Genomic DNA, 72,089 nt, shown 5'->3' on the forward strand with positions numbered 1-72,089 from the left:
ATATTAAATGAGAAAATGTCTACAGAAAATAACACATGACAAAGTGATATATACAAGAATTTATCACACCATTCTGAAGTTTTTGATGTGTTTCTGTTCTACCAATATCTAGCCAAATGTAGCTCATCATTACCTTTCGAGTACAGAAACCGATATACAAAGAATGAGTGCGTACCAGTCCTGTATGATATCTAACTTCATGCTTAAACTCATTTCATTCACAGAATTAGAGACAAAAAACCTTTATGGTTCATAAACTAGATAATTGATTTATTAATAAGACTGGCTTTTCAAGTCTAATTGCTTGTATTTATTGATCATGAATGCTTTTCAAAAACTATACAAGCTGAATGGTATTTTTTTAAATTACATTTATAAATTGACCATGTTTCAAAAACAATATAGCATTATATTTTAAAAGTTACGTCTCTTAATATTCTTCAGTCCGAATCACATCGAGTAAGGCGTTGTCTTTCCTATTCTCGGGGTCGACAAAGTAGCACTCAGTTAGTTGATTGCTCCATGTGAATCCTGAACAAACCAATAAAAGAAACGCCTCAAATATGACCATTTTGTCTTTTCAGGAGTACATTATCCAACGTTTTGGTCAGATTTGAGGAAGTTTAGGTTGCTGCGTCTAACAAGTCGAGCAACTTCATAAAATTCCTGTCTGCTGTCAATAAAATGTAAACTGCATTCGCTCAAACATATCCCTGACCCCAGGGAGATTTTTACCAGGAGATGATATGTTGTCTAACGAGATTTATGAGCAGGTTTCTTAATTCATATAAACCTTATAAACCATAAAAGTGAAACTCCACTTTTCCCCCTGAATCCAAACCATTCCGAGTTTCGGATACAGAAAACTCTATACCGCTAAACTTAACGGATTGTTTACCTAGTTGGCTATCTGCATCGGCCCGAACGATTGAACAGGAATCTACTTAACCCGTAAATCCATGATATCGAACTGAGGGAAATTCATTAAGTACACGGCCGTGGCGATGCCACCAAATCTTGTCACCCACGATAAGAGCATTCTCTACCGAAGTTCAATGTTATGATATCCAGGGTGATGTTCTGTTTGAATTATTTTTTTTTTATTACTGTACACTGAACATTGTAATATTGTAATTCATCTTTTTAATTTTTCATGTTTTTCTTTCTCATTTATTTATTGTACACTCTGAAATTGCGTATTCCGGGATGCTAAAATTATGAATACTAAAATTTTGTATTACAATATTTGAATTGTTTGAACATTGTAATTTACACTTTTTATTTTGTGTTTGTTATCCGCGTTAAGTGTCTGCAAACGTCATACCTTCGACCTGGTATTATGATATATTTCATCGTATTATTTTAAGATACTGAAAATATATTGTGCAGCTAGTACATCGCAGTAAGCAGGGTAAACTAGAAACTGCCTGACCTAAACTGTGTAACATGCTTTTGGCAGTGTATTTCCGATATCTTTCATATATTTGATATTTAGATTTTATTTTGGTATGGTTCACATCAAGCTTATACACTCTCGCTCCCATACTAGTTCCTTTCACCAAACATGTTGAAGGTTTGTCATGTTTCTGTGCTTCATCTTCCCATCACTTTAAGTTCTCTCGACAATGACTACTGCGCTTCAGTCTAATAGTAATTCTCATTTGTAAGAACTGATTTGACATTACCAAGCAAACAACATTCCCTTTCATTTCGCCCTTGTTTTTTCTGCCTTTTCAGTTGACTCACGGCTAAGCCTGGTATGAACTGTGGCGCGTTAATATAAAGTCTGCAGTTATTAACGATGCTCCATTCGAGAGTGTGTTACATTTGATGGTGTGATAGCATTGTGCTTTTCTTTGTTTCCGCGCTCGAAAGAAAACTCTTTTTGATGTTTCTTTCGCAGAGTTAATATATTTTTCTTTCAGCTTATTTATTTGATAAAACAGAGCTGACCTTGTCTTCCTAGATGACAGAACTAACTATGTATGCTTGGTCCAATGTCTACATTCCTACTGTTGCAGTTTGGATGGCTTACATGAATTGAAACTTTTCATATTAAGGCCGCAGCTGTCGGAAACTTTCACCGAATGCCTTTTGAAGATTTTTCTCTTGGTTATGACCATCGGGGAAGTGTTTAACTATCAACGCTAGGAATTTTTTCACCTACGTTTGTCCTAGCATTCAAAAAATAGAGGGGGAACGAACCATATAACTCATCTGGGACCATTTTTTAGGCTTGCTTCTTCTTTGGCTCGGAGTGTAGGTTATCTTCTCTTTAAAGCTACTGTCGGCTTGTGCAGAATTATTGTAGGGGGATACCTGATCAAAAATTTCTTTTGAGAAAGAAAGACTAGATATCCTATCACCAAACTATAAGACTTTTAGTTAATATTAGAGATAGAATCTCTAGCCTGACTAACTCTAAAGAAATTCTCAATAAAGCAGACTCCTATTGGAAGATGCTCACTCTCCAGATTAGATACACAATATTTTAGTCATCTGACTATCCCGATCACTAAGTATAGATTTTTTTTTATTAAGGTAGACACTCAGCCCTAACAATATTCTTCGTTTAACAGGATAAATGGACGTAACATTTATCCCCCTTTCCCTTACAAGGTTTGGTAACGTTTTCTTTTCATTCTCTTTTTTTTCTCGATATTTTTCTGGCATTTCCTCACGGAGAAACCGTGTTATTTGAGACTGAATAATTACCAGCGCTTGCACGGTATGCTATATAAGCTTGTACGATTACCGCTTTATCCAAACATAAAACTTGAAGTAGCTCATGCATAATTCCTATATTTATTAAGTGATATATACATAATACATACACACATGCACACACACACACACGCACACACAACATACATGTATATATATATATATATATATATATATATATATATATATATATATATATATATATATTATATATTATATATATATATATATATATAAACATAATTATAAACATATATATATATATATATATATATATATATATATACATATATGTGTGCATGTACGTGGACATATGTCTCTGTGTGTTTATACTTGTGTATCAAATGTGCATGTCTATAAGTATGTGTGTATGTATGTATGTATGTATGTATGTACATATACATGTATATATTTTATTAGTGTATATGTCTTTGAGTTAGGAAATTGGGGAAAGAAAACAGAAAATTAGTGGAATAGATTATCAGGGAAAGTTTTACACAAATTTACTGAAACACCAACTTATTCACTTGCAATCTCTGTGTGCATTTCTGTTTGTTCCTCTCTCTCTCTCCCTTTCTCTCTCTCCCTCTCTGTATCAAAGCCCGTCTTTTCTCATTCAATCGTTACCATAAACTCCCTTTCCTCTCTCTGTAGGCCTTGCTTTTTTTCTTTTCTTTTCTTTTCTTTGTCTATAAATCTATATTTTCCCTCCCAATTCCTTTTCTCTCCCCTTCTTTCGACTCCCTCTTTCTAGCTCTTACTCCCCACTGCTCTTACTTTCTCTCACTGATTTAGTCTCTATTTCAATTTCTCTCTCATTCTCACTCCCTGTCTTGTTGTAAATTATTTAAATTCTTCACCAAAGATATTTGCTCTCCCATACAGCAATGGCATCAGTTAAGATATATCAATTATTTTTGATGTTCCTTGGCAAAACCACTGGACACTGGCCATTAATTCACTCTATCCTCCCCTACCATTCCCTGCTTTCCTTCCCTATCTCGGCTCTGTTTCTTCCTTTTTTCTCTTTCATTCAGACTCTACCCACAAATATCACGACTCTGGAGAAATCCACGCAACAAAAACATTTGCAAGCGTAGATAAAGCAGGATAAAAATTTAATTCGTTGCTATTTCAGAACCGTGTGAGAAGGTTCAATAGAATTCGCAGTTTTCATACATGTATATATGCTGCACACACACACTCACACATATATATATGTGCATTGTGTGCGTGTGCATAGGGACAAACATATTATTGGGTTGTGGGTGCACACACATTAAACAGTCACCCACTTATACAATTACATACACAAAAATTCTTATATACATAATATTTCTATAATTTTTTTTATACATTCACACATTCTCTTTGTGTTCATGTGTGTGTATTTATGCATGTATCAATGTGCTTACTTATAATATATATATGTGTGTGTGTGTGTGTGTGTGTGTGTGTGTGTGTGTGTGTGTGTGTGTGTGTGTGTGTGTGTATTTATATATATCCACACTTATATATATATAACTCATGCAAACTCCTCACCAACTCATCCAATCTATGCTTACGCATACCGCTTTGCATACTTTGACACACGAACACATATACATGTGCTGGTTTGCTTTTCTTCTACCCTCTTCTCTCGCTCTCTCTCTCTCTCCTCTCGCTCTCTCTCTCTCTCTCTCTCTCTCTCTCTGCCTGTATGGTTTTTCCCTCTCGTTTACACACATGCGCGTACACACAGACGCGCACACACATTACATACGTTAATACATATATACTAACACTAAAACATACATACTACATATACATATGCACTTCTAAATCATCTCACACGTGCAAATAGAAGGTGGGAGTATCTGTGGGACATAAAGTCATTGATGAAGAGTTATATTAATGAATATAGTATATGTAAACATTTCTATTCTCTCCGGGAAGGAATTTTCTGGGCTAAAACGAGAGATCATGAGATCAACGATTAAAGATCACAATTTCTGCTCTTGTTTCAATCTCATCATCTCCAGTGTGGCCCGTGTTTCATGGACTCACGTTTAGTAATAAACATTTAATAAAATCCTAAGTACAGACAGCAGCTGGCGAAATAGGCAAACTTTTTGCCGAAAGTTTGCAGTGGATTGCGAAAACGAGCATGTTTCTATTGATTATTAATATTGGCACACGACCATAAAAGGAAAATGCAGTTGATTATATAGAATCCAGTATATTATTGATACTTATTTTATCAACCCTGGAAGAATGAATTAAATAGTCGACTTTAGCGTAATTTGAATTCAGAATGCAAAAGGTTGTAGAAACTTTGCTCGTCGCTTTATCTTTCCTACTTATCAACCGAACTAAACAGAGTATATCACTTTTACTTTCATTGGCAACAAAAGGGAATAATATTTGACCGAAGTCGATAAGGTACTCAGCTTTCACTATCAGCGTTGTGTCCGCAGCCAAAAGACTTTTAGCAGGTCTTTCGCCATTTATTCTTTATTGGTAATACACTATACTAAGAAGGCTTCGATTGAAGACGAGAATGACCACACGAATATTTATTTGAGTTTCATATACTGTATTTAACCCGAGACATTTCTATTTACGTGTGTTCAAATATTTGATCTAATGAAACCACATTTATGATATTATCTAGCATGTTGTATATTATTGTGAAAATTAAGTCATACTTATTGAAGACAGATTAAGTAGAAAGAGTTGGAACTACTGCATCTAAGTAATGTGTGCACGATTCGACATGACAACCCAAGATCAGAACCTACTGGCGAACATATCACAAGCATGTTAAGTTTCAAAAAGTAGAAGAGGGAGAAAGAGTATCTCACTGGGCAGAGCTCATGACTCCATGTAGACTACTGGATGACTCTGGTCTGAGGTTGAATTCGCTGGCGTTTTATGTCAGTAAGCAAAAGTTTTAGAACTTTCGATCAAGCTGTTTGGTGGGGGGGGGGGGGGGCTTGCATAATTCCTTTTCAATTCACTGCATCAACCATAACATGTGAGCTAATGCTGACTGGTTAAGCCAATATTTTCAAAGGCTTTAATGCCTTTTACGGTGACAAATTGCTTTCTATGGTCCTAAATAGACCATGTTCTAGAACTGTGAAACCTGAGAGCAATGAGTCAATTCTCAGCAATCATAGAAGTAATACAACTCGCCGCTAAAGCATCGGTAAACTATGTATTTACCGAGTCTTTACAAAGACTGCATTGACTCTAGGGAAAATTGCTTTTCACACACTATATTATTAAGAAGATTCTAATGATGCCGCAAAAACATACGCTATACGAATTGCTGATACGGAATCTGACATTGAAGCATATTTGTTGTATGCATGTGTACCGTAAATTAATCATTTACGGAAAGATTTTAAAAAATTTATAATAGGGTATTTTTTCAATAGTTTATTATTTTATATTTTGTCTTTTTGATTGAATAATCAAGAATTTAGTGTAAATTTCATTATTTCAATAGCGCACAGCTGCTCAGAAGGGCAGGTTCTTAGTGACAGTTTCATAGTATTAAGTGGATAAGAGATAAAAGTCCCTCGCCATGAGATGCCAGTATATTGCAGAGAATATTCCAAAAACTCACTGCTATTTCCGATAGCTTTGTGAACTGATGCGCGAATAGCTAATTTCACCGCCCAAAGATAAAACGAAGCATATGCAAGGAATCTCACGTCAGGACTTTTGATTGGGTAATCCAGACTTGGCCATTTCACTCCTATATAGCTTGCTAATGGAAGTTGTAACTCGTTCACCGTAAAACTCCACACTAAGAAATAAAGATGTGATTTTGTTCTTAATAATGAAAATAACAGTACAAACAAAAAATGGGAATGAGTTGCTTTAAGCTTATCCATAAGGTTTGTACATTCGGTACGTACATTCGGATTCAGAAAATAATTCCATCTCAATATTTACTATAAAAAGTCCTCGAGTGCAAAATATTGGAATTCAGTTTTCCAGCTGACTTAAATACTAATTAGCAAATATTGCACTGTGTAAAGAATCTGTTCTACTTGGTTTTCAACGGGGAACGGAAAGTTTTCTGCTTGTAGGAAAAGGTAGTGAGTTAATGTACATCGATAACATAAATTATTAAATATTATCGTGATAGCTTAGACAGGTAGAATGGCCTATACTTCGAATTAGCTGTAAAATTTCTGTTTCAGTAGTCTTGTATGTAGACTGTCTAAAGTTATTCAGTGCCAATCTTTTATCTTTTATTTGTTTTGGTCATTGGACTGCGGCCATGCTGGTGCACTGTCTTGAAGGGTTTAGTCATACAAATCGAGCTGAGTACTTTTTTGTAAGTCTGATACTTTTTCTATTGTTCACATTAACCGAACCGCTAAGTTACAGGGAGGTAAACTAAAAGCAGCAGTTGCCAAGCGGTTGTGTATACATATATGTATCTATATATATACAACAGACTTCTTTCAGTTTCCGCCCACCTAATCCACTCACAAAACTTTGGTCGGCCCGAGGCTAAAGCAGAAAAAATTCACCCAAGATGCCACGCAGTGTGACTGAACTCGGAACCATGTGGCTGCAAATTAACTTCTTACCATACAGCCATACCGCCTCCTAAGGATATTTTTTTCTAGTGGATATTAACGTAGCAATATGTGACGGCAGTAAAACATTCACCAAAGTTTCAGTTTAGTTTGATGGTCTTGTTTTTACTGTCTGTTGGGTTACAAACAATGGCTTCTGGTTGAAACTCTTATTGTACTTCACTTCTTATCATCGAAATTTTACGAATTTATAAAAAGAATGTGATGAGTTCCTTGGAGTTATCTTAGCAGATAAAGTACAGATTTTTTATGAATCTATGACCTACATTTTGGTTATTCATGATTTTACTGGGCAAGACACTTATTCTACTTTCCTACAAATCTTAACAGGTACCAATTCGTTTGAAATTGTCAAAATATTATGGATATCATGAATATATTCCTTGCAAAGGGATATATTTATTGCTCTTCATAGAGCGTAAGTGGAATACCGGCCGTACCAAGTTTATTCTTTTAGTTCTTAATGATGTCCTGGTGTTACATGGATTTTCAAAGTCTTAAGTATCTGTGCATAGTAAAGCAACAAAATTTTATATGGTTACCAATAAACATAAAATACAGTTTATAAAGATAACATAAATACACAATCATGTGAGAAGTTTAAATGAAAAATACATTTGCTTCAGAGTTGATATTTAGTAGCAGCGAATTATGGATGAAATTTGTTTGAATATATTCACCTGTTGTTTTCTTATATATTTTATATTTTATACAAGTAATTTATTATAACATAAGATTATAGCAGGAATCTATTTAAATATATTTAAATATCGGTATTTAAACCAATAATTGATTTGCTAGAATTAAACTATTATTATACCATTTCATATTATCAAATGGGATTTTAAAAAGGAACAGTGTGTATTTATAGGTTTCATACCAGCAATTCAATATTGTATACCAGCAATTTCATATTTTTTTAACGGTATCAGTTCGATGTTTCTTTACACTATACAACACTTAATACTAATATCGTAGTCGATACAAGTAAAATGATGGCTGCGTATCAAGACTGAACCTGTCCCTTAATTAGTATATTCCTCTAGAGTGCAATCTTATATTTCAAGATGACATCTCAATCATTTAATTTACATTCAATTTATTTGGATAGGAATTTTCCGCATAAACATGTTAAATGTGTTTTATTAATTTCACTTGGCATTTTTCATAATCCATTTTATTGGTTTTCTTTTTTAACGAAGATTTAACATTTAGACAGTCACAGATGACTTTATATTATGTATTTATGCCAAAGCTTTCTAAATGAAACACAGGATGATCAAAACGACTCTTCCTGTCAAACTTTAACTGTTCCTAGCTCATAGTTGCGGTGCGTTGGAATGTCATATTCCCTCTGTATATATCCTTTGACGTCATTGGATCAACACAATGGGGCCAAGGGAGATATCAAGCAACGTTTCCCCATCCATCAATAACGATACACAGTGTAGCTAAAAGGTCATCAAACCCAACTGGGGAAATTGAAGGGACTAACCCAATGCGATCAGTGGCATAACCTTTTAGACATGATATCTGAGCCAGCATAAGTTTACACAGTTCGCTATCTGAAGCCAAACCTCCGCCATACTGTTATGCTCGTCCCGATTTGTTGAAGGATATAAAATTAATCTTTATTTTTGTTTCGTCTTTTTCGTCATCTGCCCTACTTCTTCGTCTCTTGTTAATAGTAACATGATTTCCATGTATGTTATTTGAGAATGTACAAGTAATTTTTTTAGCATTTTGTTTCCACCTGACTTTCACTTTACATTGTTCACGCTGCTAACAGTACACTCAGGCATTTAATAGTCAGATTTTATTTCGGAATATTTCATTTGTAGATATTTACTAACAAATTACGCAGCGTTTAAAGTAACCTACAATGTAAATTGAACCGAGCGACAAGTTCAAGTAATCATAGCTGTGACCAGATATTTAATATCGATTATTTAAAAGTGATTAATTCGGGGTCAACGAAGCTCGTTCAATGTCAGTCCATTCGGTCAGAAATCAAAATATTCGTTTCGAATAACAGTCCCACAGTTCCTGTGATTTCCTAACAGAAAACTTACGTAGTTTTTAGCATAATAACTTCGAATTTGATACTATCTATTGAGAACATTTATTCAGTTCTTTAATATAATCATTACTTTTCCAATAAATTTTTAGGCAGTGTCACAAATAATAAATTCTACATTCCTGGTGAAAAGTAGCAATTTTATGACTTCCATCTGAAATAAAGATGGACATAAATTAAGGTAAACAAATCCATTTCGGAATATCGTGGCTGAACTTCAAACTATATTAATATAACATTATTAAGGTTTCGATTTAAGAGAAGTGATTATATTTTCTTACTAACTCTCGAATATAACCTTACAAACACACACAAACAGATCACTCATTTACATACATACAAAATGCACACAAATAACTGCATACATGCACAGAGAACTACATACATACACATGAACAAACACATACACACATATGCACCCATATATTTGTTAGTTACTAGTAAGGACACAATATTTCGTTTTGCAACCATAATATACAACCATGTATATTAAAGGTTTATAAATCAATATTTTCTCTTACTTTTTGTGTTAGCAGTGCAATATTCTCATTTTTAAGTGATAAATTATAGATTTTTTATAGAATTCAGAACCAGTACTCTAAGTTACGAGGTTTCATATACGAATACGTCATAACTTACAGTGCTAGCTCTGAAATCTACAGAAAATAAATAGTTCACCTCATATTTATATGCAGTGATCGGGATCCTAAATGCCGTAGACGGAAAATTGTAAATTATCAAAATTTTTCTCAAAGACAGAGACGGTAAACAAAAAACTTAACAGCGAGAAATAGGGACTCAGAATGAGAATTGAAGATGCACCAGCGAAGCAGACGGAGACATTTGACGGATGCAAAAACAAGGTGTATAGGTCTGTTTTGAAGAAATGCTTACGGTCCAAAAATTAACTGATATAATAGCAACAAAGCAGCATGATGGCACGGTCCAACGTAGACTATCCCTCATTATCTACTTCACTAAGCCTTAGAAAGGCAATAGTTGGGTGGATACATGAAAAGATGTATTTAAATATGTTGGGAACAGGGAGGCATATGAGGTACATGAATGACTTCACAGTAAATCCAGCAAAGGCGACGTGCCGTAGGTTTGTAGCTATATCTACAATGATCTACTTCGCTGACATTGAATTCAGAATTATAAAAGAGCAATGAACTGCAATGAACATTTTGCCATATACAGAGCAGAGTGGGGTGTAAAAGAAAGATAGAAGTTCAAAGCAAATAGCTAGTCCTCAACAAGGAGTAAAACAGAATATTCACTGTATTATTAGTATTTTCTATAGCTATGCCTAGTTCGGTACGATAACTGCATGGATTATAGAAGGAAGAAAAGTGTGCTGTAATGTGTGTCAAAAGACACTAGGCATTCCTTGTTAACCTTAATACCGCTCGGTAGAATTGGTGTCGTTGACAATGTCGGGAATGTGATTAGCAATCCAGTTGTCAGTTACTGAGAAGAATATATCAGCGATCGAGCTCTTGATAGAATATATTATACATAATACTAATATATATATATATCAAAGAAGTATTATTACCGTTATGAATAATAATAATAATGATAATAATAAGGTAGCTAGCAAATTTGCATCTTTACAGGTAAAATATAAATTAAATTCAGATACAGCAGGGTATTTAAATATCACTTGCTATAAACAAGTGCCATTGTTCCAAAACCACCAAATACTCACTATTAAAATACACACATGCAATGCAACGAATACAGCAGAAACAGGCTTACCTTAAGTGGAATACAGAAGTAGGGAATGTGTATATTTCAATATCAATTGATTTCGCCCTCTGTATAAAAAAAAAAGCCATACCCTGAGCTCCTCAATTGAAAATAACACTTTTAACGTCTATTTCCGAAATATTCATCACATTATCTCGTGTGCGTTCTTTACTTTAAACGTCCCCGCGACATTCAAAACAAAAAGTATAGTGAGCCACTTTTACGTCACTTGACCATTTAACATCCTACTACTATCATATCACCCGCATTCCCTTATTATTCTCTCTTTCGTCTTCTTCCTCTCCGCCACCTCCTTCCTTACTTTACTACTATTGCTGTTTAGAATAACACCGACGCAAATATTGTAAACAATACATTCAAAAGAGATGTCTACCGTCCACAAGTCACTTTCAGGGCACTTGACCATTTTACATCCTACTACTATCATGGCACTCCCGCATTCTTCTTCTTCTTCTTCTTCTTCTTCTTCTTCGTCGTCGTCTTTTTCTTCTTCTTCTTCTTCTTCTTCTCCTTCTTCTTCGCCAAGAATTCACAACGACCGACCTCGAACCCACAAGAGTAAAACAAGAGAGACAGAGACAAGCAGAAACAAGGAAAATGCCCCTTGTATTTGAATACTATGCAGATATTCTTTTAAAAACTTTTCTTTTAACTTTTCCAAAATTTAATTGTTTTCCATACTTACAGTTGAAAAGTTTCAATGACTGAAACTAGTGCTGAAATGCTTTTTATCAAATTATTTTACCATTTTCTACCTTGACTTTATATATATATATATATATATATATATATATATATATATATATATATATATATATATATATATATATATATATATATATATATATATATATATATATATATATATATATATATATTCATTTCGTCAAGTGGTAGACGAATTGTCCAAAGGCAACACAGTCTAGCCGAAGGCAAGGCAAACTACATAGAGCCGCTGCAACGAAAACATGTATGCTGTACATTATGCAAAATGGTTGGTGTTAGGATGGGTATCTAGATGTAGAAATTATGCTAAAACTTAGTCGTCTAAGTAGAATTTGGTGGTTCCATTCCTCAAGGAGGGCTGGTGAGCCAATAAAAATTATTCAAATCCTGTCGAACCGTCCAACTCACGGTAGTATGGAAAACGGATTTAAAATGATGATTAGGAGGAGGATGAAATCGACGATGAAGAGAAAGGGGAGAAGGAGCAGGAGAAAGTACATATCTAAGAATGTATGGATGCTTGCTTGTATGAATATGATTACTTGTATAGCTTGCGTACATATGTACACAAAATATGCACAGGATATAGACCTGACTACTGATTGTATAGTTAAAATAATATTCATTATTGATTCTTTTTATTGTAATGCATATTTACGTCGAAGTTTTGCTGAGAATGGCTTTCTCAAAACTGTTTTGTGAAATCAGCAATAATAGTTAATGTTAATAATTTCAAAAATTATTAATAAACGACATTGCATATTATCTATTGTTTAGTACCAGACATATTATCTCCGTTACTAAACGATGCGCTTGGAATTATAAATTTATACAGAAATAGATATATTGATCAAATAGATAACAATATATAACTTTACTCACAAACAAATGCAATAAAGCATTATAGATACTATAGAAAAAAAAGAGAGGGGAAATACTAGTAAATAATACTGTGGAAAATGGTTGTTTAATGCTCTATTATCTGCACCCTATTATTTATAACTTTCTACTCCGAGTTCATCCTTTAAGCCAAAAAGAAAACGAATTATTTCATAAAGATGTGTGTGTGTGTGTGTGTGTGTGTGTGTGTGTGTGTGTGTTGCGTGTGTGTGTGTGTGTGCGTGCGTGTGTGTGTGTGTGTGTGTGTACATGCGAAGGCACATGGCTTAGTGGCTCGGGTGTTGCACTCACGACTGCGAGATCGTGGGCTCGATTCCCAGACCGGGCGTTGCATCGTTTTCTTGAGCAAGGCACTTCATTTCACGTCGCTCTGCGATCATTTTGACATCTGACACGTGGCACTCGTTACACCTGTACAGGCAATGTCGATCTGATGGAGAGGGTGAGCTTATGTCTACACAGACATTTGATCACCATAAACTTATCATCTGTGTGGTTTTTCGGTAAGAAAGTTAATTCTTTATTAGCCACTAGGGCCTAACATACAGAGACGATACAAGACAGACAAGGTGGGGACACGCATAAAAAGCGTGTACACAGTTTTAACAAAGGTAAACGGCTAAAAATTGCAAGTCTAAACATATAAAACAACAGTGTACCCAAGAGGGGGAGTATTCTGGTTGGTCGTGGAGACCCCATAAGCCACAAGATAACCTTACCGCTAGGGAAGAAGCCTAGAAGTTTAAGCCCAAGTTAGATCAATTCATTCAAACCATTCGTACAATTTTTACCCATTTTTGCACGACTAACTCCAGTATCTTGAGGTCGTTGAGAAAGGACCCTTGCTTCCAAAACGATCCTAGGCCACACACATTTAAGCAGCCCAACTTGAGCATTGTTTGTGTTGATTGCAGTGAGACTTACTATTGGTTTTGGTAATGTGGATGATGAAGTTGGTGGTCGTGTGTCTGTAATGTGAGGAGGAGCTGGGATGGTAACCTTTTTGCATTTTTCCTTTTGGGGTTACCCCTCCACTCTTTGTTTGCTTCTATGGTGGTTTCTGGGTCAAACTTGAGAAGTGGTAGATTAGGCAGGTTGTTATTTGTCGAAGTAGTTTCTCCCTTTCGTGCTGTTGTTGTCGGTTCTATAGTGTTCTTAGTGTTGCTCTCTTGGGTATTCTTGGCTGCTGTTGCAAATGGCGTCCCTTCCAATGTGGGTGGTTCTGCTGCTACTTCTACTGTTGCTGCTTCTGTGGTGATCTTCGTTGCCGTTTTTGTATCTGTTGATGTTTTCTCTGCACACTGTGCAGTCGTTGCTGCTTTGGGTAGTGATGGGGTTAAATTTGATGCATCCCGTGTTTGCTGCTGTAGGTGTTGCTGTGGAGTCTCATTTGCTGGAGGGGAGCGTTTCTTGTTTGTTCTCAGTTGGCAAAGGACTTTGAGATGGTCCCTTTACCCGCAGAGATAACACCTTGGTTTGCGTCTCTCCACCGATATGTGCAACTTTGCTCCTTCGGGCAAGTGGATGATGCCTAGAATGCTTTCAAGGGCCTGCTGATTTGCCTGATTAAGAGTTCTAGACCCTGTCCCCTCCAGTTTTGTTGGTGTAATTTATTTATCTGTAGTATATCAATGTTTTCCTCGTTATGAAGCAGGACGGCCGCCACCACTCAAAGGACGTCAGTCTCAGGGGGCACCTCCCCAATCTTTATTTTTGATACTCGCCGTCCGAAGTATGTTGGCAGGAACACTAGTTCGTCCGTTTTTAGGGGCATTGTGGCGTGTAGTTTGGCTTTGTCTTCCGAGTCGAACCTGGCTTCCACGGTGTCAGATCTTTTCCCTCTAGCCACGTATTTAATTTTATTCTTGATGGGCTGCAAACACTTTTCGATAAGTTCCTTTGGTGTATGGTCAATTTTTTTTGTCTTTTAGTGATAGAGTTTTATAAATTACAGTTCGTTGTAAGGTGCGCTGTGAGATTTCACTAAGTAGAGTTAAAGAGACATTTGTGCCATTTTTCTGAATTAGGTTTTTGAACATTTTCAAATCTTCAACATCTATTTTTAGTTGCTCTTGGACTTTAGCTACAGCTTCGAAACCGACACTGTTAGGTTTAATAACCTTTTTTTTCCGAGATTTACTGTTGTTTTCCTGGTTCTGGTAGCGTTGGAAAATGTTTGTGTGCTTTCGACTGCAAGTACTTCTTTCCTCAACCTCCTTTTCGTAATGAGGGAGAGGAGGAAATGTTACTTCGTAGGCTCGAGGAATCTGTGAAGAGATCAACAATCGACTTCACATTTCTGACTCATGCACTCAAAGCTTCTTCCTAGGTGTTCTGGAATTTTTGACTCTGGTGAAGCGCTTCTGGCGGAGGAGCTAATGATGCTGGTTCGTTGGACATCGCACTCTGAGGAGTTGTATAAGGTGGACCTAACTAGTATTGTTCTGAATAACGTGATGCCTTCAGCACTGGTAACTAACGTGCCAGTCAGCTGCCGTCCACCGTTCGTAGATGAGATTCGTATGGTGGTAAATCAAGATGAATGGCGGGAAGGCAGCTGGTTTTTGTAACATCCATAAGGAGATGAACAAGAAAAGTGTGTCTGCTGCAATCTTTTTATTGTGACAGATCGTCTCAATTTGGAACAGTAGCATCGTACTGCTTGACTGAAAGAATAGCATAATTGTCCTTCTCAGGAAAGGTAAAAGGGACGGCCACAACAGCAATAAATATAACGCTATTGCACTCCTTTCAATTCCCGATAAGCTCTCTGCCATGGTTTTACTAACAGAATCATCTGCTCGCCTGTCAACGGCCGGAGCAGTCAGTGTTCGCGTCATAAAAGTCGAGGGTAACAGAATTCAGGCTCTCATCGACCGCAAGCGAGATTTTCAGCAAAGACTTCTTGCAGCTTATGTCGACCTTCGCAAGGCATTTGACTCGGTGGACAGAAATGTGTTCTGGGGGACTCTGAAGTTGCAAGATATATCTCCCCGACTGATTGGGCTTATAGTGACCTTATACACTGCAACAGTGTGGACAGATCGGATTGGGAGCGCAAATTTAGCTTTCTCCCTGATAGATCTGGAGTCCGTCAGGGTTCTGTTTTGGCTCCCTTTTTGTTTCATTTATGCATGAACGGAATACTTGCCTGAATGATGACTTGATCATATGGTGAAGGACTCATTGGGGAAACTAGGATTACTGACCAGGATTTTGATGATGATAAGGTTATTCTTGCAGAACAGCTGGATGCTTTAAGGAGTGCCCTCCTTTCACCAAGCGAAGAAGCGGGACCACTTGGCTTTAGAGTTTCTTGGGTCAAGATTAAAATTCAGTCTTTTGGGGGGGGGGGGGCTCTCAGGGAGACTCCATTTCGTCAGTCGCTTTTACGGTTGAGAATTTCAAGGTTGTTTACCACTTCACTTACTTCAGCAATGTGTTCCATAGTAGCATTGGCTGCGAGTTCTGGACTCATTTGGACAAGGGTGTTTGGCGCTGCCGATCTCTGAGCAGGAGGACAAAGGTTGGGGTCATCAGGCCTCTGGTCTTCCCTAGCCTGTTCTATACAGGCGAGACTTGAACATTGACCAGGGAACTTAAGATCAACCTGAACTCCTTTGGTACCAAGACGCTTCGCAGGATAATGGGTTACCATTGGTCGGATTTGCATCCACACAACGACTATAATCAGAAACTGGGATGCTTTTTGTTGCCTGCATGATTCTGGAACGTTAATTCACTCTGTATGGTCAAGTTGCTCGACTTTTCTACTTGGATTCTACGTATCGTGTTCTCTTCACTGAGGATCTGGTTAGGGTGATGGCTCGTGTTGGTCGACCACAGGCCACACAATCAAGGTGGTTGAGAAAGTATCTCGTGGATATGGGGGCTGAATGGCACACTGATCAGAGGATACTAAGAATGACCCGAGTAAATACCGAAAAATGGTGGATGCAACGACACGCTGCAACGGCGCATGCCTCCATACCTGACCTGACTCTGGTTCAACAATACAGATATTATTGAACTTTTGGCGTGATACCGAGATTTAATATTAAGATTAACTTTCACCACAATTTTATCTCATAGTAAGACATTATTTTCATTGAACTTGGATTTTGTAGTTTTAGGATAAGTTGCTGTTTTTACATGCTAGAGTGAGGGTACCTTAATTTTAGATCAAGTGTTTATTTTCTTTTCTTTTTTTTTTACATGAAATGCTAAAATGCAAGGATGATAACATTTTTATCAATGGAAGCAACCCAAGGCATACGTTCTGATACCACCGACAATTATAATTGAAACTGAAAGGCTGGGACAGTAATTTACGCATTTCATCTTGTAATTTGACCAATCGAGATGCTGAAGAAGTCAATCATTTCTTGTTAGTCGCCCACCTTCTTCAAATGTCTTAAACGTGAACTGTCAAAACATGTAATCTATAAGTAATTTGCGATACTTACATTTTGTAATTGTAGATTAATTTGTTAGTTTTACATTGCATTGTATGATATTGGCATTCGTGTTACGATACAGTGATTTTTTATCTAGTTTACTTTTACACTATAATGAATATCAGTCAGAGGAGATAAGCATATGTCCTTCTGGAAAACTAAGCGCGGCTTCCTGAAGGAAATACAGTAGATTGGAAACTATTACGCTGGGATATATTTTTGTCGAATTAATTTAATTTCAATTAAAAATGTCAGGAACAGCCATTTATATTTCTTAATTTACACTTTCGGAAATTACTTTTGAAAATAAAAATAAGCTGCAGTCTAACACGTGTAAAGATGCACTGGATTTGTCACTATGTTTTCCCCTTTAGAAATGGCTGCAGTCCCTTCTATATTTAATCAGTTTTGCACTAACAAAAGATTGCATAAAAAATTCAGAGTAATTTAGAGTACCTGTTAAAATTTGTTTACATTTTGTTAGATTTTTTGCATTTATGAAGAATTATTTTATAAGATAATCGAATTTTGACAGACTAAAATATTTTTAAAGCAACTTTACGTCACATGTCCGTTAGTTTCAATATTAACTTTCCTCTCCTTGTTTCCACCTTTTTTCACTCTTTCACAGATTACTCACTATTTTCTCTTTGCCGCTCTCTTTTTTGTTTCCTTGCCTCATTATTTTTATTGTTTCCTTTCACTACTCTTTCATACATCGTGTGTGTGCGTGCGTGCGCGCGTGCGCATGCGCGTGTGTATGTGTGTGAGAGTGTGTGTGAGAGTGTGTGTGAGAGAGCGTGCGTGTGTGCGTGTGTACTTCATTTCATACCTCTTTTGTCCCAGAGTTTTCTCACTCTGTCGCTTCATTCTAATTTTGACTGTTAATACTTAAAATTATTTATTAGAAGCGTTTAAAATCTTAGAATTCCTGTATTTGTTAGGTTTCTCTTTACCAAGTACATAAAATAATTACGTAAGCCTGTGTATTATAGAATTTCCAATCGAGTCGAAAAGCGGGGATGCATAACTCGGAGTAACAAATATGTAGAAACCTGTTGTAATTGCTGTTATTTTGTGTGTGTGTGTGTGTGTGTGTGTGTGTGTGTGTGTGTGTGTACACATTTGTATGTATTCCCAGTTTCATATTTCTGATTGTTCAAACGATTAATAAAGCGGAACACTATCACATTAGATAAACAAAAATATTTGAACATACGTAGAGATATGATCGATTAATAGCACAGAGAGATTTGACTTATTGCCAAATAATCAGTTGGAAAATGCAATGCATTTTCCTCTATTCATTGTCCTGTGCAGAAACACGTAATATTTTCATCCACTGGGTACGATATGCATAAATACGTAGTATTATCCTTTCTTTAGTACAATGTGCAAAACCCACAGAAGTTGAAGAACCCTGTTTATTAATGATTATCCTTTGAAATATGGGACTACCTTTCAAATATGGCAACCCATTGTCTAAGAAATACATATTTGCCAGTCAGTTGGTAATTGGAAATTTCCCGATAAATAACGATGGAAGTGTCTGCAAGAATTCGTTAATTCAGTGTTTTGTTTTTATTGTCTTTTTTTTTTTTTTCAAAACTCCAAAAGACTGCAATAGAATGAAAATGATATATAACTTCGCGAGATTGAGATCGTGCTGATACTGGAAAACGCGAGTTCTATAAAGAATTAAATGATCTTATAATTGTTGATATTATTATGCTTTAGGTTTTTAGATTCTAGATGTATTAGGATGAAATAGTGTGACGTGTTTCTGAGTCCAAATATTACATATTTTGCAAAAAAAAAAAAAATTTTAAACAACGTTTAGTGATCTTACATACCTGTGTGTGTGTGTGTATGTTTGTGTGTTTGAGAGAGTGTATGTGTGCGTGTATGTGTGTGTAGGTATGTGTGTGTGTGTGTGTGAGTGTGTGTGTGTGTGTGCGTGTGTGTGTGTGTGTGTGTGTGTGTGTGCGTGTGTGTGTGTGTGTGTGTGTGTGTGTGTGTGTGTGTGTGTGTGTGTGTGTGTGTGTGTGCATCTACATATTTTGGTCTTTTGTCCACGAAGAGAATGAGCCCAAGCCTTACTTAAATCTTTCAAAAGCAAGTATAATTAATGCCGATTATGTTCCGTTTAGACTGATGCAGTAGAAAAAATATGTGCAAGAAGGTGACCTAGAATGACTGACATTTTGGAGGATGGTCCAAATGTGATTGACTTGGAAATACGAGATAAGTGTGTCAGAAGAATCCGAAAAGAAATGTTATTGAACAGGCCAGTTCTGAGGAGCAAGGGTTACTCAAGCAGAGGTGGAAAATCAGAAAGAAGTGACATCACATCTGTAGGCCAGAGGCTGGAATTCATTTTTGAGTAACTTCTTGTCTATCAGTCGTATGGCTTTTCAAGACGCTGTCAAGGATGTTTGTGTATATGGCAATCATCCCTTTCAAATGTAGGAGAGGTGTTGCTGTGAGAGAAAATCATGATGTTTAAAACGTCTATGTTTGCTTTGAAATTTGTATATTATGTTGATTGTCTGAAGTACATTCTGTGGTTTGCTAGTTTGTGGTTTCATTTTAAAGGAAGTTCTTCATTTTGGTGAATATGTGATTCGATCTCATTCATATTGTGTTCTGCTTTATGAGTTTTTGTTTTGATTATATATTCGCCTATTTCATAATCAGAGTTCATTTGTTTCATCTAACAACAAAATACTAGCCTAAATCAAACGCACACATATATCACATAAAATAAGGCAGGAAACCTTCAAAGCCTATTATTGACTAATTGTAAAATGTAGATTTGATGATTTCATCAGGTCTAAAATTATTCCGATGACCATACTTACTGCAAAACCTGCAGCTATATTCTGAAAATTGTTCTGTGAAGGTCTCAAAACGTTATTCCATGCTAAACATAAAGGACTAATAAAGAAATACGAAAAGATCTTTGATATAAAGAACAAATTTGAACATAGTCGTATTGTTGATATAATTCACACGCATACACATATACTCGCGACACACATACACATACTTATATACAGAGAGAGGGGGAGAGTGAGCGATTTATGGAAAATATTTCCTATAGCCAACTTGACTAAAACAAGAACGAAGGATAAATAGAAACTGTGCCGTAGCAGATCAAACGTTTTACAATGTTTGGACTACGCTCAGTGTCCATTTCTCCTCATGGTTAATTTTGCCTTCATCTCTTTTGCCATCAATAAAATAAGTAGCAGTCATACAATGGAGTCAATTCTATGGAAAACACTATTTAGCAACATATTTTTGGTCAGCTGCTCATGTAAGAAGTCATTATTCAAATGTTAAACGTTTTAAATTTCAAGAACTAAAACCAGAAGTAACTTCCTTAAAATGCGTGCAAAAAATTGTGTATGAAGAAAAAGAAAAAGAAATAGTTGGAAGTTGTTTTTAGCACTAAAACAAAATTTCATTAACGAAATATATGTATACCGAAAAAACATTTTTCTCGGAGACTATCAAGAGAGAGAGAGAGGAGGAGATGGAGAGAGAAAAGGAAAACTAAAAGCTAGGAAGCCTCGTTAACTGATGTTGTATCGTGGGCTTCCCTTGGGACAGCCGTAAGTGATGGATGTATATCAGTGCAACGATCCGATGTCTAACATCGACGTACAATGCTAACATGAAGAAATAACGTTATTAAATTTTTGGAAACTCAGCCAAATTCTCTATTTGAATCAGCAGGTGTCTTTTAACATACATATGGCTCACCGAGTTAATTGTATATACTTACCAACCGCAAATTTGATCGAAAAAAAATAACAGAAAGAAAATTTGTGCAACCGAAGAGATTGAAAATTTAAGCAAAAGAAGACTAAGAATAAGATAATATCTATCTTGCTGCTGAAAATTCTCGCAGTTTTGTTGACTTTAGAAAGACTGTTTGTAGATTAATGAAATATTTAATTATGGTTTAAAACGCAATTTGTGCTCTAGTATCACGTGAGCTGTTTTAAAGTGTGACCGTTTGTGTATTTGTGAATAAGGTTCCGTTTCTGTTTTGTCCAAAGCATAGACATTCACCTTACAAACTGGATACTATCATAATCTTTCCATCTATCAAAACATTCTCTGAATCGAATAACACCCGTCCCCACGCGCGCACATACATCCCCGCCAGAAACACACACATACTCACACACATATACATACACTTCGCCAATGGAATTAATCATTAGACACAACTATTAAAACTCTTATATTCTCGGAAATAATACCAAAACAGTAGAGTATTTTAAAAGGAAGAAATGACTGATTTAGGATCTCATTGATACCGATGAAATGCTAAACATCCAATGAGATACAAGTCGTAATAGCTACTTAACACATTATTGAGCCACTAGTGGATAGCAATGTCACACGACATACTTATTTGTAAACTAATGACACAAATGAATGTGTTTATAAGCGCTCCCAGCTGGAATTAACCACTAATAGACAAATGAATATACCAAATTAACAAGCAGCGTATAAACGAAACAAAACTGGAACTAAATTTTCACCTGCTTTATTTGCAAAAATATTTTGGAGTTGAAAAACTTTAAAATTTGGATGACAACTGATTGGATGAAAGTAGCCATTTTCTAAATTTAAATATTTTATTTGAGAATCTAAACTACTGAAATTTTTTATGACCAATATTTCTATTACGCATTACAATACATTGACATCACAACTCACTCCTTTTCAACGTGAAAGATTGCTAACTATTTGAAACTAAACATAAACAGAATGAAATGTCTGGAATGTGAAAAGGCTTCTCAGACTTTGAAAGTAACAAACATGGATTGAAGAAATTGCGAGTTAGAAATATGAAAGCGAAAATTTATTCAATATATCATTTCACGTGTAGTAATCTGAAGAACCAAAATCAACATTATCATTTAAAGTTCAAGCATACATTTGAAATTTAAACATACATGTTAAGTGTTGAAAATACTTTAACAAGCACTCCGTCGGTTACGACGATGCGGGTTCCAGTTAATCCAATCAATGGAACAGCCTGTTCGTGAACTTAACATGCAAATGGCTGAGCACTCCACAGACACGCACGTCCTTAACGTAGTTCTCAAGGAGATTCAGCGTGACACAGAAAGCGACAAGGCTGGCACTTTGAATTACAGGTACTACTCTCATTTTTGCCAGCTGAATGGACTGGAGCAACGAGGAATAAAATGCCTTGCTAAACGCGCTGCCTGGAATCGAACTCACAACCTTACGATCGTGAGCCGAATACTCCTAACGACGAAGCACTTAGGCACACGCCTTCCCTGAAAATACTTTACGGATTTCAAATTTATTGTAAGAAACTGTGAACGAACCGTAAGTTTTCATATTTAAATGTTATCAGTCAAGTAGTAGTAGTAGTAGTAGTAGTAGTAGTAGTAGTAGTAGTAGTAGTAGTAGTAGTAGTAGTAGTATGAGGAAGAGGAGGAGAATCTTTTCCCACAGTTGTTACAGGAATAGACAAAGAAATTGAATTTGCTTACTGAGTGATCCATCATGTCCATTTGATAGCAGGATTGAGAAGAAAGCAGATGAAAAGTTGAAAAACTACAACCACTTAAAATTTGAGATTGCGGAGATTTGGAAGATGAAATCTGTAATGGTTGTACCTGTGATAAATGATGCATTAGAGACCGTGAGTAATGACATAGACAAATGTATGAAGGAGATTTGAATGGAATGTCTTGTAGAGCTTCTACTGAAAGTTTGCCTCTTAGGAACAAGAAAGATCATCAGAAGAGTTTGGAGCTATTAATACCTTATTGGAATCATGTGGTTATTTAATATTACATGTAGTGATCCGCTATCCACATGAATTCTACCAGGAATAAGACTAATCTTGAGTCAAGTCGAATAATACTAATAATGGTTTCAAATTTTAGCTCATGGCCAGCACTTTTACAGGAAGGGGTAAGGCAATTACATCGACCCAAGTGCGCAACCAAGTCGAATTATTTATTCATTTATTAGCCACAAGGGCTAATATAAACAGACATAAAATAACATGCAACAATACAAAAGACAACACAAAACGATACAAAGAATTTTCCACTTGTAAACAATAAAAAACAATAAGAATCAAACTTGTAAAACTCCCAATAGGGGTAGGCGCTTGAAGGTTAATTGTGGAAAAGCCCACAAAAGCCACGGATACCTGACCAATAGGGCAAGAGCACTTCTTTTATTTTTCACAGGTGTATACTCAGAATTGGTCCTTTCACACTGAGCATTCTTCCAACATTCACCCACTTTTCAATAAACTTGTTAGAAGGCAACACTTCCCTCTCCGCCCTCACTTTCCTCTTCAAGTGAAGTTTGAAGAAGTTGATGAGGAGTTAGCCAAAGAGAAATGTTACTGACTTTAGCCCATTCAAACGAGTCCACCATACTACCTCTTTCGCTACAGCCACCAGCCAAATAAAAATTGCCTGCTCCTCCTGGCCAAAGGAGGGCTGCGGGGCAATCTTCACTGTGGATTCAGCTAGTAGCCGGATCCATTCTACACGCGACAGCAGGTGTTCAATAAAAACCCACAGGTCAGCAATGCTCGGACACTGGACGAGGACGTGCAGAACGGTTTCGTCACTCTGCGCGCACCTCGGCTGACTGCACCTTTGTGTCTGTAAAGTCTATCCCGAACTGGCAGCGCCCCTCGGTAGCACTGCCGGGTGAGGGATTTCTGGAAGTTATCCATAGGCCCAGGCCCGAAAGTTCTCCGAAATAAATCAGTAAGTTGATCCTCGTTGACGCCCAGAGTTTCCCCGAGAACGTCGTCGCACTTTCCCTCCACTAACCCTCTATAGAACGCTAGAGTGGAACTACCACCGACCGCACTGCCTGCCTGGAGGAGGGCTGTGAGCGATTGACGGCACACGAGGTGCCAAGCGCCCTTCTTCGGTCCACGCCTAATCCAGGATTGCAGCTCAGTCAAAGAGACCAGCTGTGGAAGAGCGAGTCTGACAAACGGCGATTACACCTACTCACCGTCAAGGAAACGCTGGAGATGCCGTAGCCTGAGCGCATGTTTGTACATCAGCAAACACGACATGCCCAAACCCTCATTCAGTGGCTGTTGACAGCAGATGGAGCGCCTTACTAGTGGAATGCGACCCCTCCACAGAAAGCGGAAGAATATGCGAACCAGCTTGTTCAACCAGCATAAGGGACAAGGGACGATGGTCAAGCGGTAATAGATGACAGATGCGATGTACGCATTCGCCACCTCGGCTCGGCCTTTCAGAGACAGCTTCCTTTCGGCCCATTTCTAGATTAGATTGGCCACCCTGTTCGTCACCTCGTCCCAGTTTTTCTCCGCCTGGAGGTCTGGACGGAACCAGACCCCGAGCAATATAACTGGACCGTCTTCCCAGCACCCCACGACGCTGTATGTGGATCCTAGCCTGGTGGGAACGTGGAGTTATTACCCAGCATTTATATACGACATTATAGCATAGACAAAAACCATCCAGTGGACATAGTTGGGAATACCAACGAGTACTGGCTGCAGGAGTATTCAGTCGCAGGGTAGCGGGATGTGGATAGTTAGAGGTAAGCCTGGCGGGCTTAGATTCCTCACTGAGAACGGGAAGTGCGAGTTTTCTTCGTAGTCTAGTATTAGAAATATATGGAATTAGAAATATATGGGATCTTCTCATGGAAACCGCTGTCCCGAAGAGTTTGCTTATAGAACAGGGCATGATTAGTAAAGATATCTTCATTTGTTTATCAGTAAGAAATCTTGGTAGAAACACCAGGCACAATGTTATTAAGGGAAATCCAAGGAGATTAGAAGAGACTTTGATATATTGTAGTGACTCATTCGGTTTATGGTAAGGGTAATATACGTCTGCATCTAAGCCAAGAGTCACATCGCAGACGTTAGCTACTTTAGTGCTATTTTCGAATGAGATTCTAATTCTTAAAGAACTTATGTAGAGCTTTCTGGATACGTTCAACAAACGGTTGTGAGAAGAGCGGGACTTATGGGTAATATTTCTATGTGACTGTTTACTGGTTGCACACCCAAGACTTTTTGCAAATTACATCAGCAAATTAATGAACATTACAATTATTATCCAACTCCGAAGTTCCCGAAACAGCTGTCGAGTTAAGAAATCATGTATTCCCTTCTCGGTATTCTGTATTTTTATGCTCTGTGTAAATATATTTGCATATATATATGTGTGTGCGTGTATATGTATATATGTGTTTATCTTTCTGAATATAGGTAGATATATGTTTTTATATCTACATCTTCATCTAACTGTGTGTGTGTGTGTGTGTGTGTGTGTGTGTGTGTGTGTGTGTGTGTGTGTGTGTGTGTGTGTGTGTGTGTGTGTGTGTGTGTGTGTGTGTGTGTGTGTGTGTTGTCAAGCCATGACTTTAGATTCGTGTTTCGAAGTAGATTTTCTTACACTTAAATATGCAATTAAGTCAAGGACGCCTTCATGAAACTATATAACGCTGTTTTAAACCAAAGTAAGTTTATAGCGGCATAAAAGATATTCTCCATTTTGTTTCTTTGTCATTTATTCCTCTTTTAAGATTTAAACTGATTTGTTGAGAGCAAAACTTTTCCCGTTCTCGATGCAGCTATAAAGATAGATATATTGTAAATTGTCGGTTCTCAAATTGGTTTTAAGGCAAAAAACATTAACTAATAATTATGAGGTTTCTGTCGATGGAAGGAGCCTATAAGACATGTAATGACGAAAAAAAATGGAATAAAATGATGTTAATATTGCTCATGACAATTCTCTTCAGTAGATAACTGTAAATACGCAGCTGCTGTTACCATCTAGCCAAAATCTTTTTATCCTTTTTGCTACTTTCATAGGCTTTTCCTATGTTGTTATAATCTAACGTGGCGTTGGGGGTTAACAAGAAAACGGAAACTTCTGATATAGCGATGGAACTCTTAAGAATTGTTTGAACATAATATCCACTGTGTCATGTAAATGTTGCCTACCTGTTTATCAAGCCAATATATTTATCTGCAGCCGTATCTCTCTCTCTCTCTCTCTCTCTCTCTCTCTCTCTCTCTCTCACTCCCTCTCTTTCACTCCCTCCCTCTCTCTCTCTCTCTTTCTCTCCCTCCCTCTCTCTCTCCCTCCCTCTCCCTCCCTCTCTCACTCTCTCTCCCCCTCTCTCATTCTCTGCATACATACATATACATACATATATATATGTATATATATATATATATATATATATATATATATATATATATATATATATATATATGTATGTATATATATATATATATATATATATATATATGTATGTATATATATATATATGTATATATATATATATATATATATATATACATATATATATATATACATCAATATATATATATATATATATATATATATATATATATATATATATATATATATATATACACATACACAGACACACACATACATACATACATACATACATACATGCATACATACATACATACATACATACATACATACATACATACATACATACATACATACATACATGCATACATGCTCTGTCGGAAAAGTAACCCTCGACGCCAAATAAATAAGAACTTACAGTATGGTAGAAGCCATAACCACCCGTAATAAGGAGTACTGATAGAATGTCCCAGAGAAAACTTCAATAAAATATAAACACAATGGACATGACCTAGTCATTTGGGATAGAGAAAAGAAACAGTGTACAGTTGTGGTAACCTGCTGCCCAGTGGATGCTAACATCAAGCTAAAGATCAGCGAAATAGAAAATACCTACGCTGAACTATTGAGTTATCTACAGCTACTCTATCCAAATAACAAGTTCTGGTTTATACCTATAATTATTGGGGCACTTGGATATATAACACACTACCTAAATACCAATCTTGAAAAATTAGGTTTCTCAGAACCAGAAAAGAGAAAGTTATTCGAAGACTGCAGATCCAATCCATCACTGGAACTGTAAAAAGCAGTAAAACTTTCCAGAAGTTTATCATCTAAGTATATATGAGCATGTCTAGACATGCAACTACAGTCTATGCATGAGAATACATACATAAAACAAAACATACAAATCTGCACATCTATATACATACAGAAGTATCCTGTTGATGTTGTTGAAATTCCAATGAAGGAACCTTGGACCTATGTTAGAAACCGATTCTTTCTCTATTGGCAAGAAATCTTGAAATAAAACTGAACAATGTGTTGTGTGAGTATGAAGTGTGCGTGTATGTTCATATGTTTTGTATGTGTGTGCCTGTATGTGTTTACGTTTGCGGTTTGGGAATAGTGTGTTTGTATATTAGGGAGTGCTGCGTGGGACTGTAGGATAATTGTGCGAGTGTGTTTGTATGTGGGTACGTGTGTAAATGTGGATCTAACATATCAGTAGCAAAAGTGTGTAACTGTAGTAGGACGTGGGATCGAGAGGTTGAGTGATGTGCGTAGTGAGTGCATGTGTGTCACTGTGTGTGTACGTATGTATTGACGTGTGTGAATGTGTGTACAGATATGTGTATATGCATGTGTGTATATATGTGTTTGCATTCGTGCGTGCGTGAGTATGAGTGTGTGTGTACGGGTGTGTGTGTTGGTGTATGTGGGAAGTATTTTGTTCCTGCTTATAATAGATTTTAGTTATTTATTTGTTCTTTTGTTTGTTTGTTGTTTTTTTTGGGGGGGGGGGGGCAGGGGTTATATAAGTTTATTGTTCGTGTAATAAGCTACGAAATTCTTACGTTCTCTCGATTTTCTGTAATTCAGACCGCCTCAAGTTCCCAGCAGGCAAAATGGAAAAGGTATTGCCCCGAAAGATAGCATGCCCTAGAACAGGGGTCGGCGAACAGGGGTAAATTACCCCAAGTGGGGTACAAATGAAATTTTGGTGGGTAATGAGGACTCATTAGACATAAGTAAAATTATATATAAAAAAAAACTTGTTCCTTGTTACGATAGAAATTTTTCTTCTGGAATGAGGAGACAGTCAAAAAGTTACTGACTTTTGCAACAACCTACATTTGCAAACAAGGATTTTCTACTCTAATCAGCAAAAATATAAAGCAGAGTATTCGATTGGACCCCCAAGACTGTATCCAAATTGTTCTGGCATCAAAATACCCCAATTTTGATGTAACTGTAACAAAAATGATACGAAATGAAAAAGTTTCTAGAAAAATCTTTTTGCTTCATAATGAGGATATTAATTAATTTTATCGCATATGTTTTATAATTTCTATATGTAAAATTGTATTCTCCATATAAATAGATTCAATAAACCTTTTGAATTCCATGAATCTATGATTTTCTTCCTTTCAAATCAAGGGGGTAAATAAATATATTTTGGGGTGATTGTTTAAAAATTTCCCCAGCCCCCGCCCTTGAGCAACAACTCCGACTCACGGGGCTCGTACTTACGGAGAGCCATCTCTTTCCTGACAGAATTGGGCAGGGATATGGTCCGGGGGCCGAGAACGACGGAGGTCTCCATTGCCACAGGCTCAACCATAAACTTGTGTCTGGGCTGGTAGCTGAGTACACCGAGTTGCTGCTGAGGAAGATGTCACAGCATGTTACATACCAGATGTGACATCCCGGAACGGGAAACTGTCAAACCATCAGGCTTTTACCATCTCCTAGGTCTAGCCCTGCTGGCTCGAGCTGGGAAAGTGTCTAGGCGATGCGCTATGATTTTGTTAAGGACGTAATGACAGTTTGGGGAGTAGACCCGCAGCGGCATTCATGAGGTGCACAGATCTGGATGCCAAGCTTCAAGGAAACGCTGATGCGCAGACAGTCACTATCAAGCTGAGTAACAGTCCTGGGTGATGGTACCGCATTGAACCAGGCTCCGATGTGAGGCTCGGAAGCCTATGATTATAAGTAAGCGCGCGCGCGCGTTTGTGTGGGGGCTGTACAACAGCTGAATATTAAAGTGAGGAATCACTTAACATTTTCAGTTGAATATGATATTTATTTATTATTCTTACAAGAAAAGCCTGAAGGTATCTAAGTTTCAGCTTACTTACCGTCTTTTGGTGAGGGATACATGTGATCGGTGGAACGATGTATATAAAAATTAAAGATTGTAAGGAGGAAGATGTGGGTGTGTAGAAAATGAGGTGGATTATTCGCTAACTTTTTCATGTTAGTTTATTCGATATGTCTAACATTTTTTGTAATTTTAAATTGATTTAAGGTGTTATTTTAATAAAAAATACAGTCTTTTATATTAAAAAAGGTATCATTCTTTTCAAAATAATAGTTTATGGAAATTTAATACAAGGAGAACTGTCAACCGTTTGTTCGTGAGTTTGGCGCTTAGCCAACTCGTCTATACGGAGTACTCAGCCTTTTTGTATATCAGTGATAGATAGTGTTTCTTACTGTTATAGCTTGTGTATTATAATATAGACGAATACTTATGGATTATTTAACTGACCACTCAATACCCACCGAATTTCTAAACCTCATCTGCTTGCATACGATGTAAGTCCCGTGTGTCACATTTCCTAGCCTAGGTATTGTCACTCTTTGTTAACAGCCTTATCATACAATATGTTTTTATCACTCCCATGATACGTACAAAATTCATCTTCTAAAATAGGGAAGACATAAAGCTCCCTTGATATTGATGTTTTTCTTGTTGATCTACAATATTTTTAGTAATCTACTAACAGACACAAATATTTATTTTGGCTAAATTCCAGGCTTATATCCTGGGAGAATTCGCTAATTAGGTCTAGCTCTTTTAAACATTGGAATTGTTGCTAACCGAGAGTTATATCTCATCGACATGTCTTTGGTTATATCGGCATCCATGTTCTTAACAAACTCTTTATGATAAATATTAGACTGTTTTATTATTCACACAATGCAGTTTATATTTACAAAGCTACATTGTAGTACTACTCTCTTTATTAACCCTGAGTTAAGAATTTTCTAATGGGAAATTCTATATATTTGAATGAAATCTGACCAAGAAATAATCTTCCAACAAACGGAACCTCGATCTAGTTTTAATTCATGATCGAAACTAGTTCACTTTACTTCTTCCATTGTACTTTCGGGAAGGGTATGGATGTAACATTATTTTTCCATCTCCATATAAAACATAAATATATTGCCAGAATATAAAGTTACATTCTGGATCAAGATGGTTGTTAATCAAGTAAACTTTGTGTGATATTGGGATATCACAAAAACACCTCGTCATCATATGTGATTCAATAGAAATCACTCCTATTAAACTATCAGGCTCATCATATCTATGTAAAGAACATCTACTCGCCAGGAATTTTAAAAATGTTAAAAGATACATACATACATATAGATAGATAGATAAATAGATAGATAGATAGATAGATAGATAGATAGATAGATAGATAGATAGATAGATAGATAGGTAAAAACTACATATGTTTCATAGCTACACAATATTGGTTACATAACTTGTAACACACATAAAACTCGTTTAGCTGACCCTTGGGTTCGATTACCTTCGAGTTGTATATATCATCAAATGGCAAGTTGAAAACCAAAAAAAAAAACGGATGACCAAAGAGATCAATTGCTAGTAGGCATGTAGCCATAAAAGGAAAAAGGATGGGTATGTTTACCGAAAGAGAAAGAGTCTAGGTAGGGGAAAGGGAGATGGGGGGTCAAAAGAGAATGAGAGACACGTGAATTTCGAGGTAGGGCAATAAAATCATTAATTTTGGCGTCGAGGAGATAGTATATGACATAGAGAACTGATGGAACATTATGCTACGTGGTAACGCGCGACCTCTAAGATATGTAAATTGCGGTACTATTCTTAACAAAGGGAAGCATAGAACTATATCGAGAAAAAAAATTATATGAACATGTATAGTCGAAAAAATGAGAAAATAGTTTAATTCAAAATAAAAGCAGCGGAAATAACAACATATATAAATTTTGCGTGAAAAATATATAAAAGTGGGAAGAAAGGTAGGCTCGCGTACTACATTAAAAATTCATAAAGTCAACTTGCAAACACATGTGTGTATACACATACACACACACAGACTCATTCATTCACACACATACATACACACGCACAGACAGCTAGATAGATAAATAAATAGATACATACAAACTTAAATACATACATGCATACGTACGTACACACATACTTGGACACACACACACACACACACACACACACACACACACACACACACACATATATATATATATATATAATGGAAAAAATGTATACATATATATACATACATATATATGTATGTATATTTATAAATATACATATACACATGCATGCATAAGCACAGACATACACATACATATATATTGACACATACTTATACATATATACACACACATATTTACGCACATTCGCTCACAGACACATACACATTATAGATATATATAAGTATATTTACATATATGAATATATATACACACAAACATACATAAGCCCACATACACATACTTACAAAATGAACACACACCAATATACACGCACACACACACATATATATATGCGTATATATATGTACTTATATATCTACACACATGTGTATATACGTACATATACATACATTAAGAAACACCTAGATAAATAGTATCTCTGTTTAAGAGCAGTTGAAAATGTAGACGTATTAATAAATACAATAGCTTGAAATACGAGAACAGTTCATATAAAAAATAAATAACTGAATAAGTAAAATATAAACAAGTGGAAAAAGTGGAGGAAAAATATAAATATGCAGAGACCGGACACCAAGTAAGGAATGAACCAAAATACATAACAATACATAAACACACACACACACAGATATACACACACGCACACGCACACATTTACATATATATATACATCCGCACACATGCATATCCATATACACACACATATATATACATACACATACACACGTGTTTGTGTCAAAGTAAGTAAAAAAATTTTAAATATACAAAAAATATTCAAGTATAGCAATATATATTTTTAAAAAACTGGAGCATGTATACGTGTATAAAAGAAATAAAACTACATGTATATTAATGTTAAAGAAATTATGCATATGTAAAAACAAAAGTAAAATAATAAAAACTGAAAAACAATTAAGATACAAAAAATAAAAGAATGCCATAATAAAAAAATGTAGAAAGATATATTATGGAAAATTTCTTGGGAAAGAAAAGGCCAAAGTTACAAAACCAAGGAAAAGGGGAAATGAAAATAGTTCAGTTGGACAAATAGGAGGATTGGCAGCTATGACAAGTTAAAGTTTTATACCTTAAGAGAGTGTTACATAAACTATACCGACAAAACAGTCAGGTTGCTATGTTTATTAACGTAGTTCTTATATTGCATAATAGTTATCATTTCAGCAATGCGGAGTGAAAACTTATATCCACTACAAGATCTAGCATGTTTTACAATAGATCATTTAATGTTGCAATCTAATGAATCCTTGTTTTAAATCCTGAACTAGCTTAAACACAGAGCTGCTATTGAACTCTGGCCTCGGACCGAAAGTTAGAGTAATGGTTACGCAATCTCGCCTTGAAATTAGTACTGCACGCGCCGACGTAAGTAAACCAGGATCGATTTGTAAATACTATGCGCTTGTGCACAGTCTTCTTCGTAAAATATTTATTCTTCAAAGGGCAAGACGCTGAATACTTACAGTTATAGAGTATCCTCGCAATCTCCATAGGGATATTATGGGACCAATCATTTCCTGTATAATCAGGTGCAGCATAGATAGAAACGAGTGTGTTATCCGGATAAATACAGTGATTTTTGTTCTCATTGCTCACATAATTCATATCGTCTAATTTATAACTGACATCAACGGATCGGTGGTCCGGCAATATGGGATGAGCAGTGTAACCAATCGAGTGTTGTCAGAGATGGTGCCATCTCAACGCCATGCCGAGAAGAATTCACAGGGTTAATGACTATGGGTTGAGGTTTTGTGGGGATTCCTACGAATGTTGCTCTCATCTAGATTAAGTAATCTTGTATAATCAAGACGAGGTATAATGTCAGTTATGTTGCTTGTAGTCGAATAGGACATTGTGTGTGTCAAAAATTATGTAAAAAATATTGTTTTGCTATGAAACATATGTTGTCTTTATTTACCTTTCCCACTACCTACATTTTCAATTTTTTATTCGCATATTTAGCAATTTTAGTTGTGAGCTGTATAGTGATTGTCAGTTATCGAAATTTCCATTGCTTTCAATGTGGGGCGACGTGCATAGCATACAATAGTTATTAAATTCTTCTTGTCGTATATTGCCCACCTTTTGTTATAGCTGTTTACATGCTTGAAGCTTACTAACTTCCTATACGAGTCTCTTTCAACTCGTAATACATATACATACACACATGCGCACACACACAAACACACAGACACAAATATATACATATTTATGTACATATAACGAAGTTATTAGTGAGGGGTTATCAATTCGGGCAAACCACTTTATATGCTCTCTATTATTACACCAGGCTAACAATATCGATACATACATACATACATACATACATACATACATACATACATACATACAAAAATACCCTATTGTTGTTGATGTTGAAATTCCTGTGTAGTAACCTTGGATCTAGGTTAGAAACCGGTTCTTTCTCTATTGGCAAGAAATCTTGTAATAAAACTGAACAATGACATACATACATACATACATACATACATACTTGCATAAGCGTATATATATATATATATATATACACACGCACACACACACACACACACACATACACATGTACATATACATATACATATACACTTGCGCACGCGCACTGTGACTCCTTTTTGTCATCTGATTTGTGTCGATTGAGCATTTTTTACTCGTACATTTAATATATAAAACGTTGTGGTTGTTGTTACAGGCAGGAGATGGAGAGGGAGTTAGAAGAAGAAGAAGAAGAAGAAGAAGAAGAAGAAGAAGAAGAAGAAGAAGAAGAAGAAGAAGAAGAAGAAGACGTTAAAATAGATAATAATAACAACAACAACAACAACAATAATAATAATAATAATAATAATAATAATAATAATAATAATAATAATAATAATAGATAATAATAAGGACGACAATGGTGAAAATAATGACAATGGTGAATGATAGCGACATGCTTTGCTAATGATTGTTCTTACGACAGCGATAATAAGAAATTAGTAACAAAATTATAAATCTTATACTCATTAACATTTACAAATTCGTTGTAATATATGCATAGTTGCTTTTAGCTTCTTTGCATATCGACATTTCACTTATTTATTCTGCTATGAAATGTTCCCGCTTGCGGGTGTTCCCATACGCCCCAGCAGTTTGTAACAAGGTATCTTGACTAACGCTCACGTTCTCAATTATCTGTACGCAGCAAGTGCTGTAAGTGAATAGAGTCAGAGAAAATATTCAGTATTTTGTTTCTTGGATATGTATTTGGTTATGTCCTACATACCGAATATGGAAAATGTCCTGCAAAGAACAGTATGTCTAATGCAGTGCAACATTATCTTTGTAATATGTGTGTGAGTATGTGTGCATGAGTGTGTGTGTGTGTGTAAGTGTGAGTGTGTGTGTATGTGTACGAACACGCAAATATGCAAGCCACAGAAATATACGTTTCATAGATGGAGAAAGTGAAGGACAGAGAGAAAGAGAGAATTGCTTGTGTACAAGTGAAATTAAATCTGTTTTCATTTGAAACATCTCCTTTAGTATTAACATTACCTATATGCATCTTCCAATACAAATGTAACCTGCTTCAATGCTGCTGCTGCTGTTATTACTGTCATACTGTTGCTTTTTCTTCTGCAGCTGCTGCTGCTACTGTTACTATTTGTGTTGTTTAGTTCCAGGTCAACCTTGACTGAAACAGTTCTATAACCAAACCTGTTTTGTGTTGATGAACATTTCCATTATTTTTACCTCCGCCCTAGCAAAGGCGGAGGTATTGTTTTCAGTCGTGTTTGTTTGTTCGTTTGTTTGTCTGTGGACAAGATATCTCAAGAACCGCTGGATGGATTCGGATGAAACTTTCAAGGATGTTCAGCCTCGTGATTAACACGAACTGATTAGATTTTGGAATCGATCCGGTACCGAACAAGGATTCTGGATTATTTTACCTTTTTTTTTTATATACTAACTTTTAAGATTGATCGGATAATTTTTAGCATTCTCGTTTGTGAGGGCAGTTGAATTTATTTCAGATATTTTCATTTAAAAAATCATCTCTTGCTAATCGTTGAGAAGACGTTGGTGCTGCCTTGGCGGAGGTTTGCGCTCTCTGGGTGCTCTTGTTATATATATTTTCAGGAATAATGTTATCCGACCTGCTTTGTCTTTCTTTTTAGACAGTAAAGTGTGATTTAGGAAAGATGTAGTTATCCTTTCTATCTAGTCGAGTGACCACATAAAGTCTTTTTAACTGGTTCGTCTTCTATCACTGCTTTTCTCGATTCGTGACATTTCCTTTTGACAAAAGAGATTGATATCTCATGAATGTGACGTTCATTTTCTATTACAGGAACACTTTATAGAGATGAAATTCATGTACATTTATATATTCTTATCTATTCAAGGCACAAGGCCCGAATTTTGCGAGAGGGGACAGTCAATTAGATCGATCTAGTACGCGACTGGTACTTAATTTATCGACCCCAAAAGCATGAAAGGCAAAGTCGACCTCGGCGGAATTTGAACTCAGAACATAAAGACAGGCAAAATACCGCTAAGCATCTCGCCCGGCGTGCTAACGTTTCTTATTTCTCTATTGCCCACAAGGGGCTTAACATAGAGGGGACAACAAAGACAGACAAAGGGATTAAGTCGATTATATCGACTCCAGTGCGTAACTGGTACTTAATTTATCGACCCCGAAAGGATGAAAGGCAAAGTGGACCTCGGCGGAATTTGAACTCAGAACGTAACGGCAGACGAAATACCGCTAAGCATCTCGCCCGGCGTGCTAACGTTTCTGCCAGCTCGTTGCCTTATGTGCATTTATATACTACTTAGTCAGTGTATTTGCTCACTTTGGTCACTTGTGTCGAAAGAGTGATTAAAATACTTTTTAATTTCTAGTGAAGACGATGGCTTAGTGGTTAGAGTATTCGGCTCGCGATCGTAGCGTCACGATTTCGATTCCCGGCGGCGCGTTGTGTCCTTGAGTAAGACACTTTATTTCAAGGTGCTCTAGTCCACTCAGCTGGCAAAAATTAGTAGTACCTGTATTTCAAGGGGCTAGCATTGTCACACTCTGTGTCATGCTGAATCTCCCTGAGAAGTAAGTGAAGGGGTACGCGTATTTGAGGAGTACTCAGCCACTTTCACGCTAATCTCACGAACAAGCTGTTCCGTTGATCGGATCATCTGAGACCCTCGTCGTCATAAGCGACGGAGTGCCAAGGGAAGATGTTATAATTAGATCGTAAACCTGATCCAAATGCTTACAGTAGAGTGGACTCTGTTAAATACAAAATACACCTAAGAGCCAGAAAGAACAAGAAAGTTTCCTTGAATGCACTTCCACAGAGTTTCTACCGACTAAATTTCACTCAAGGCTTTACTATACCAGAGGTAGAGTCTTAAACAGTGCTGCACAATGAGGATGAGCTCAAAACCACGTCATACCTAATTCGGTTAATCAATGCTCCATTTTTCACTGAAAACTAGCTCGCTGATTATATAGTTACCTTGCGACTTAAAGAAAGAAAATGCAACAGTGATTAGTATGAAAATAATCATTGTACCTAAGGACTATTGGAAGTTATTTCACCATGAACCATTACACTGCACAGCATCAATAGCAAGATACAATTGCATGTATATTCTTACTTGACAACAATTTTACACCATAAGATGTACCATTTTGCTGTTATACTTTTATAGTCAATGTACACTCAATATTTTTTTTCTTGCTTGTTTACTTCCTCCTTAATGGTAACACATCATTTTCGATATAACAAGAAAACACTCTTTATCAGTTTATGATTCCTTACAAATTAACTTTTTTGTTTTTACCTTTTCCACTTCAGGTTTACTAATAAAACTTGGCCTCATAGCCATTTTAGGCCTTCTCAGATTGATAAGGTCAATGTAAGTTAGTGTTCAGATTAAATTTCAACAAGACAATGCATACAACAAAATACATTAACAGGAACTAGACAAGGAGGGGAAGTCTCTGGATGGTTGAAAAACTGCTAAAAATTGCACTTTATTCTCCTATTATAATAGGACGGATAAACTGGAAATAGCTGAGCAAAAGTACCGGTTGGCTATGATTGGAATGCTTTAGTCATATGTATATTCAGTGAAAACTGACTGGGGTCAAATCAACAAATTACATCATGAGCAGACGGTGTTTCCAATTAGAAAAGTTGCAATTCTTGAATTTGTGATGAAAAATAGCATAACAAGCGAGAGAAAGAGAGATGACTTTTTCGCAGAGGTTTAGATAGGTGAGTTGGGGCCAACAGATTAGTACAGAAGAGCAACAACTAATACGGGCAAGGTAGAAAAGACAGAGAGGAGATAAAATGTGTGAGAGAGCTGATAGGTTTGTTACCAAGTTAAAGGTTACACAATTATCACCTATTCTAGATGGTTTGTTTTACTATTTGTATAAATGTATGTATATCTTAAAATTTTTAATTATTTTATCGGGTTTCTAACCATGAAGCTTGTTCCATCGCTGGAATTTAAATAACATTAACAGTAAAAAGTGCTAAATGTTGAAATTTAGAAAAATCCTGTATATTATTACTGTTTTCGATGGTATGTATGTTCTGATGTTTTGAAAAAATTCTCACCAATAAAGAACTGGTTTCTAATCTATACAGATCAACTTGGTGAGCATGTATGTATGGTATGTATATATGCATGTATGTATAAATATGTATGTAAGTATGCATGTATGCATGCATTCATGTAAGTTGGTACCTAGATAGATATCTTCTGAATTATGTGTATGTGTTCTTGAATGTATGCTATTTCTTGTGTGGATTTGCAAGCGTTGACGTATTTGTTCATATACATATGTTTGTATGTCTATACGTGCACATACCTACCTATTACACGATAAACTGGTATGTTTTACATATTTTCAGAATTTTCTTAATGATCGTGGTTTCTTAATTACCCGTATCTTTTCCGGTTTTGTGAAACCCTGCTATTTTGGTTAATGTTGATTCACATAGCGTTGAAAACAAGTGTACCAATAATTACACTAATCATAAAGGCTTCTAATTTAGGCACACGGTGTCACGCCGCGCAAGATTCTTAGGGATTGATAAAATAACTATCAGCTGAGCACTGGGGTTGATGTAATCGACTTACCCACTCCACTGTATTTGCTGGCCTTGTACCAAAAAATTGAACTCAATATTACTACTGCAATCAGAGTAATGAGTTGGCAGAATCATTTGCACTTCAAAAGAAATGGCATGCGTATTTCCTCTGGTTCTTTATCTTCTCAGTTCAAATTACTCAAAGGTCAACTTATCTTTCATCTTTACGGGGTCTATAACATAAAGCACCAGTTAAGTAATAGGGTCGATGTAATTACTAATTCCCTGCCTTAAAAACATTTGATCATGTGCCTAAATCAGAAATCATAAAATTACAGAATCATTAGAGCGTCGGACTAAATACCTATGTCGTATTTCTTCCGGCTCTTTTACGTTCTGAGTTAAATTTGCATTGCGGTCGACTTTGCTCATCTTCTCTTCGAAGGATGTAATCTGTTAATTCTCTCATCTGAAAATTGTTGGCCTTGAGCCTAAATTGATTTCACATTTTGACACAAGGCCAGAAAATTCGGGAGTTGGGATAAGTCGATTACATCGATCCCAGTGTTCAATGGGTATTTATTTTATCGATCTCGAAAGGATGAAAGACAATGTCGACCTCGGCGGAATTTGAAATCAGAACGTAAAAACGGACGAAATGCCGTTATGTATTTTTTATCTTGTGTGCTAACGATTCCGCCAGTCCACCGCCTTGATTTCTGTTGCAATAATAAAGTCTGTAGTATCTGCACAGCTCTTCATTAAATCTCTTCATTAAAAATAAAACATCATTGATGCTTTATTTTTATTTCATCTTCAATATTATGTTAATATCTACTGGAAAACTGATTTCTACTACTATTCCTCTCTTCTGTTCAAGACCATTTTGCCTGGTCTTTTATGCTTACATTTTATTGAGGCTTTGACAGGAACATTCCATTGATATTCTTTCATATTAGGGATTCTTACATCCTCAACATCATAGTTATGTATTGCAGTTTGGTCTTCATGACTATCATTTCTAAGGAGGATTACATTATATAGTATTTTGACTGCTACATCATGCCTCACAGGTAGATATTTTCGTGATGACATTTTTGGACAGCTGAATTAACACATTTTCAGCGTTAATTCCACAGAGTCTGCATCTATTGTCGTATTCCTATCTCTTTTGTGCAAAAGGTGTTTTGCTGTTTTTATTTCCTGTTTCTAGATATTTTTCAAAGTGAGAGCTAATATACCGGTTGTTGGTCAAAGACAGAGTCCTTTGATTATCTATTCAATACTCACTCTGAAGTTTTCTGACAACATAGTCGTGCATGACCTTCTGATATTAAACAGAAATTCTTTCATCAGACGTTCTTTTGCAGTAGGGCCGTACTGCTTCCTTGAGTATGTTTCCAACTCCCACGATACTGTTTTCTTCATGTTTGCAGACTTTATCCATAGATACACTTCGATGATTAGTCGTTGTTATCGAAGAGATATGTTATGACATATCACTTCGAAACTTGTTTGAATCGATAGTAAGGCTTGTTTTCGTTTTACGTAGAGGCGGTCAATATTACAGCTAGTATGGAAATGTGTGATAGTGGTTAATAGTTTCCTGTTTAAACATCAATGGAATCTCTTCTAGTGTCCAATCCTGTATTTCAAATGTTGACATGAGTACTGGTATAGCAAAAACACTGTTGGTCATGGATTTATTGAATACAGAAAACTGTAATGGCCATATTTTATTCCGGTGTTAAACTCCTTGGCTACGTGTTATTTCATACATTCTCTAACGTAGAATATATTTTCATACATCCGGGTACCTGGAGTATTCGTCATGTCCGTGTATACAAATGATTATGAGACAATGGCATATAACAATCGTAATTTTTTTCCAGGCCAAAGTTACCTTAAATAAATGGAGACTAATCTATTTTGAATCGATCTTAAACTTGACTAAATGGTGTCTTTTCTTGTACTCTGTATAATCAAGCGAGTTGAAGTTAGTGGAAAAAGAAGCTTGAAGCCCCCACGCAACTAACTTCTGAGGCCACCATCAAATTGCTTCATTCCAATGTGAATTGACAGGATTGTTCGAAAGGCGGATTTGAACCACCGACCACAGGTGAAGAGCCTTTTAAACGAAAATAAAATTCCGCTGCTCTTGCTTTTTTGTAATTCTTGACCAACCTTCAACTTTTATGTAAAAATTGATGGCAAATATGCATAGGATTTACATTTATTATGTACATACGCACATTTCCGCCCATTTGTAAACCTGTCTACTTACATGCATACGTACAAAAAGAAATCATGTCTGTGCGTATATGTGGGCCTATATGTGTCTGTGTGCCTATGTGCACAACCTCGTATACACATTAAATTAAAATGTCTATATTATAAATGCTAACATACACGCACACACACGCACAAACACTAATACACACCCCCACTCACACACGCATACATATATAAAATACTTTTCAAAGTATACATGTACGTGAGTGAGTGTGTAAACATACATACATGCATTTACATATACATATATATATATATATGTGTGTTTATATATATATATATATATATATATATATATATATATATATATATATATATATATATATATATATGTGTGTGTGTATTTATATATATATATATATATATGTATGTATGTATGTATGTATGTGTATACATATATATACATATATATATATACATGTATGTGTGTGTATATATATATATGTATGTATATGTATGCATGTATGTATGCATGCAGAGAGAGAGAGAGAGAGAGAGAGAGAGAGAGAGAGAGAGAGAGAGAGAGAGAGAATTAAGGAGATAGAGAGATAATTGATATTTTTTTTTAAATAAATCTATAAAAAGGAAGAGAAAAAATCTTAGATATGAGAGCAGTAGGTTCGGTCTGTCAGCGTCTAATGCCAATTGTGAACCTCAACCATATTTATGGATCGTATGCTTACGGCCTTTGAGGATTTCATGGTTTGTCAAATCTCCATATATCGAACTTCTGTGCTTGTCACACAAGCTTCACGATGTACAAGTTAGCTTTACTTTATTTGTTAAGTTCTTATGTTTGGTTGTTTAGTATGTTTACTTCTTAAGTTTGTTTGCAATAATTTTATTTATTTATTTATTTATTTAAATACATAGATGAATTGCTTTTTGGTTATTTATTTCATGTGTTCGTTTTTGTTTTTTTACTTATTTTTTTAAACCTTTACTACTGAGTATTTCCTTTTACTATTGCTAGAGATGTACGCTGTTCCCGCCCTGCTATATGTATATTTTTTTTTTTCATATATTTGTTGTTTCGTTTTCTTTTTCGTCTTCTTCTGCTGCCTCACCCCCGACACCACACACATACAAATACACACACACTCACACACTTCGTTTCACCTCTGCATTTTTTTCTTATATCTATATCTACTCTTTATTCTAAAATGAAGAATTTACTTTTTATCTTCTTATTTTATGAGTTGAAAATAAGCTGAACAGAGAATAAACTAAAGTAGTTGAAGACTTAAAGTATAATAATAATAATAATAATAATAATAATAATAATAATAATAATAATAATAATAATAATAATAAAAATAATAATAATAACAATTTGTTACTCAGAGAATACGTGGAAGACAAATGATTGTTTTCTGCAGTTATGATATTGAGGTTGAGAACTTGTAGCGATTTGACATTGAAAGACCAAAGACTAAAATTGAATATACATACATACACACACACATACATACATACATACATACATACATACGTACGTACGTACGTACGTACGTATGTCTATATGTATGTGTGTATATATATATATATGTATGTATGTGTATACATATACGTACGTGTGTATATATTTATATATTCATGCGTATATACGTATATACTTGCATATATACATAAGTACATATATGTGTGTGTGTTTGTGCGTGTGCGTGTGTTTGTGCGTGTGCGTATGTGTGTGTGACTGTGTATACACGCACATTTTATTTTAACGCTTTCATATTCTTGTTTATAGAGATAGGGTGCGAAAACAGAATAATTAGAGTAAACTAAACTTATAGCTCCGCATTCAACTATTTTCGTACTCTCTTTATTTTGTTTGACTGGTTATATATGCCAACTTAATAATATTATATAAATCTCAATGAAAAACTCAATCTTGTAGTGTGCATATTGAGGTCAGGCCAGGCCAGGCCAGGAAAAACAATGAGTTGGATAGTTTGGTAACTTTTCACCTTCTGAAGGAAGGATTGCAATTGTAACAGTAGCATTTTAGTTCACCTGACGCCATGTCACAATAATGTTTACTAAGGCCGTCCACGTCTTATTTTGTGAATATAATCTCTGTAAATGATTGCCTCAGCGCTTCATTAAGTAGGTATTAACCATTAGTTCTAAACGAGCAATTTAACTCACAAGGCTTAATGGAATTACTGGTAATAAAATTCTTCGCTGTTGATGTCTTAATTTCAAATTATTTCAATTAAATTGTTTTCTATAATGATGGTTGATCGGGAAATGTCTGTGGAAGGTTTATTATCCTTCTGTAAAATTTCTACCCGGATTAAATAGGAAACTTTACCGTTTCGTCAATGATAGTATGGGATTATTTAGAAACACATCCACATCACCTTGATACATCTCGGCTTTTCCAACCGAAATGTATTTCAAAAAATTTCATTACTCCTGATATGGATCAATATAAAAGATAATGGTTTATCTCAATGGTCAAACATTAGAACATTTAGAAAAGACTTTAAACAGAAAACTTCAACAATTTCGATTAGGGATTAACAATCTTCGCAAAGATGACCACAATTAACTACATAGATATTACACTCAACTTCAGTAGTGTTATTTAGTAATGTTTGCGTGTATGTGTATGGGTGCGTGCCCGTGTTCATTAACTTATTGTTTTAAAGTAACTTTCAGAATAATAACAGATAATTAAAAACAATTCATATTGACTGGGACCTTCGGTTTCTCCTGATGGTTTATTTAACTGATTGAATAAACAATCAGACGCAACTTAAAGTTCCAGACAACTAAATTTTAATTATACATACATACATACATATATATAATTGTTGAGGACTTCCATAAAATGAAACCATTAGGCGGCTCTCCCGAATTCTGTGGCGTTACAGTAATCCCTCGACTATCGCGGGTGTTACGTTCGAAAATTATGTAAAATAAAATTCTAATTGATGAATATAAATTTCTTAGAAAAAAATTTTTAAACCAGTGATATACACAAACAAAACGTGTGGGTGAAATGAATCTCGTAGTGTGAAGAATCAACATAACGTGCGGTGTCGTGATAACTAGCCGTTAATGACTCGCTGTCTGTTGATTGGCTAAAATTACCCAAATTTTCCAAACTTTAGTTCCAAATAACATCTCATTCTTTAGTTTACGAGATTAGGATCTATTTCAAAACGGGAGCACCAGTTTTCGTTTATGTTTTATGTAGTGTTTTTGGTACCGAAAGACTTTCAAACTTCGTATACTTATCTATTTTGTGTTTATAGAACAGAAAAAAAAAATTGTATTCGAATTTATTTCATGTAAAAAATTGTCTTATTTCGATAATTTCTACTAATCACTGACGTCTATTCAGTTGAAAACAGTTAGCGCTGTAACGGTGTATATCGTATTAATCCCCTAACCCTAACTAGACTGTTAACCCTAACCCTAACCCTAACCCTAACCCTAAAACTAACCCTAACTCTAGAATCCGAACTCTAAAATTGTTACACACATAGATACGCACAGCGTAATTTATTATATAAACAATATATGCGTATAAATTACGATTAAACCGGATGAAATATGTCACAGGGAATAACATTTTTATGACCGCTCAGCAGTAACTCTATTCAGCTGAATAGACGTCAGTGATTGGTTGAAATTACAGAAATACGACAACTTTAACATGGAATAACTTGCGATGTACGTTTTTTTTTGTTAAGAAGACTAAGAGTAAAAGATGTTTTATATGACACATTCTACCAGTGTCCCAAGTTTCAAAGTGTTTCGTTAGTGTTTCGTTAAGAAAATACTGGTGCCTCCGTTTTGAAATAGATCCCGAGATTAAGTAATTAGTTGATCGTAATCACCATTCAGAACTGCATCGATGCAGCAAAATTGAAAACAATCTGAACAAAATTAAAGGGGGCTGATTTTATAACTGAAACAGACTAGATCTCTCTCTCTCTCTCCAAAAAATTCCCCAAAAAACACAGAGAAACATAAAAATTAAAAAAACAAACGAACATGTGGATGTAGTACGAGCAATGTATTCATAAGGCGTTCAGAGAAGGAAAAGAGTAGTAGTTTTACATTTTGAGTATAGCTCTTCTTTGGAAACAGGAAAAACAGGAAAGTCCAAGATGAAGGAGAAAAAAATCGCCAACAGTCATGCGTGATTACATTTTTGAAGTGACCGAAAGTAGAAGGAACGAAGAGAAAGTGCTTTCTGGGACAGGAAAGTGTGAAAAAGGTCAGTATGTGTGTGTGTGTGTGTGTGTGTGTGTGTGTGGTACCGCGTGTATGTATAGTAGCGTGTCTGTAGCAGCAACTGCGTGTATGTGTGTGTGTGCGCAGTAGCATTTCTGCGTGTGATAGTAACTGTGTGTGCGTGTGTGCGCGGTAGATGTGTGCGCGTATGTGGTGTGTGTGTGTGTGTTTGCGTATGTGCGTAGTGTGTGTGTGTGTGTGTGTGTGCGCGGTAGATGTGTGTGTGTAGTAGTAACTGCGTGTGTGCGTATGTGGTGTGTGTGTGGTATTAACTCTGTGTGTGTGTGTTTGTGTATGTGCGTAGTGTGTATGTGTGTTAGGATCTGTGTGCGTGTATGTTAAAGTCGCTCTGAGAGGTCAGCAGCTATAGTAACAGGTGTGTAAATGGGGGTTTGTGACAGTGTGTGTGTGTAGATGGAAGAGTCAATTGTGAGTCAGAAGCAGAGGCAGTTTGAAACAGGTGTTAGAATGGGTGGATGTGACTGTGTGCATGGGTGGGTAGGATATATATATTTGTATGAATGCTTAAGTGTATATACACACACACACACACACACACACACTCACACATACACATACATGCATGCGATCGAGATATAGTGTTTCGCTTCTCTAACGCTTTGTAAGAGTTCGAAGATAGTTTTTTTTTTTAATCTCTTAAAAATCAGGTTTTTCCTGTACAGAGATTGTGAGAAATGAAAGGAGGTCGGACAAAATGCAATGTTTAATAAAAAGAAGATTGCTTCGATTTGTAAAATTGTCCAAAATTATGTCGGAGAAAGAAAAATAATATAGAAGCGAACCATTCTATTTGTTCATCAATAAAGGCGGCCCAAGCAAAACTGTTTACTAATATCTCGTTAGAGAATACATGATTTTAATGTAAAGGTCGATATTTAAATGAGTATATATATATACGTTGCATATTAATTCATGTTGAATACTTGATCATTTGATTGAGGTGATCATCATGTATGGATGTATGAATGTATGCATGTACGCTGGTGTGTGTGTTTATGTATGTATGTATGTATGTGTGTGTATGCGTGTGTGTATATGTGCGCGTGTATGTGTGTGTGCGTGTGTGCGCGTGTGTGTGTGTGCGTGTGTGTGTGTGTGTGTGTGTGGACGCACATAAAAGGGAGAGCAAAGCAGCGTCTGTGATGGAGAAATATTTAAGGTTTTGGGCCTGCAGGCCGACATCAACTCACTCAATTCGATTGTTTATAATTCAGGGCAAGTATTTCATAGACGACGAGCTTGTTTTGTGGGCCGCTTCAAGCAATTTTTGACTTAATGTAATTCCAGTTCACTGTGTCATTGTCATTAAAATTCACAGGGAGATTGCTTGAATTTATGCTTTAATTTGCTATTATTTTTTTATTAGTTTTGCTGGGTCTTTTTTTTTTTAGTTTTAAATTAAAGTCTAAATAACTTAGTATGATGAAGAGCGAATGAAATGGTCTGTACAATATCTCTCGACCCGCTAAAAATGGCAACCAAATCACTCTTAAATCATACTATACTGTATTTAAAAATGAAGGGAAAGATAAATGAGGAAATGCGGCCTGGCATAAACTGTCTCAAACGAACTCGATGATAAGTCGATTGGGTTTTGGTCAAAACTGTTACTCGATCAGAGTTTCCCTGGTGATAAACTACATTTACATCATCAACAACAATGACGACGTAAAGTTACCAAATTAACATTCTAATGAACTCAAGGATTTCTTTTAAAAGGTTTAAATCAATGCTCGAACCCGTAGAGATTCTCACCTGAAAAATAAAAAGGACCAAGAAACTGTAATGATATGAAGAAAAATGTTGTCACTTAACATTCTGTTGGAAGGCGGCGAACTGGCAAAATCGTTAGCAAATGCTTAGCGAAATGCTTAGCGGTATTTCGTCTGTCGTTACCTTCTGAGTTCAAATTCCGCCGAGGTCGACTTTGCCGTTCATCCTTTCAGGGTCGATAAATTAAGTACTAGTCGCGTACTGTGTCGATTTAATCGACTATCACCCTCTCCCAAAATTTCGGGCCTTGTGCCTAGAGCAGAAAAGAAAAGAATATTCTGTTGTAAAAGCGGCGAGCAAGCAGAATCGCTAGCACACCGGGCAAAATGCCCAGCAGTAGTTCGTCCGTCTTTATGTTCCGGGTTCAAATTCTTCCGAGATCGACATTGTCTTTCATCCATTTGAGTACTGGGGTCGATGTGATCGACTTAACCGCTCTCTGAAATTTCTGACCATGTGCAAAACTTTGAAACCAATATTCTGTCGTTGTGAGGAGGTGAACTGACAGAAGCGTTACCGAGCCGAGCAAAATTCTTAGCAGCATTCGTTCGTCATTGCGTTCCGATTTCAAAATCCGCCGAGGTCTTTCATCCTTCGGAGTCGATAAAATAAGTACCTATTGAACACTGGGATCAACGTAATCGACGTACCCATTACCTCGAAACTGCTGGCCTTGTGCAGAAATTTGAAACTAAAATCCCATTGTTGTGTCCGATAATGAAATGCATAATCTCAATTCGCATACAAGAAATAGGATTGGTCATGAAGTAATTCATAATCTTTCGAATATTGATTGTCCTTGGTTAGGTACACGTTCACCATTTGCAAGGAATACATATTATCAACGTAATCTTCGCCAGCAAAATGATTGATAATTGTTTCATCGACACTGGTTGGATGAAAATGTAAAGATGCACCTGGTGGGATACGAAGTTAAAATGTAAAGGATGGAACAATCATGGTAAATCGTGAATAAAATCCACAAAACATGGTGTTTTTAACAGATAAATGTAAACAAAAAAACCAATTCGCATAACAACAAAATAAAACATAGAGCGATATTGTTATTGATGAGATACTACACAGGTCTGTGAGTTGTATGTCATGTACACATTGTGAACATAAACTAATGAAAGGACTCACTATAATTACTTCTTGTTTGCAAACACATACTTTCGCCAAAAATGTGGTATCGCGATGGGTACCAAAGCTGCATCAGTCCTTGCGAACCTCATAATAGGTTTTTTTGAATTATCACTATATGAAATCTCACGCCAGAAATTTGGACACCTTTTCCACATCTACTTAATGGATAACGGGAAAAGATACTTGGATGATTGTTTCATCATATGGAAGGAATCCTATGAAAAACTTCTAGAATTCAAAGCCATACTTAACAACATACAACCCAGCATTCAATTCACTATGGAATTCAGCAAACATCATCTCCCTTTTCTTGATCTCTTAATTATAAAAACACCGAATAACCAAATCACAACCGACATCTACCACAAACCTACAGACTCACAACAATACCTCCTTTTCAGCTCATGCCACCCAAAACACACCAAGATAAATATCCCCTTCAATTTAGCTAAAAGAATTTGCACCATTGTCTCTGACCCAACCACTCGAGAAATACGCTTACAAGACCTCAAGAAAAACACTATTACAACGCCAATATCCCCCCACACTCATAGACTTTGGAATAAAACGTGCCAAGGAACTTGACAAAAACACACTAAAAACCAACCAACACAATAACACACCCAACCCCAAAATACTTCCATACATCTCCACCCACAACCCCAAAAACATCGAAGCATACACCACAATCAAACAAAACCTCCCCTTACTCACCACAGACCCGAAAATGAAAAATATCATCAATACACACAAAGTCCTTAAATGCAAAAGGCAACACAAATCTTTGAAAAAATTCTTAACCAATGGCAAGCTACATCCACCACTTCCACCCCATCAGTTTAAAAATGTGCACGCCCTAATTGTGGTACCTGCCCCTACCTACTTGAGGAACAAACGAGGAACAAAGTTTAAAATCAAAACCAATTTCTCTTGTTCCTCTGGGAACCTCCTTTATGACCTCACATGCGCAGGTTGCCAACACTACTATATCGGACAGACGAGCCCCCCGTTGCGCAGAAGAGTTGCAGTCCATAAAGAACAAATAAATCTCCCTCAACACCGCCAAACTCCACTCAGTGGCCACATAGACTCTTGTGCCAGAAACAAAAACCCTAAATTCCTTATATTCCCTTTCTATCAATGTAAAGACAGAATTTCCATACAAGAAAGAATCAACAAGGAGAATCTTTTCATAGAGAAATTCCAACTACTTCTTAACACACAAACCCCTCAGTGACCATATTTCTCTAAGAACTTCCTGTTGACAAAGAGTCCAGAACTCCAACTAAAGAGTATAAAACACACAGAATTGTCTTCCCTTACACACACTTCCTGTTTTGACACCACACTTCCTGCTTAACGCATAAACCTCCAGCCCCTTTTCTTTTTTAAACCTAACACAACTCTCAATTTCATGCATCCTAATTTTTCCAACTATTATCTACATGGATTACCATTGAACTTTAAAAGCTCAAAGACAATATAATGTATTGGTATATTTATTTTTTTATATATTATTTTTTACTTTTTTGTAAAAAAAACATTTTCATTCTCCCTCTTCTTGAAAATTTGCCATGCAATGAAAGCCGGTTAGAAATCTATATTAAAATATGCTTTCAGTTTAGCATTCTGCCTTATTATTTTTCATTTTCCTATATATATATATATATATATATATATATATATATATATATACATATATATATACAGTGGAACCTCGGTTCTCGAACAACTCTGATCACGAATAAATCGTACTTTATCTCCTATTTTTCTCATATTCAGTTTTCTAATCGTCGGTGCAGGCATAATTAAGACACATAAAAATGAACAAAATTCAACATACCAGGTGAACACCAAATGTATTCAATATAGCACGTAGAAATGTTCACACTTACATATCATTTTACTGAGAAGTGTTCGACATGCAATGCGAATATATATATACATGTGTATATATATATATATATATATATATATATATATATATATATATATATATATATATATATATATATATATATATATATATATATATATATATTCGTATTGTATGGTCGAATACTTCTCAGTAAAAATGCAAATTATTTATAAGTATTTATTCATGTTTGCACTGTCGCTGCTCATTATTGACTCTCCTAGTTACAGGCCTTTGGCCATTATTTTCCCGTATAAACATACATGATCATGTTTTTCACACTGCTGAATAACCGTTCTATTCTTAAGTTTTTTTTATTATATTTATGTGCATTAACTCTTCGTGATGTATGTAAACGTCCAGGCACAACCTATAAACCTTTCAAAATTAGCCGATGCTAAGGACATCATTATCCACTCGCAGAATCTAAGTTCCGGTGACGCTTTTACTTTCTCTCCGCTTTTGTTTGTATGGTATATATATATATATACTGTTTGTTATTGCTATCTTCATTATCACCAGTATCTCCACCGATATGAATACCACCACAATAACCGCAATGTTTACAACTTCTTTAACCAATTACACCACCTTCAATAACCGGCATGACTATCATTCTATTCTGCGTTTATCTGCCCATGTATCTAGAACTGTGATCACAATCCATATTTACTTTCTGATGAACTTTTCAGGGAAACAGAATACACATTTTGTTAGATTCGTTGTTCTTGATATATTCGGACATAAAATCAAACAGAAAAGCAGAGAGACAGGCGGACAGACAGACAGACAGACAGATAGATAGATAGATAGATAGATAGATAGATAGATAGATAGATAGATAGATAGATAGATAGATAGATAGATAGGTACTTGTACATCCGTTTGGTTACGAAGGAAAATTACAGTAGTAACGAAACGGGATCAATAGAAAAAAATGGATATGTATGTATATATGTGTGTGTATGTATATACACACATATATATATAATAAATGAAAAATGCATTGAACACTACAAAGCGTGTTCGTTGCACAAACACAAGGACCCAAATCCTTCCTCGGTTATCGACCCAAAATACCCAGTTTCGTGCCTATATATACATACATACATATATATATATATATATATATATATATATATATGTGTGTGTGTGTGTGTGTGTGTGTGTGTGTGTGAGTGTGTGTGTGTGTGTGTGTGTGTGTGTGTGTATGTATGTATGTATGTATGTATGTTTATATATATAATTATCTATACACATATGCATAGATATATAAATTCACATATACACAACATACGTACATACATACATCAATACATACATGCACAGATCCATACATACGCAGATACATGCATACATACATACATACATACATACATACATACATACATACATACATACATACATACATACGTAGTAAACCCAGTATCAATGCGTGTGCAAATAAGAAGACGCAGAAAATCTCGAAGAAAAATAAATCGATTTATTTAGCAGGATACTGAATGTATATGGAAATTCTATTTGTTTACGATTTCGTCTTCAAAGCTTGGCTACATCAACTTCCTTTCAGTTTCCGATAGACCTACTGCGACAGTCTTTTTAACGAGCTAAAACTAAATTCCAAAGGTCTATGTATTTTGACACATAACTTCAACTACTCTACGTGTTGTCAGTGCTGTTACCGCTTTCTACCGAATAAACTATTTTTCTGGAGGTTGTTTGGTTGTTTTTGTTTTTCTGGCTTTCCTCGTTTTTTTTATTATTGCTCTCTCTTTCTCTGTCTTTTCTTTTCCTTCTTACTCTTCCTCGTTATTTCTGTTGCCACCTCTCTCTCCCTCTCTTTGTCTGTCTTTTCCAACTTTTCTCTCTGTTATTTCCAAGGGTGTTTCGCAGACCTCTCATGGTAATAGTCAACATGAACATGTCCCTGAAAAATACTGAGAATCGTTACATTAGCCACTTTGAAAGAAACGGACGTATATATATATATATATATATATATATATATATATATATATTTACACACACACACACTCACATATATACATATATACATATATATGCATATAAATATTCATATATATGTATATTTATGTGTATATGTGCATGTGTAGTGTATACACTTACACACATACACAGCGAGAGAGAGGGATACAGGTATACACCTACATACGTGTATATACACATAAAAGGATATATATATATGCAATATATAGAGGTGGAGAGATACAAAAATACGTGTTTGTATCTATGGATTCAAGATTCAAGTACATATGTATGGATGTTTGTATATGAATGCGTGCGTGTGAGCGTTTGTGTGTACATTATGATATATTTTATATCAGTAAACACGAAGACTAGTCGGCCCGGGAGCGGGTGCGTTCTGTGTAACAAACACTCGCAAATATATGTGGGCGCACACACACACACACACACACACACACACACACACACACACACATAAAGCTCGTTCGCAAACGCACCACGCACCACGCACACGTAGAAAAAAAACATACAAGTAGACATAGACATACAACATGCATATAGAATACGGCAGAAATTGCGCGTGAATAACACACACACACGTGTTCCTTTACATGTGATCACACATATTCGACAAATGCCAGCACCAATATGCACGTATGCATACGTAGACAATATATATTTTTTTGTATACCTAATGCAAGTGGAGAACTGGCTGAATGCAACAATATTCTTTTCTACTCTAAGCACAAGGCCCGAAATTTTGGGGGAGGAAGCCAGTCTATTAGATTGACCCTAGTACACAACTGGTACTTAATTTATCGACCCCGAAAGGATGAAAGGCAAAGTCGACTTCAGCGAAATTTGAACTCAGAACATAAAGACAGACGAAATACCGCTAAGCATTTTCCTTGGCGTGCTAACGTTTCTGCCAGCTCGCCGTCTTAAAATAATTATATATCACGATCTCTTCTTTCTCTTGAAGGTCAGTGATACGGTAAAAAACAACAATACGGTTAAAAACAAAAATTCAGCCATATTGCACTAGTTTTGTTGAATAATTGAGGCAAAGGCGGGTTAGAAATGGTTATGGTGGAGGTCGTGATTTGGGGAATCCTTTCCATCTTCTAATTCTCGATGCTACTGGATTTTTTCGCCCTAATATTTTTATAACATTCGTAATTGTAACAATCAGCATCAACACATGCATGACTACCGCCATAAACATTCCTCACAGCCAACACCACCTCTGCTGCTCAATTCAATTACCACCACCTCACCATCGCCATCGCATAACTTTTACCATCATCGCTGCCGCTGCCATTGCCCCCACCCCAATCGTCGTCGTCGTCTTTGCCGTCAGCACTACTACCATAATTCCCATATTCATCAGCACTATCATCATCAGCAGCAGCTGCACAACCAGGAAGACAAACACCACTCATCCATAACCACTACCTCCAATGCCGTCATCAATAATAAAAGAACACCACCACCATCTCTTCCACCACTTTATATCAGTAAGCATTAAGACACGTCTGCTCTTGGTGGGGGGTGCGCTCTGTGTAAGATAGAGTTGCGACCGGCAGCAGTCGCTGACCTGACAAGCGCCGCCTCTGCAGCGAACCCCAAAGGAGAAAGCAGTTTATATGTTGAACTATGCTTCATGCATATACAAGCAAGAAATGGCAGAACATTATGATGTTTGTTGTTATTTCCTTTTACTTTTATAACATTTCTTCCCAACCAGCAACCCACACCAAACTTTTAGTTCTCTCCACGTCAGTTTATCGATATTTTGTTTCATTATAGTTTGATATTTTTTTCTTTCTTACTGTTGTTTTAGCTTCTTTGCCATCTTAAGAATACATTTTTTAAAGAATCTTCCTGCTTATATGTTTTTCATATGAAAGTATGCTAACGTGTATTATATACTTTTTCTTCTCATTTTTTTTCTTTTTCTTTTCCTTATTTTTTAAATTCCTCAAACAAAGACACAAAGCATCTTCACTGGAATCTAGGTGAAAACAATTGTGAAGAATCACATACCAAACTTTGAAGAAATCTTGCATATTTTCAATATCCCGCTTAGTAAGCAAGTTGGAAGATCTGGCATAAAGTATCTACTGTCTGTATTCGAAATCAGCAACTTTTCATTGAAACAAATAAGGAAGTTATTGGAATTATTAGAAATTGGCGACAAGCTACAATAGCAATTGTACTAAATTTTCGTTGACTTTGTAAAAATACAATGATACTAAATTAAAGTGAATTGATTTTTTTTGTAAGTGTTTTTCTTCTGTTAAAGAAGAGTGCAGAGTCCATGGCATTTAGATGTTTCCCCATAATAGTGAAGCTGATACGGGTAGTGTTTTATTTGAAAATCTGTTAACTGATGCCTATAGAGAAAGTATAGACAAGACAAAGGTTCCTGAGAGTTTAAGATAAAATATGGTTTAGGGTTAATACACCCTAAAAATAATGGGAGAAATGAAGTGTTTACATGTAGTGGACTGGTTCAGGAATGCTAGTTCAGAAGAAAAATACGTCTCACTAACTGCAGGAAATACAAAAAGAGGAAATAATGTGTGGCTTTAGTAGTTGCAGCATGTAGGTGATTGAAGTTTTACTAATCACTTACATTAGCGATTTTTACTTACTGTCTGAAATATTCTTGTGTATAACAATTGCTCTCCCCCCGCCATCTATGTGTAACTGACGTGGGTCTCTCTTCTTTCTAAAGATGGTCAGCAACTGATCATCGCTGAAGTATTTAGTATGCATAGAAATGCTAGAATTAACAGAATAAACTGGTATCTGTTTTAACGGAATAGATGAATGAAAAATTTAAGCTGGGTTTGAACTCAGATGGTAAAAATAAAACTCAGTAGTATTAGCAATTCAGTTCTGTGCCTTGTTATACTACTGTCTTAAAATAGCCAAATACGGTACTGGCAATTGGTAATGGTATGTATGAGGTGGTGAAGAGAATATAGAAGAACTCGAAGTGGGATTTATTAAGTATATAGAAACGAAATTCTGAAGTTCTCATACAAATCTTATTAAGAGAGTTGAAAGAAAAGTGTGGCATGTAACATACTGAATTACACCCAAACCACCAATAAAATATTTATACCTCCATGCCCGTCATAAACTGTCAAGACAACTATGTCAGTTTCTACGTGAATATCTACCAAACACTTGTGTCCATCCTCCTGAGTTTTTCTCCAACCTTACATCATAAAATTCTTCCTAGCGATTTGTGAGATAGATAAATACTTATGCTCATTGTGAGTTTAGAATTGTAGTGCCAATGCAAATAAATAATGATGCTATACGACTTCGATAATGTACATAGGTAGATTCTGTTTCAGGGTCCAAATAAATTGAAGCAGCTTCAAATACATTTCTGATAATGTATTTCTACTTAGACAAAATATTGTATTAGAAGAACTTAGTATGAAGTGATTAGGTCTGATCAAGAAATGTTCCACTTCACTGGTGAGATTATGCAGACTGGAGACAAATGGAGAGATGCTGTGCTGCGTTGCCAAACGTTCTAACTGGTGACTACTACTGAAACATGAATACTGAAATTATGCAGATAATCAGTTTCTTATTTAACTACCTAAGTAGCCCAATCAGCTTTATTTTGTACAAAATAGCCTAAACAGATATTTTGTGGTATGAAATGTTGGCATCATATACCTGTGATATTCACTTGTCTTGTTGATTTGGCTAAGATCAACCTAAACCTGTCTTTTATTCAAAGTGCATTTACGACTCCATCATCCAATATAATCATTCTTTTTTAAGACGTTTAGGATCTGATGGAGATGTACCTGTCATTTCAAGCGGATTGAGCAGCCATGTATACACTTTTATTTATTTATTTTTCTTTACTTTGACTTTTCTACTCTTATGCAAGCTTCCATTATGTCCTAAAACAACAAAGTTATATCCACTTAGATAAGATATTCTGACTAATTAAAAAGTAGTTATCTTCTTTCTATTTTCTTTATACTGATTTACTAACGTTTACAACTTTGTTAAAGCGAAATTCCTAATGTAGACTACAAATAAATTTTGTTATTCCTATGTTTTACTCCGAATGTTGAATAGTGGCTACAAGCTATACTGACAACAGTTGTTAGGTACATATCTGAAACTATAATAAGGGTTAATTAGCAGCAGGTTCTATAAATATACCATGTATGTTTTTTTTTTCTGTTTGCTTTTTGCTTTCATAGGCGTCAGGTTGGCCGAATCATTAGAGATGGAAAAATTACTTTGCTGAGGTTAACTATGCTTGGAAGTAACAGTAAACAGTATGAATAAAGTCTTCTTATAACTAGGACAGCAAGAAAAAAATAAATACAAATTTTCAATACTTTTTTGTGTATTCATTTAAAAATATTGTTATAATACACCATTAGAAATGTGGTAAATTCACTAGAGGAAGAAAACCTCTGTTGTGACCCTTCCTTTGGCGCTCTAAGTAAGTGTTATATTGTTAAATGGTTAATCCGGATCTGAGCGTATATATATAGAAATACAAAGACATATACACATTCACATGTGTGTGTGTGCTTGTGTGTGAGCGTAGTGTATGTGTGTATGTGGATGGCGCGCGTGTGTGTGTGTGTGTGTATGTGGAGGGCGCGTGTGTCTATGCATACACACATATGTGCGCGCACACACAAACACATATACATATATATATATATATATATATATACATATATATATATATATATATATATATACATATATATATACATACACACACACACACACACACACATACATATAAATATATGCACAAATACATGCATAAATAAATCAATATTTCGGGGTTATGACCCCTTGACCCACTTTTCAAAGGGTCATAACCCCGAAATATTGAATACAAGGTAGGTCTACATTAATTCATATCTTTCTTTTCTTGTGATTTACCTTGCATTTACTTCGCATTGTTTTGGCCTTACCCACGATCCTTTATACAGTGTATAAACATACATACATACATACATACATACATACATACATACACACATACATACATACATACATACATACATACATACATACATACGTACATACAGATATAAAACGACTTTACCTGCCAAGAAAAGAGGGCAGCCGTAGACGTTTACAACTGGAATTAACAATGAAGATTGCCACAATTGGCCCAGATACCTACTTGAAAAACTCTGATGACTGGATGTTAAAACTTGTCTCAACGCATGAAAACAAGAAGGCATCATACTCAGTAACAAGAAGGCAAAGGAATATCTAAGTGAATTCCAAATACAACAAATTCCAGAATTAGACATACGAGAAACAAGCCCAGAAAAAGCTAAGCGTATGAAAACCCGTGCTAAAACTGCTGCTTTAGATATTCTTATTGATAAATGGCAAGAAAAACCTCTCAATGGCAAATACCCAAAGAGAGCTAATAGTACCGATATTGACAAAACCCTTACCCATCAATGGTTAGTGTCTTCTGGCTTAAAATCAGAAGCAGTAGGGTTTATCATAGCAGCCCAAGATCAATGCCTACCTACAAAGAACTACCAGGCCAGCATATTAAAGAACGGCAGTAGCCCAACATGTCGTGTATGTAAACAACAAAATGAAACCATTGATCATGTGGTCCCATGTGTAGTCTTCTTGCGCCTACTTAGTATCTCAACAGGCATGATAGAGCAGCACAATATATTCAGTAGGTAATTTACAAAAGCCTGGACCTGCCCCATGATTAAAAAAAAACTGGTGGGAACACAAACCACCCCCAGTTCTTGAAAATGATCACATCTCACTTCTCTGGAACTTCACCATTCAAACTGACAGAAAGGTAGATGCGAACAGACCAGACATTATATTGAAAGTCTTCAGCCAAAATTCATGCCTCCTCATTGATATGACTATCCCAATCGACAGAAATGTATCTGTCAAGACCTACCAAAAACTGCGCAAGTATAAAGATCTTGAAATAGAAATTGGCAAAATGTGAAACCTCAAAACTAAAACAATACCTGTTGTCATAGGTGCTGTAGGAATGATAGGAAAAAAAGGGCTGATTCCTACCTAGCTCAGATGCCAGGAAACACCAAAATGGCAGACATTCAAAAGATAGTGCTCATGGGAACTGCCCATATCCTACGTAAAATACAATCTATATAATCTCAAATTTTAAAACAAACTTATATTATTTCTACCATCTTCAGTCTCTCTTGCTTCCGTCTTCGCACTCCTGCTGTTGCTGCTGCTGATTTCACATGCTTCGCGAGCTCTCGCGTTGCTTAGGCTGCTGTTGTTGTTGTCGTTGTTGTTGTCGCTGGTGAGTGGTACGAGGTGGGGAAATCTTCTGTGGGAGGGCTGGTGGAAGGAACGGCTTTCCCCCTCAACGGTCCCATGATGATCGCTGATGCCGATGGTAATGGTGATGATGACGACGCCATCTTGTGCGTTTATGTTTTTTACACAAGATGAGGCGTTTTCTGAGTGGCAATTAAATGAAAAAATACTGCCCCTTACGGCACAGTAACAATCTCTGAACACCTGCCAATAGGTTCCTGATATTCTTAATGTCACTTTATAACAAAAATTAATATATATATATGTAAAGGCAAGATGAAGCATAATAGTTTAAAGCAGGATGAAGTATAACAGTTTAAAGCATAACTTACGAAGCGTGTTCGAAAGAACGTCTTTCATATTCCGCAGCGAATAATAGTATGAATAATAATAATAATAATAATAATAATAATAATAATAATAATAATAATAATAATAATAATAATAATGATAATAATGCGAGCTGGCAGGAACGTTAGCACGACAGGCGAAATGTTTATCGGTATTTCATCCGTCTTTACGTTCTGAGTTTAAATTCCGCCGGAGTTAACTTTACCTTTCATCCTTTCAGGATCGATAAAATAAGTACCAGTCGTGTACTGGGGTCGATGTGATCGACTATCTCCCTCTACCAAAATTCCAGGCCTCGTACCTTTAGTAGAGAGGATTATTATTATTGTTGTTGTTATCATTATTATTATTTCCCTTTATCACAGGTTTTGTTGGAGCTCCTGGAGTCTTGCATGCGTAGCGGGCTTACTAGCTGCAGCCTACGGTACCATGCTATCCGTTCTTTTCAGCTATTGGATCTAGTCTTTCTCATTCGCAAAATCAGCCCCTCAATTTTGCTCAGATTGCTTTCATTTTCGGTATATTGATACAAATCTGAATTTGGATTACGATCAATCAATTACTTTATCTCGTAAATTAAAGAATCTGGTGTTATTTTGAATTAAATTTAGGAAATTTGGGTAATTTTAGTCAATCAACAGACAGCGTGGCATTAGCACCTTGTTACCATGACAACAGGACGCTGTGTTGTGGTTCACTTCACTGTTGTTTCACTGTTGTCTGCGTCTTGGTGGTTCACTTCACGAGATTCTTTTCCCCCGCGTGTTTTGTTTTAATTTTTCTGTGTTAGTATATTGCGTATTTTTCTGTGCTTTTTCTGTATTTATTCTAACCGCAGTTTACAAATCCAAGCATGAACACGTTACTCAACTGTGGGGTTTGGGGGACAGACGCTCCCTTTTCACACACACACACACTTGTATATTAATGATATACATAAATACATGGCAGGTATACATAATACTGAAATACGCATAAAGTAAACACATGCAGACAAACATATTAATATAACAAATTTTAAAAATTAAAAAAGTACAATCAATGAATGAGAAAGACTAGATCCAGATGATACATGTTGATTTTATTAGGTATTTCTGTTTATTTAGAAATCTACATTGAAACCAGATATTTCTGTTTATTTGCAAACCTACAATGAACAGGTCAGACGCTACATTTCACAGGGTAGAACCTTAAAGTTGACACCGCTCCGCTAAACGCGGAAAATTTATGTCTCGCCATTGGCTAAAAATACCCAGTTTTTTCAGTTTTTAAACATCTGTAGCTTCTTTCTCCGACTTTTTTCTCCACAACATCATACCTTCAAAGCAATGAGACTGGAATGCTACATTATTATAACCAATTTTCAGATTTTTTACTGTCTTCTACAAAAGCATATTTAGCGAATGAAAAAAAACTAGATCCCAGCTCTAGATCTAATACTTTGTTGATTATTCTGGCCGTAGAAATGTATGGAATAGCAGAAAATATGACAAGCCTTATATGGAATAGCATGAAATGCCGGAGAACAGAATTGACAGCAGGAAAATAAGTAATAGGAGAGGTGAGAATCAAGAGAGGAATCTTCCAGGAAGACAGTGTGTCTCCACTGATATTCGTGCTGGGAATGATTTCCTTGAGTGAAATACTACAGAAAACAAAGTTGGGATACGATCTGGGAAAAGGTACGGGAAAACTGAACCACTTGCTCTTCATGAACGACCTGAGGCTATTTTGTAGTTCACGGAGACTGGAGTCACCAAGGAGTTGCTTAATATACTTCACAGCTCCCTTCTTTATCATTCTCAACGCACCAATTACAATTGGTATAATCGTAGTACTAAGCTTCCACACTTCTTTTTATTTCAATTTGCAGATCTTTATAGTATTGTAGTCCTTGGTCACAATGTCTTGTCAATTGGAGTCAATTTTTCTGCCTGTTTGTATTGGGAAGTTCCAAAGGGTGGTGACGCCCTCGCCATTTAAAAATGCTCTGGATGGTGCCTGTACCACTTATCATGCAGTGGACGTACAGCCCTAGTCAGTCACGTCTTATAAAGGTACTCCATTTCAGCGAGGACTAAGCAGCCAGAAACAACTTGAACAATTGTCTCTGTGAATTTTCCGCAAATTCTACGCGAGGGATCAGATACATCTTTAAGGACGTTTGCATGGTATACCTACCATGCAAACGTCCTTAAAGATGGATCTGATCTTGCACTTCAGTAACAAAATCTTCTGTTTCCCCTTTCAGACCTGTCCTTTGTAGCCATTGGTGTCTTCGAATTTGATCAATATCTGACTTAGAGTATTTTCCATGCAGGAGTTTACCTTTCCAGTTGTCTTCGATAATATTCATGCAAGCCTTCTTTGCTTTTGGCTTCATGTTTTTTGCATCAATGGTAGGTTTGTCACTATTTGGATCTCTTCGGTAACATCCCTTGCGGATTTTCTATTTCATTTTAGAGTGCTGAATACCATCTCCTTCATTGGTTCCCAGATATTTGTATACTTCGGGTTGGTCTAGGTTTCGAACAGCTGTGGTAATTCAAGTTCTATGTTTTCTGCCTTCATGAACTTCCCTGCCTTGCAAGTAGGCTTTGCACATTTATCAAGTCTAAATTGCATACCTCTATCAGAGCGGAGTTCTTTGAAAATATTCAGGAGCTCTTCTAATTCTTTGTCATTTCTGGCAAGCAGTTTTAGATCATCCGTATAGAGTAGATGATTAATTTTCTGGTCAAAGATCTTATACTCTCTCTCTTAGCATTATTCAGTTGCGTTATTATTATCTTCATCATCATCATCATCATCATCATCATCATCATCATCATCATCATCATCATCATCATCATCATCATCATCATCATCATCATCATCATCATCATCATCATCATCATCATTGTTAGTAAGGTGGCGAACTGGCAGAATCGTATGCACGCTGGACGAAATGCTTAGCGGTATTTCGCCTGTCGCTACGTTCTGAGTTCAGATTCTGCTAAGGTCGATTTTGCCTTTCATTCTTTTGGGGTCGATAAAATAAGTACCAGTTGAACACTGGGTTCGATGTAATCGACTCATCCCCACCTCCCCAAGCTGCCCTTGAGGCAAAAATTTGAAATAATAATAATAATAATAATAATTATTATTATTATTATTATTATTATTATTATTATTATTATTATTATTATCGTCAACCACTAAGGGACATGCTCAAGTGATTAAGTTCAAACAACTGACAAGCAAATCTGTGGTATTAAGCAGAATATTTGCTGTAGCCCATCTTTTATACCAAGACAAAACAACGTACATGATAACACTTCCAATCAGTTAAGATCAGAAGCCATGTGAGCCACTGCCTGGTACCGCATCAGGGCGTTTATTATTATTATTATTATTATTATTATTATTATTATTATTATTATTATTATTATTCAGTAGTCTTATTTTTATCAAGTGCTTTTACTACACTACCGAGCGCAGTTCTGTGTGCCTTAGGTACACGCTGTGGCTTTACTTAGGACAGGTGCAGTGTCTACTAGTGCTGTGTTAGATACATTTGTATCTAACACAGCACTGTATTAGATACATTTGTAAATCCTGGTGTTTTGGCTACATGTTTGTCTGAATGCATTTTAGTCATATCTAATGCACCTACTATTACAGGAATTGTTTCTGCTTTTAGGCTTCACATTCGAGTTACCTCATTTCAAGATCCTTTTATTCTGACAGTTTATTATTATTATTGTTGTTGTTGTTGTTGTTATCAACTACGAAATTCTCCCTACCAAATTCCACTCAAGTGGTACAGGTTAATCTGGAAGTTTCAACAGAATACAGTTACACAAATTCCTGCACAGCAGGAATGAACCCTGAACCATGAGGATGTGAAGCATACTTCTTAACCGCAACTCTAAATATCTGAAATTTGAACAGTTAAAAAAGCAGCAAGCATGCTCGTAAATCATAATGTATTACTTCGCTTTTTCCACAAGATCGTTTCTCTTTACAGGAAAGAAGGCACAGTTATTCCCCAGTCCAATAATGAGCAACACTTTCAAGATCTCTACGTAACAGAAATCAGTGTCATTGTTCTTAACATCAGTAGTCTTCGACCATGGTTGATGTTTAAAATCGTCTCAAAATATCTCTCAGATTTTTTATTTATTTATTTTTTTTAGATATTTCTCTGCTGTAAAGAAGAGGAAAAGTTCGAAAATGATTATTACAGATAGAAGGTGCTATATGTGTCACTCACCTCATGTATCAGATGTTTCCTGTTGGTCTGCTTTGTCGCAGTGCACCCAAAATTCAATAATATATCTCACATTCATCTTTCGTAAATCAATGATTTTGTACGATCCTTTGTAGGGGATACCACTCTTTGTGTCTGCATCTTTCAAACACATTCACACAGGCGGTATCCTCATTCATGATAGGCATAATTACGCAAACATTTATCTCTTCCTCTCTTTCTCCCCACCTCTCTCTCAATATTTTTTACAGAGATCTCGACAACATACTCCAGTGTTAACATTCAATACAAAACTGTTACAGATACCAAAGGAGCGATCTGCCACTACATTCTCTTACTCATGAACATCACACTTGAAATCTCTACGACTTCCTAAAACGGAACAAACTCTGGTGCATATCTCATCAAGTCTGCACCTCTATAACGTCACCAATTTTGTAAAACAAAGTATGTTTTATACCATTTAAGAACAGGAAATATTTAAGTTTTCTTCAGGTAATGACCTTTGATAAAACTCAAACTTCTACCCACATTGGAATATTACTTTCATGTCTAAGCCTTAGCAGCTGTTACAGACATGCACATCAAAGTAGATCACTTTTAAAAAATCTGACTGAGTGGTATTCACCATTACACTACAAGAACTGGCTCGTAGACGCGTTCATATTCTCTCTGCTGCTTCTCCTACAACTACAACCACTTCTGCTTCTTTGAACTAGAAAGCAGCAAACCTTCTGCACCTTGGCCCATATGAGGAATCTAGACCTTCCCCACTTGCCTCCTTTTCTAGTCAACTCTACTGTATCTCACCCACCTAACCCCGGTCTAAAACAACCTCGCTCACATGTTGTATCCCCCTAACTACGGCCCTCTGAAATTCCGTCCATTCCCAAGATTTTCCCACTGGCATCGAACTACAGAAGTTCAAGCTAAATATCAAACACATCGATCTCCTCAGTCTGGGAGGAACTGCAAAGGTCATGCTGTTGCACGTCCCTCTCCGACGAAATATTTGTTTAATGTGCTTGTATCTAGTCGCTTGTGTGTACATATCTGTGTATATATGTATGGATACACACACAAACATAAACATAAGTCATCACATGTATATGTATATGTGTGTGTGTGTGTGTGTGTGTGTGTGTGTGTGTGTGTGTGTGTGTGTGTGTGTGTGTTTATATATGGTGTGTATATGTGTGTGCACGTGCGTATGTATGTGCCTGTGTGTGGCTGTATGTACATAAATATATATATATATACATATACACACACATGTGCACGCACTGTATATAGATTTTTATACACATTAGTAAATATAACTGTATATACATACATTGTATGTATATACGTGTAATGTTTTAATAGAATTTATTTCTACTGTTGTTGATGTTGTTATTGCGATTTTTGTTGTTGCAGATGCTGATTTTATTTTTGACTTTTTTCTTTTATTACTTTTTTTGCTTGTTCAGTTGCCCCAATCTGAGCTGCTTGCGTAGATCTGTCTACGGAATATGTGGTAATTCGCCAAGCAAACATGTTTTTAAGGAGACATAAGAGAAAGAAACAGTAATCGTATATAGTGTAAGCTTACCCAGACTGATGACATCAATATTCAGTTTTAATGTTTGCATGCTAATGTCTACAATGAAAAATAGGTAGGGTCGGAATTCCAGAAGGTTGCATTTCTGAGAAAAAGATGGGACAAAGTGTTAAGTACTGGTACAGTGCCTGGCAGGTGAGAAAAACATAATTGTGATGGGTGGAGATGAGATGTGTGTGTAAGATAGATGGGGGTTCAGAGAGGTTAGAGGGTGATGTAACATCTGTAGTTAAGAAGCCTTCTTTATTCAGTCCATTATTTAATGGAATCATGTGATTAAGCCATTGTTTGTATATGTTGGCTGTATAATGTTGGTGATTTTGCCGACCTATCAGTCAGATCATCTTTTGGGTGTGTTTTCTTGGGGGGGGGGCGCGATTGTGTGTGTGTGTTTAGCAATAGGTGTGTATTTAGCAATAGGACTACCTTAGCTCTGAGTGTAGTACCCTATTTTGGGTTACATTTGCTGTTTTAGATAATCATCAACCGATCAAATCTGAAATATTTTCATAGACATTTACAAGATTTTTTAACAGCAGCACTGTCTCAAATATATGATGGATACTGCATTTATTAGTCGCATTTGAATGTTGTAAAAGATTCACCGATTCGTCTAATATCAGATCATCAGATTTCAGATATTTTCTGGGACCGAAGAAGATTGTAATATCTATCATATTTAGCAACATTGAAAGTTTTAATTATTTGTTTCTTTATGAATAGGGTGGTGATCTCCCAGACATTACTTGATGTCTGCAGTGATTGTCTTTGTACTGTTGAAAGAGACTTAGTTATTAACTCCATTCAAGGATGTTGTCATGGGTTTGTTCGTGGAGGCAACATCTGTCTAGTGTGAGGAGTTTAGTTTGTTTGTCTTCATGTCAACTCTGATCAGGCAGATCAAAGTCATTCTAATCGTAACCATTCTATCTTTTATCTATGCGCATCGAAACCAAGGCAGCCTTATGATAGGATTTGATTTTGTGGGGATTTAGTAGTTGTTATTTCTAGCTGGTCGAGGAATCACATAAAGCCGCCTCCGTTGGCTCAAGATATCTCGGTTGCCTGTAGATGTCACCTATGTACAGAGGATTATGGAGGAGGGGAAAACATCATCTGCGTAGAACAGCGAGTCACTAAGAAGTGATAGAATGTACAAAAGAAGGATGTGACATACTTTAGAGCATGTCAATGTTGTAAGAGCACGGGTTGGTGAGGCATCCGTCAGCAGGTTATCATAGTATAAGATTGTTCGAAACTAAGAATGTTCACAACGTTAAATAAGTTATAGAGCAGTGGAGTAGCAGAATCGTTAGAGCATCGAACAAATTGCTTTGTAGCATTTCGTCATGTACTTTATGTTTTGAATTCGAATCCCGCCAAGATCTGGATTTTCATCCTTCTTTAAATAATAAAATAAAAGACCACTTAAATACAGTACAGGTTAATTTAATCGATTATATCTTTCCCAAAAGCTGTTCGATTTATTCAAGTGATCATCTTGGGGTAAAAATTGAATGTTAAGCATTTCTTGTGAAAACAATTTGCTACAACAAGCAGTGTTCGAAAACGGATTGTCCGATAACACGGACAACCCCTAACAGACAATTTAGCATATATAATAAATTTTCAATACATTTCATCATTTTATCTCAAAACACAAGTCTCCACTAATTTTAGGTGCAACCATGTAAGCTTATTACTAACCTGAAATTTTATGTCGTGTAAAAATTAACCATCTTTCCATTGAAAGCGAATCGATCGTTCCCATACAGAAGTCATATATCGAAAATGTCTAAGAGAACATTGGGGTTTATAAGCTGTAAGTGCAACTTCTATTCCCGTTGTTAAATTGCATCTTTCTGTAATTTCCTGGCCGTTGCATCAAAATCTATTTATCTGTTTATTCATTTTTATAACATCTAATTTGTAAACTATAGCGTTGACTGTTATAGATTTCCAACTGATCAATAAAAATTTCACTATATTGCTAGAGAGAGTAACATGGGAGTGTCTGTGACTCGGTGCGCCTTTTATTTTAAAAAAAACGGGATTTTGTCGTTGTTTGTATCTTATGACTAACTATAAACATTAGGGAAAGGTATGAACTTACAATTTTTTAATATATATATATTCGAAATTTCTTCACAATTTGATCATATTGTTGAAAATTTTTGTCGCTTCAGAGTAGAATGTAAAGATAAAGCAAATATAATTACCTCTATTTAACGGCAGTGACTTCTTTAATCGTAAATTTCCGTGTACGTGTGCGTTTGAGTATATGTATGAGGGTGTATGTGCGTGTGCATGCGCGTGTGTATGTGTGTATGCGTGAGCGTATGTATAAGGGTGTATGTGTGCGTGCATGTTTGTATGTTTGTGTATGCGAGCGTATGTATGAGTGTGCATGTGCGTGTGTGTGTGTGTGCGCGCGTGTGAGTGAGTGTTCAAAGATCGCAGGAAACATTACCTTTTCAAACACCGCCTGTTGTTGCAAATTGTTTCAGAAGAAATGCTCTACGCACAAGGGACTCTGGGATACCATTACACATATTTGCTCTATGTGTTCTTTTGACTTTTGTTGTGACCTGAAATAATACATAATTATTTGGAATTATTTGTTGAACACCTTCAGCTCAGACAATGTACTCTGATGAGTTCCTGTGTGTTTTATTTACACACACACACACACATACACACATACAAATGATGGACTTTCTGCTCAGCATTGTTACCGCAAACCAAGTTTCACTTAAAACGTATTGGTCAACTACAGGCTATAATAAAAGAAATATGCTTAAAGTGTTAGGCTGTGAGATCGAACCTGAAATCACGCCGTTTCGAAATGGATTTCTAAACCATACATCCACGCCTGTGCCCATTTAGAACTGATAAAAGAGATTGTTGTGTGGAATTTATCTATAAACCAGGCAGTTTGGCGTAGAGTTTAAATATACACGTGGGAATAGGAAATGTTGATTAAACTTCAGTTATATGATGGATTGAATAAAAATATGGTGGGATTTTAGTCATAGTTTGGATAAAAATAAACGTTGATATAGAACTCAGTGATACATTTGGGAGAACATTGCATTGCCTGGTGTAGTGGAAAGTGAGGTTTGTGCATACACAAGAGAGAAAGAAAATACGCCGAGAGAATAGAGCGAAGTTATTCATAGTTTAAATAGAGACAAAATAGCTCTTTAGGGATTTTAGAACTTATTAAATCAGAACTATGCAAAAAGAAAACATAATTATATTGGAAGTAATTACAGAGCAGCATTTTGCAAATATTTCGTTGAGCTGATTTCTGATTATTTCCATAAGTCATGGAAAGGTGGCGCAGTGTTAGTCTATGCAATTAGTCTATGCAATAGACCACAACACATTGTTTCCTATCTATTTCTGTTTCCATTCACTCTTCGTTTGACCATTATTCTCAATGTTTTATTCTTTTCTATCTTCTCAGTCTTTTTCCTTTTCTTTTTTCCTTCGTCCACTTTTCAGTTTGTAGGAAACCATAGAATTTTTTCTGGCGTGCTGTAAGATCTGTAAAATATAATCTGGTATCTTTAGCTTTTACTTGTTTCAGTCATTGAACTGCAGCCATGCTGGAGCACAACCATAAAATATTTAGTCGAACAAATCGATCCCAGTATCTAGTTTTCATGTGTGGTACATATTCTATTGGCCTCATACCTCAGACTTCCACAATTGCCATCTACCAAATTATCTAACATTTTCATAATTCTTTCTAACATTAACTGCCGTAAAATTATCGCCAGTAAAATCAACTAGCTGTTTTTCTTCGATAGAATTCCCAGAGCGTCGAACAAAATCTCTCAAAGTATTTCTTTTCAAACATTTATGTTCTGTTTGCTAATCCCACAGATATCGATTTTTCTTGCTATTCTTCTGAGGTCGATGAAATAAGTGCAAGCTAGATATTTAGTTTGATATAACTGACTCCAGGATTGCCCCAGATTTTATGGCCAAGTATTAATGATGTCTATTTTTATAATAAAAGCATTGTTTAATGACTCGTGGTAAACTGTCGGAGAAGTGAAACAGTTGATTCATAGTTGGAGATGCCTAGCTTCTATCTATCTTAGGTACTTGTGAAATCTTACAGAGAGTGGGTGAATCACTATGTAGTCATTCAACTACCAAAGAATAACTGAAATTTCTCTCTTGTTATGCCCTACCATCTTAGAAAGAAAAGTGACCCATAGCCATGGCTGGAACACCTTTAATCATTGGTCTCTTTGCCCACAGCTGACCTGGAGCTAAACTCTAAGATCAACTTACAAAGGTGAGTTAAATGAAGGCGGAGATTTTGTCAGAGACATTTTCATTCCAGAGTAAAACTTTTGATGATATAAAAGCCACACGGGCATGTAAGACACAATCCAGTTTCAGTAGCGAATTATCGGAGCGGAGGTGGAAGGTCAGTCAGGAACAACATTAGCATATCGGGTGGCCCAGCGTCGCATATAGGAGTCTGTGTGGTTTCTTGAGAAATCATTTTTGGTAAAATAGGTCTTATATGCCATAAAACATGGTAATCCCAGCACCAACAGAAACGAGGAGGGAGTTTCTGTATTTTGTCCTGACATACTAGCAATGATAGCCAAATTTCCCTCAAAGCATATTTCATCATTATCGAGTAGCAGACGGCCATAACCTTCCTCTGCCCATTACGACTTTAATATTCAGTTGGGTCCCATGGTCGGTTGACTGGACCCTAACCATCAGTGGCATTTGAATCCCTTGGAACAATTTCAACGTAAAACGTCGAGAGCCGGAATAAATGATGCAAAGGCATCACATCCGACGCTCTAAAATTTCCACATATACACAATCCTGGTCCGATACTCTAATTAAAGGTCCGAAAATATGAAATCCCAAGTTAACCTCGGAAAAATTTCAACTAGGAGCACTGGGAGTCAAAAACAATTCGCCGTGTGATCCTGTGTAGTCCTAAAAAGAGGGGATGGCCACAGTTGGAATACCTTTGAACATAAGGTTATGCGATTGTGGCTAATCAAGACTAAACAATAACTAGTACAATAGCTTTACTACAGCGAACCTCTAAAGCAGTAATTCTCAACCATTTTTTTTTGCTCATGGACTCCTTTCATTCCTATTTTACTCTCCTGAACCTCCATTCCCATACACTGAGTATTAAAAAAATCTCACGGTATTTTTGTAATTAAATATTTGGGGGAATTGTATAAAAAAATTGAAATATTTAGTCTATTGTAGAAATATAATTAATTATTACACATAAATGTATAAATGTAAACAACAAAATCTTATATGGACACCCACCACCGGGCCATATGGACCCCGGTTGAGAACCTCCTGCTCTATATGGTTGCTTGATCTACGAGAAATAGCAGATACACCACACTGCCTTCAAAACACACTCGACTACAAAATGGAGGGATCGGTTTGGTAATATAGTTCTGGATACACTATGCCTGAATATAAGGCTGAATGGTCACGGTTGGAACCGCTTTGATCATAGGTCTGCTAGATCAAGGCTGAAGTGGAACTAAGCATCACCTACTTGTTGACTATAGTGATTGCTTCTTGTGATAGAGTTTGTGTTTGAGATTTAAAGGACTGGTAAATGGAAGGTTGTAAAATTCAAACCTGTTTCAACATGTCAGGTCTAATTTCCAGGTAGAACAAAGAAGAGAGATCATAATTCAATGCTTGAAGTTTGCAAAGTAGTTTGATGTTTTACATGATTCAAATTGATTGCTCCGATTTGAGAATAAATGGAATTTTTATTGCCAAAAGTCGCCGACATACTGTTTAGCCGGAGTAGGATAAAAGGCATCAAATCGGCACCACAAAGTCTACAAACAATTCTGTATATGAATGCATATTACATCTGCATAATAAATGATAGGAGTCTATCTATGTGAATGAACATACGTATATATTGCTATTGAAACTGTGTCATTATTGTAATTATTGTATAACTACTGTATTTATTATTCTATTCCATATCCATTTTTGTATATTATTATTGTCATTTCATATGTATCGATTATTAATGTTTCTGTTGTATTTTATTGGGTTTTTGCTTATTTATATCTCTTTCAACTCGAACTGCAATGTACTTTTCGTTGTATTTGCATAAGTAAAAATAATCGAACTGAATAAAACTGAAGCAGAAAATCTTTATTTGGCACGGTAGCTATAGAGATGCAACAATGAGGCAGCAATTATTTCGTACATATTCAATCAGAAATTTCAAGCACATGGTTCGCTGCTGATTATATATTTAATCTTCATTATAGAATGGTAAAATGTTTAAAAGCGCTTCCCTTTCAGCCGAGATCAGATTCACTGTGACTATTACTTTCGTCAAATCGTACATTATTTTCTGGTGTAAAAATTTCAAGTTACCTCCATTTCAAATTACCTCCAAGAAAAGTCAATGGGTCTTCATCTCGACGCTTGGAGAGGCAAGGCTCATACCGTCCAACAGTGTCTTGAGGCACTGGACGGACCGGTTGAATTGTTCGGAGACTGTTTATGTGGGGACCTTTAAGAGGAGTATTGGGATCGCCTGACCGTGTCTTGTTCCAGTTCTCATCTCACTAGACAGGAGTGCCTGCTCTTTCACTTTCTATGGGACGACGCGTTCCATTGGTTAGGCGTTCTATTTGTTGGCAATACCTACTGAGGGGAGGACTGAGAATGCCGTGGCTCATGATGTGCAGACATACGCTGAAACTGAAGCATCTCAAGCATTTTCTAGACGGTGAGTTGGTGTGGTTGTCATTTGTCAGACTCGCTTTTCATAGTTCGTCTCTTTTCAGAGCTGCACTACCTTCACCTTAATTTTCCATAGCCGGGCTATTTCGTACTTAAGAGGGTTGTATTTATCTAATTTTTCGCCTTCCTTCTTGACTATTTGTGGGTCAAATGGGCATGCAACGCCAACTATATAGCATATGTGGTGCACCTTGTCCACCACCACTAGGTCCGGTCTGTTATGCTCTAGCACCTGATCTGTTTGGATTGGGAAATTCCAGAGGATTTTGCTAGCCTCCGATTTTGCCACTCTCTGCGTTTTATCCTCATACAACTTCTTGCCTTTCTCTATCCCCCACTTTTCGCACAGCTTCCAATGTAACACTTTCGCTACCTGATTGTGTCGCCTCAACTTATGGCTTTGGGCAAAATCTAGGGCATTCGTTCGTGATATGAGCAATAGGTTAATCCATTCTATTGCAGATGCGGCGCAGCGGAGGCACTTGCTCATTCTTCTGGTTGACCATCCAGTTCGTGGCCAGAGTTTGGTCCTGCGCTGCCAGTATAGTTTTCTCGGTCTCTTTCTTTTTTTAGAGTTCCTTTCATCAACCAATACCACCTATTTTTACCAGTAACTTCTGCTGTGGCTACATGGAATTGATTGTGTAGCACCTTCTTGTGTAGATTCTTCTTCATGCCTGTTTTGCCAGCTGTTCACTACCAGTGAACTAAGGTAACATCCCTTATTTTTCGAGCAC

This window comes from Octopus bimaculoides, chromosome 1 (genome assembly GCF_046866305.1).
Source record: "Octopus bimaculoides isolate indiv1 chromosome 1, ASM4686630v1, whole genome shotgun sequence".
NCBI lineage: Eukaryota > Metazoa > Mollusca > Cephalopoda > Octopoda > Octopodidae > Octopus > Octopus bimaculoides.